This window comes from Spermophilus citellus (assembly GCF_964194105.1).
Source record: "Spermophilus citellus genome assembly, chromosome: 1".
Taxonomy (NCBI): Eukaryota; Metazoa; Chordata; class Mammalia; order Rodentia; family Sciuridae; genus Spermophilus; species Spermophilus citellus.
Window position 1 is genome coordinate 226,094,601 of NC_138182.1, and position 72,089 is coordinate 226,166,689.

Genomic DNA, 72,089 nt, shown 5'->3' on the forward strand with positions numbered 1-72,089 from the left:
AAAGCAGAGGTAAGATCTCAAAGCTCTGGAGGGAAGATGCTTCAGTCAGGAGGAATAGAAGAGTTGCTAAGTAGAATATAAGTGGTATCATATTCTTTTGGAAAAATATAGGCATATAGTTCAAGACAAACACAAAAGATTGGCAAATCTGATAGATTCATGCCAGAAAGGTGAAATTCCAAAACAAAGGCTCTTGGAAAAATGCTACAGGCACAAATAAGGCTTTTAAGAAGCTACACAGGGATCAAAAGCAATGAAGAAATAAAGGCCAGGAGCAGGTGACGTAATGTTGGCACACAACAGAGTGAGCAGTGCTGCTCATTTCCTGTTTTCTTCTCTACTTCATCAGGGACAAGGATCTCCAAGCTGAAAATTTGCAGAATAAACACAATGAGAGAAAACGTCATCCAAGGATTGGAGAGGAGTTGGGAAAGATCAAATTGCATGAAGGAAGTGAAGCTTTTAAGAGCAGATGAATTACATCACAAAATTAAATCTCAAAATCCTTGGCTATCTATAAAGCATATGGAGAAAGAGAGACTGTATGACCGGAGACAAGCAAATCTAATGTTTTTTAAAGTTTGTTTCTAGAAACCACATTAACTAACTGCAGTGTTAATCCTCTACAAAATCTCAGTAGAGATGACAAGTTAGATAATCTGACAGAAAAGAGCGGTGATCACCAGGAGCCAGCATAGGATCTGTGGAAACATGTTATATCAAAGCCTCCATGTTTTCTTTTTCCTGTTGACAGATTGGGGAAACTTGGACATGGATTCAGCAATGTCAGATCCTATTTCAGAGGATCTGTCTGGTAAATCACTTTAAGAACGAGGCCTGTTCCTGAGCCCAGCCATTTAGATGGCCTCTGTACTCACCCTGGTGGTTTCTCTTGCGTCCTATCCTCCACTCAAACTCAATATCATTCTTGCGTATTCCATAGAGCAAGTTGCCATGGTGACAAGACTCCACCTGACTTCAGATCCAGGGACTGAGAATTTTTTCCTGTCTCCTTGATTTGCATAGGGCATTCAGCTCCCTGACTCTCTAACTTCAGTTTCTGGTTCTGACTTCTCAAACACACTGTGCACCTCTCCACTGTGCACTCTGATGTCCCTGCCACCTTTCTCAGTGCTCCTTATCCTCATACCTGACTCCAACACGCTCTAGCAAAGGCCCTTAGGATATCCTGAGGAGTTAATGTGAACATGATTTAAATTTTTTGTTAAAATTTTACAAAATTATACAATTCTTGTTGTAAGCTCACTGTGCATCAGGAATGTGATATGGCTACCAACAAGTCAATGTCACCACCAGTTGTGCTAATAAAAGTGCATAGAGTATTAAGGGAGATATTAGAGAAGTAATATCCCACTGGTTAAACAGGTGAGGAGAAATTTTGAATGTGACATAAACCTGAAGTAAATTATGCAAGGACAGTTTTGTCCAGAAGAAGCTGACGCTTGCAAATACATCCAATGTAGAGAGTATTTATTATGCAGGTTGCTGGTATCAGTTGCAATAAGGAATGGGAAAAATGAATTATGTGTGGAATTAATTCTGAATGCAGTTGGCTCTTCATGTCTGTGGGTTCCATATCCACAGACTTAACCAACTGCAGATCAAAAATATTCACCAAAAAATTGTGTCTGTACTGAATATGTACAGACTTTTTTCTTGCATTAGCCCCTAAACAATGCAACTGCTATTTGCTCATTATTCATATTGCATTAGGTTTAAGTAATCTAGAGATGATTTGAAGATTATGAGTGGAGCCATGTAGGTTATATGCAAGCACTATGCTGTTTTATAGAAGGGACTTGGGCATCTGTGGATTTGGGTATCTGTATGGGGTGGGGGTGCAGATATCAAGAGATAATTATATAAGAGAGACACTGGCAAAAGAAGATACATCCAGAGAGGGAAGAAAAGGCTAGTTTTGTGTCTGTAAACTCTATCACAGGCTTGACATTCAAAGGAACTAGGATATGTAAGCTGTGGGGAAAAGAATCAAGAGACATGGTAATGCATCAAATTTTTTGATTGACTCTTCTGCAGAAGGAAAATTTCATTCATTCATTCATTCATTCATTCTTTTTTTTTTTAAATTATGATTTCTAAGTTTCATTCTTATAAAGGGCAGAGGATGCCAGAGATCTGGGCTTTCCACACAAACACCTCTGACCTTTGATGTCCCTGATTCCTTGGAGGCAATGAATGCTTGGCAGAACGTTCACTCGAGGTTTCTAAGCTTTGGAAGGATACCATGTTGTTCTGAGGATACCACGTGGATGGGGACAGCTTTGGTGTCCTGCAAATTGCATGTTCCCTGAAGTTCTCAGCAAGGGGTCTTCTGTGACCAGAGTCTGTAAGGAGTGTCTATAAATGAGTTGGTTCCTCTCTGGGCTCAAGTGGCTACCAGAGGAAATTCTTGGGATCATTCATTTTTAGCTTTGGACCCTTTGGACCAAGCAGCCTGGTACCTGGGGACATGTGGCTGGCTCTCCTCAGTCTTCATTTAAAGGAAGGGCCTGCTGGGAAGCAGTGTGCCCAAGAATGCAATCAATTTACTGGCAACTGTCTCCTTTGCTTTGCTAATGTCAGGTGAGAGTGAGAGGTGGAGAAAGAAGAATAGGAGAAGCCAGGCACAGTGGCACACGCCTGAATCCCAGTGGTTGGAGAGGCTGAGGCAGGAGGATCATGAGTTCAAAGCCTACTTCAGCAGTGAGGCCCTAAGAAACTCAGTAAGACCTTTTCTCTCTAAAAGGGCTGGGGATGTGGCTCAGTGGTTAAGTGCCCCTGGGTTCAATCCCTGGTACCAAAAGGAAAAAATAAAAATAAAAAGGAAGAGGAAGAATAGGAGAGAGAGAGGAAAGCCAGGGTTAAGAGGAGGGGTGGAGAGAGAATCAGGAGAAGGGGAGGGAAAAGGGTCTGTCTCCATGCTTTGGTCCCGCCACTGCCTGTTTACTGATATCTGAGCACCGGTAGTTTCTCCCATCCAAATATTAACCAGGCCCAACCCTGCTTAGCTTCTGAGACCAGATGAGATAGAGTGAGTGCAGGGTGGTATGGTCATGGACTGAATGTCACCAATTTCTGAGAAGATGAGAGTCCAAAGCAAAAGAATATCTCAAAAGAGGGGAAATAATGGATTTATTGTATTATCCAGATGCCTTTGGGATCCTCTCAGCTAGTAGTGTCACCAGGAGGAAGATAGGGACTTCTTGTAACCAAATGCAGTGGGTTCGCATCTTAGCAAGTGCAAAGTCAGAAAACACAACCAGAAAGTAAAAAAGTGGAAAGAGATTTATTCCTCTCAGCAAGTGAGGAAAGCACTGGAAATAATACTCAAAACAGTGTTCTCCCCTTGAACAAAGGAAACGGAGACATATCTTATAGGAAAAAACCATCATGACATGTTCAAAAGAAATGACAGGGCACATTTGCCTCTGGGTAGAGAATTTAGCATTGTAATAAGCAAAGTTTTCTCCAGTTCACCTAAAAAAGAATGAGTCAGAATGACGTGGTGATTTTGGCTGGTTCTTTTAAGTTTCCCCAAAGAGCCTTAGCTGAAATAAAAGAAAAATAACTCCGAAGATATATTACTATAGTCTTTTAAAGGGGCAGCAGCTTTCCCCCCATAAGTGTAGGAGACAGTCCCTAGACATGCCCACCCCACCTAGTGACGCTGAGTTCTGAATTCATGCCGTGTAATGGTTGTGGTTCTGCACTAGGCCCATGTGGATCTGGATTCATAGTTCAACTTTGTGATTTTCAAGAATATAAATTATTTAATCTCCCTCTAAGCCTCAGTTTTCCTCATCTATAAAATGTGATTTTTATACCTTATTGGCTTGTGGTAAGATTTGAGAACTCATATTAAACACTTTGCCTAGAATCTAGAATATAGTACATAGTGGGATAGTTTTCCTAATTTCTCTTTAAGTTGATTCATCACTGATGTGTAAGAACGCAATTGATTTATCTGTGTTAAGTTTTATATATATTCACTTTGCTGAATTCCTTATGAGTTCTAGAAGTTTTCTGGTGGAGTTTTTGGGTCATCTAAATATATAATCATGTCATCAGCAGATAGTGATAATTTGAGCTCTTCTTTTCCTATTTGTATCCTATTTTTTTCTTTTGCCTAATTGCTCAGGCTAGCAATTCAAGGATTATATTGAATAAAAGTGGTGAAAGAAGACATCCCTGTCTTGTTCCATTTTTAGAGGGAATGCTTTCAATTTTTCTCCACTTAGAATGATATTGGCCTTGGGTTTAACATACGTAGCTTTTACAGTGTTGAGGTATATCCCCACTATCCCTAGTTTTTCTAATGTTTTGAACATGAACGATGCTGTATTTTGTCAAATTCTTTTTATGTATCTATTGAGACTCAATATATATTGGTTATAATTGATGTTTATGGCTGGTTGTATTTTCCCCAAAACTGCTGCCACAGGGTCTCCCATCTAATACACACTTCTTACAATGTGGCTCTCACCCATAGGGAGGATCTGTGTTTTCTTCTTGTGGATATGAATGGTCATGTTGTTAGCTGCCAAGCAAGACAGGCACCTTTGGTGGCAAATTCCTACATTAGCACAAAAAGTGTCCTTTCTCTTGTTTCAGCTATAACTTTTTGGAGAAACTTAGGAAGAACCAGACCTGATCTACAAGATCATGGAGCCATTCTTCAGTTTTTCTTTTAGGTTCCTAGAGAAAACTTGGCTCATTTTAACATTGAACTGAGTATATCCAGCAGGATTCTTCCTGTTTGCTCTTTGCAACCCTGAACTGAGCATGCCCAGAAATGTTTGTGTCTTCCATTTTAACCCTTTACCCTGTGCTCTCTGACTCTGAACTGAGTATGCTCAGGAATGCACCCACTCCTGAAATGAATATGTATAGGCCTCAGGATAAAGTTCCCATATTCAGGGAGTTCACTCCTGTGCAAGTAACTCTGAAGCTCTTCTTATCTCTGTGGGTGATGAATCTTTCTCCATTCCTTCATCTTTTGGACATGCCCAATGGCTTCAAATTCATCAAGAATTTGAACTTTTTGCATTTAGTTATAATATGGTAGGGGGAAGTGATGCTTTGTGACTTCTGGGACTAGATTATTAAAAAAGGACACATCTTCTGAGCATAGAGGCACATGCCTATATGTGCCTTGGTAGACTGAGACGGGAGAATCACTTGAACCCAAGAATTTGAGACCAGCATGGCCAACTTAGTGAGACCCTATCTCAAAATTAAAAATGATCTGAGAATATATATCAAGTGCAGAGCACTTGCTTAGCATATATGAGGGCCTGGTTCAATCCCCAGTACCAGGAAAAAAACAAATGATACACCTTCTGCTTGCTTCTCTTGAGTTACTCACTCTCGACACCTAGCCTCCATGCTATGAGGAAGCACAAGCTACCTCACACACAGGGTCTTTTGAAGGAGCACTAACTTGCCAGCCATATGAATGCACTGTGGTAGAAGTAGAACCATGTTCTAGTCAAGCAGCTCCAGCTGATGCTGAGTAGAGCCAGCCACACTGAGCCCTGTTTGTATGGCACATTCACAAGCAAAATAGAGAATCATTGTCATTTTAAACCACAAGGTTTGGGGACAGCTTGTTATGCAGCAATGTTAACTGAGACAATATCATTCTTATTTGTATTTAAAATAGGAATTTTCCTTTTGCCATATCACCTTCTAATCCTCATGATTAACACCAAGAAGAAAACCAGGCATGATTGAAAATGCTGCTTCTTGCCAAATATCCTATGATTCTTCGGGAGTCGGGGGCGGATGGTCAAATGCCACTATCATTGGATATGGAGATATGGAGATTCAGAAAACTGAGGGTTTATTTGAGGGAAACAATTCAACCAATCACTTTTGAAAACAAATGGATTCCAGGGCCTGATAGGGCCTAGTAGGATTCTGAGGCTTATGAGCAAGGTTCTCCTAGAGCACCTACTCCAGTGTTATTCTTTCCCTTTCCTGGTTGCTTGGTTTCTGCCTTGAGAATGAGAGACATGTGCAGGGGAGGAAAGATAATTTTCTCTTCTAATCTTCATGAGATTTTTTTTTTTAAAATAATCTTTTTTGTGTGTTGCTGAGGATTGAAACTAGTGCCTCACACATGCTAGGCAAATGCTATAACCCCAGCCCACCTTCATGAGTTTTTAGCTGGAACTACCTGTAACGCAAGACAGATTAACAAGAGAAAAGCAAACAGGAGTTTTAGGAACTGGTGTACTTTCTGTATAAATGGGAGATAGATAACCCAGAGAAACGAGCAAATCTCTAGAGTAAATCTCAATGAATTACCTTAGTCTCCAGGTTTAAACACTTTGTTTCTCTGAAATAGAATGGGTGTAGGGACAGACCCACTTAAGAGGAGATGGCAAGGGAAAGCAAGGGTAAAAGTTTGTTATACAGATTTAAATGGATACTGTCCATTGGCTAAGAGTATGATTTGGTCCTCCTCTTCCTGGTGGAGAGAAGGAAATAAGCTTACAAATGGAGATTTCCTTTGTAGATTTTTTTTTTTTTAATAAAAGGGTGACTTTTCAGAACTATAGTGGTTTCTCAAAATAACTTCAAATGACTTTTATGCCAAAGATGCATATTTTGGGGTAGCGTATTCTGATCTCCCACAGTTGTATTTTGAGGCAACATGTCCTGAATCCAATCCCATGAGTGACTTCTGTTTTTCCACCTGGCTTTGTTCAGTTCTCCAGGCCTCATTTATGGTTTCAAAGGATGTGGGGTGAGAGTAGAGAACAGAGTCTAATGGTGAACTGAGGAAGATTTTTATCCTTCTTAGGAAAGCAGACCGATTTGCTATACTAGTCATCATGTGTACACATGTGTCTCTATATTTGTCAGTGTATCAGATGGAAATGTTTGGGGAAGAGGGCTATTGGGATTAGAAGTTGAAGGACTTCCCACTCTTCTTTCTGAACATAGTAGTTGTTCAGAATCTTTTATTTAGCCCCATTGGAAAGTCACCCTGTGATCACTCACAACCTCAGGAATACTAGACCTTGGGCAAGGTATCTTCTCCAAGGGTGGGTAAGTAGGAGAAGAGACCAAGTAAGAACTCTGTGTCTATCTACCAAGACAAACTAGCCCTGTTTTCATCCCTGCTCTGTGAACTCCATTGATGAAAAGGTGAAAATGTCCCCATCTCTCTTGGGTGCAGGTATCCAAACCTGGGATATGAGACTAGAGGAAGGGCAGAGAGTTATTTGCTGCTTTCTGGAACAGGGACAATATTTTGGAAGCACAACTTTCTCCTGTATCAAGTAGGAGATTTTACAGTCCTGAAAGCCTTGTGTATCCTCCGCCTCTTCAACTTGTGTGACTTCATTTTCCTGAAGGGGAGCCCTGAATTCTACTCTAGGTTGCACTCAAGAGAAACAAGTAGGAAGGGGACTTGATGCCTTCCATATATTTCCCAGTGACGGTGGCACTGGACCCCACTTTTGGAAGCATTGCCGTGTAGCTCAAGAGTGCTTTGAGTCTTCCACAGAAGGCAGCTGTAGGGTTCTCAGTTGTCTTTCCAGGTCTGACCACCATGAAGACTCAGTTTGGCACCTTTACTACTAAGTGGTACTTGAACAAATTGACATCAAGGTGCAGTATATGGTGGGAGCTGTTTCCTTGGCTCCCCTGCTTAGTCTTCCTGGGAGACAGGGAGAGCATGTTTCCTTATGATATAAAGTTATGACAGAACAATTTCTAGCATGATGCTGGCTGGCTGTCACATACATAAGTTCTAAAAGCCAAGAATCTAGTCCCTAAGAGGCATCCAGCTAGGTTGTTTATTAAAAGTGGTGAAATTCAATGTTTTAAAAGGTGGCTATTTGGTCTGTGAGCTTAATGAAGCAGTGTGGAGGAGTGGCCTCTCTATCTGCCTTGTCACTGGCAGAGAAGGAAGATGCCGAGGGAGGCCACCATGGGGGAGACTGGACCATGAATCATGCCAACACCAGTGGGCTTATTGGCGGTGAGGGCAGAGTGTTTGATGGATTTCCTGGGGGAGAAGACAATGTCTGACCCTCTTTGCTGGGTTATAATGATCTCATTTTTTTTTTTTTTTTGGCTTTTATGGTTGGCTGTGAAAATAACCTTTCACCTCCAATGAATCACACTTAAACTATTCAAGGAGTATAGAGAGTAACGGGATTAATGTGCCTCCTCTTAGATTTCCCATTCAGGGCAAAGGTCAAATTTGTGATACCTCACTGGAGGTAACTCTTTGCTTTCTTAATCCTGGGACACAACTGGTGGCCATTCAGACACCTTTGAGGAAGGTGAAAGGGAAAAAAAGACAAATGCTTGCCCCACCAGCAAGCTGCTAGTCACCACTGCTGGAGCTCCGCTAAACCCCCTCTTTGGCCAGGGTCTGCCATCCCTGGCTGCCAGGGACTCAACTCTCCCAGAGAGAGAGAGAGAGAGAGAGAGAGATTGGACTTGAGCTTGAGCAGAGGCTTCTTATCTGGCCCCCACCAGGGCTCTTGGAGCAAAGCCAAGCTGCTTACACCATGTGACTGGGAATGGCCCTGACTCAGGGGGCAGCAGACTAGATGAGAAGGAGCTGGTGTCCTCAGCCATTGTTGAGAAAGAACAGAGGAGCCTGGGAGGAGGCTCTCCAGCCCCAAGAGGCCGAGGTGGGTTGCCTAGCAACCGTGCCCCTGCACCTCTCTTCAAACTACTCTGGCTGCTTGGGGCCTCTTGTCGGCTCCTACCTTCCAGTTTCTTCCCTCGTAGCTGCTTTCCATAAGGCTTTTCAGCAAACTCCACCTGATTAGAAATGCTCCTGGGGGTGGGGGGTATGAGTTAGGGGAAGCTCAGGGCACATTTTGCTTTGGACCGTGGAACATTTAGAGAGTTCTGCTCTGGGTTGTTATTCCCAAGGAGGATAGTGATGGCTGGGAACTCAGACTCTAAAGCCAGACCAGGGGTCAAATTCCAGAGCCCACATTTATGAAACGTGTAATACTGGACAGGCTTCTTAACCTCCGAACGCTTTATTTTCTCCATATGTAAGACAGAAAATCCTGGTCACTTCTTCATCACGGCTTCTGGCCTTGAGCTCGGGATGGACATCAGGTCACACACCCAAGTGGGGGACCCCCAATTCCCACTTGCTCCTCTCTGCCTGATTCTTCTCACACTTTCCAGCTCCCAGGGGCTCCTTCTTAGGGGTACTTGGCTAGAAAGATGGGGTGTCTCTGTGAATTGTATCCTTTGAAGCAGGAGAAAAGTGAAAGAGAAATAATAAAGACCCCCCTCCCCGCAACTTTGCACAATGGGGGCATGTTCCCTCAGTTCCTATATCTAGAAAGATGGATTTTTCTCTCCGAGTTTTGAAAGCCTTCACCACAGCCACATTTGGCAATAGAGCTGCCATGGGCAGAGGCTGGCCTCCAGACTGGGCCATAAAAGAAGAAAGGAAATAGCCCCTGGGTTCTCCTACGTTCTCCAGCTCACAGAGGCCCCCTGTCCCAGTGCTCTGGCTAGGAAGACAGGCTTCTTTTCAGAATTTTGTTGTTTTTCTGCCCGGCACATCTCCTTTGTTTGGCTTGTTCTTGATTGAAATCCCAGCAGATAATGACAGACACAAAAACCAGGAAAACTCACCACAAATACGTTGGTTGTTCTTCAAGTTTCAACTTCCTTCCTAATCCTCCTATTGTGATTTCCTCTCATTATTCAGCGTCCTCAGGTAGTTGCTTTGGATCTTGTCCCAAGTTTTCAGTTGTCATCTGTAAGAAAGACAAGCTGCAGCAAGCTCCTGCCATCTTGCCTAAAACCGGAGACCTCAAGTGGAGCATTAAAAAATCTTTTTCTTTTGAGGTAATTTTTAGGTTTACAAAAGTGACACAAATACAGAGAATCCTTGTACTGACTGATCTAGTTTCCATTTATCCCAACATCTTACATAACCGCAGAACATTAATCAGCACTGAGAAATTATGTTGAATTTACCGTCTTAACTAAACTACAAAGTTTATTTGGATTTCCCTGTTTTTTTTCCCCCTTAATGTCTTTTTTCTGTTCCGAGATACCACATTATGTTTAGGCATCATGGCTTCTGAGTCTCCCCTGAACTCTGATGGTTCCTCAGTCTTTCTTTGATTTGCTGACCTTGACACTTTCAAAGCATCAGATATTTCATAGAATGGAGTTACCTGATGTGTTTTCACTCACATAGCAAGAGTGTTGATTTGGGGGAAGAATTCCACAGAGGGGAAGCACCCTTTCCACCTGGGGTATTGTGGACACATGGTATCTACATGTAGACTCGCTACTGGTGTGGCTGACCCTGGCCATTAGTGAAGGTGATATTGACCATCTTCCACCCCTGTGAGGTTACTGCACCTCTCCTTCTCCTCTTTATGAGAAGTGAGTATCTACATTCAACTCATACCTGTGGGGAGGAAATTAGGCACCACCACCTGGAGAACAGGATATCAGAGAAGGTGTTATCATTTGTTAAAATCGCCGTATTTAAAAACAATTTAGGAGAAATATTTTGAAGCCCTTAAAATTTCATGCACTAATTTGATCTTTTATTGATGCATTCTGCCTACAGCAATTGTTACTGTGACATTTTAATGGTGATTTTCTATTTCACTCATTCCTTCTCCAGTTATTCATTAGAATTCTCCTGTACAGAAGAGTTGTCCCTTCTTTCCCATGCATACATATAATTCAATCACTTATGTCAGAATAAACCTATGGATATTTATTCCTTAGATTATAATCCATTATTACCATTGTTTGTTCTGTGGCTCAAATTATTTTAGTTTTGCCTGTTGAGAGCTTTTCTGGCTAGTTTTTGTATCCTTTTGACGAGCTCTTGACATTTTTCTCCCACCTCAGAACTAGCTATTTCTCCAAACATTCTGTTATTGGAGAAAGGTATTTAGAAAGCAAGTCAGGGTCACTAAGCATGATCGTGACTTCTAGGATGTCACTGTTTCCTAGATACTCTCAGTGGGCAGAGCTACAAAATATATAGATGTAGGAACTATGTGTTCTAACCCAAGTATGTCCATAGAATTTAGTTCAGATCTCACATATAATGAGATCTCGTGTAAGGTTCCACCATCTACCTCATTTGTGGTTGTTTGTATACACTACTTGTATCTCTACCATTCCAGAAGCTCTTTGAAAGCAGAGTTCATACCCCAGGCATTTTATATCCCATCTGGTATCTAGGACATAATAGAAATTCAGGGAGTACTCGCTGTTTGTATAAATGAATTTTGGAAATCATGAGCCTCATGATTATCTCTCTTTCTTTACCCCTTTCCTTCCTATATCTCTGTCTCCCTCCTTTCCATCCTCCCGGCCCCCCTCCCACACTTCCTCAGTAAGAGATACAGGTGTTGATTTGAGAGATGATATTTAAATTTATTAAAACAAAAAAGTTGTGCCATTTGAAGGGCGATCCAACTCATGTAGAACAGCATGGTCCTTGACGATGCTGGAAGCATGAAGGGTTCCTACAATTGTTAGTGAAGCAGCTGCTGTTTGGAGAACTCTGATTGGCTGCTTGGTAAGGGACAAGCTGTGCTTCTGTTTGAGGTTCCCAGATTTAGCTCTCCCACAGAAGCCCTAGGCTAGGGCTTCATCTGCCCAACCCCCTGCAGGCCTGGTCCTGCTGCCTCAGATCCCAGTAACCTGATACTCTCACTCTAAATAATTTTGTGTTTTCATTAGACTATTCATTCTGTGCTGCTTGGACCTGGGGACTGTGATCATAAATTCACGACTCAGGAAGGCTGTCAACTTGTCTTGGCCTGGTTTTCTCTAGGATAGTCTAGGTGAAATTCTAGATTGTTTCTAGTTTCTGGTTGTGATGTCCTTGCTTCCTCTCCCAGGGACCAGCACCCCACCTGCCCTCTCCTGGCCCTGGTTTAACTTTAGGAGACAGATCTTCAATCACCAAATGTGCCTGCAAGTGAAGAATCAGCTACTGTTTGATCTGCTTGAAGTTGGCTCAGCAGCTGACAGGGAGCCAGCCAGGCAGAGTGGCTCCTCGTGGGTATCACAGAATCCCTTGGGTTTCTGTGAACCACGACTTTGAGTTTACTCTGGCTGTTTGCTCTAGGCCTGTCTGTGAGAAGCTAAAGCACCACCCGTCCCCAGCATACTTATAACAAAGATCTCAGGATGGAATATGATTGGGGAGAGTGAATTTTCCAGAGAAGCACAGGAGGAATTCAGAGTAAGAATGGGCCTGGGAAGATAGGGGTCAGATGTGAGCAGGGGGTGGAGGAGGCATGAGCATCTTCCCAGGACCTTGGGATCCGATGGTGATGAGAGTCATGCCCAGAACACGAGCATCTTTGTTGCTCATGTTCACACTCTCTCTCTTCCTCCCATTTGCCTCCCACTCAGAGGACTGCAGTACCCTGAATGTCACCAATAGAAGCAGGAGAGATTCTTTTGACTGCCACGTGCCCCTCTACAGTTGAAGTGTCCCTGGGAGTTTGTGGATCAGCCAGCCTCCCTCACCATCCCCACTCCAGAGACCCCAGGAGTTGTTTCCCAGGCAATCTCTGAGGAGTTCTGCAAAAACACTGCCGGTGTTTTCTTCTTGTACTCTCAGGGCCTCCTTGTTGGTCTGAGCTAGATGGGAGGCTAGTAGGTCTCAGGAGCCTTTGGGATAGGCTGTGTTGCCCCAGGGCAGGGACAGAGCTTGTGTTCCAGCAATTGACTCACTTTAAATGGCTCCAGTCTGGGCTTCCTCTCCTGGACACAAGAGGCCATTCCATGGTATTAATTTCTTTTGCATAATGTTTTCTCTGGGTTTGGCTCTCAGGCTGTTTTACTGAGAATACAGACATGCAGGCCAGACCTTGACCCAGACTTAGCAAACTCCTCAAGGCTGGCAGATGATTTCTTTCTTTCGACCATGCACTTGACAAGGTTCCAAGATATAGAATACTCCAAGAACTGCTGGGAAAATGCCTGATTGCCCTGGTGGTAGTCAGGGTAACCATGGGTTCAGGGAGGGACAAAGGAAGACAGTAACACCGGAGGGAACATCTCTCTGAGTAGAACTTCTAGAGGAGAAAAATGTGTTCTATCAGATGTGACAATTTTAAAAACATTACTCCTTTAGGTAGTTGAACAGAAACCTCTATTTCTTTTTTCTTGAATATCAACCATTAAACTTTTTAAAAACATTTTTTTTTTCTTTTTGGGAGGCTAATTGTCATGGCCTGCTAATGCCATGGTGTTCTCAGTGGCTTCTGAGATCTGTGGCACTGCTCACCCCTATCCTGAAGGATCCCAGATGTCTAAGCCTCTGAAGTTCTTGTATCTTTTTTTCCTACCTTTTTCCTTTGCCTTCTTTACAGTTAGATTATTTATAAACTCTTAGGGACATCGGTGTCCCTGCTTCTTGGACTGCTCATTTTCTTAGTTCATAGCTCCTTATCTGCCATGAGATATTGAACTGGATTTCAGCTTGTATGATTGTGTTTAAGTAAAAATGATTAGGTAAAAATCCTAAGGAACACACACACACACAATGTCACATAAGCCTAATTGAAATTTGAAACACAAACAAGAAACAACCCAAAAATAAAGTTGGAAGTCAATTCCATTTATGATAGCATTAAAAAGAATAAAATGCTCAGGAATAAATTTAACAAGAAAAGTGTAAGATGTATGTGGAAAATTATAAATCATTGCTAAGGAAAAATCTAAGAAGATCTAGGTAAGAGGAGATATATTCCATGTTCATGGATCAGGAGACTCAGTATTAATGTAGCAATTCTTCCCAAATTGATCTAAAATTCCTATAAACATTTCAACCCCCCACCTTTCCCTTTTCTTACAAAATTTGACAGACTGACCCTAAAATGTATATGGAAAAGTAAAATAGCTCAGTCGCTATTCTATTACTTTATTAGCATAATAACAGAAGAGACAAAGATTAGGTAAAATGATTTTTTTTGTTAATAAGTGGGTAAAAATTTTGATTAATATATCAATAATATAAACATAAAAAATTATCAATAACAAACATAAAAAATTTTGACAATCATCAGCGCCCCCACAAAAAAATTATTTTGTTTCCCAAAACCAGTTCAAGCTAAGATATACTAGGAGCACTGTAGTTTTAGACCAAGGTGGTTTTTTTTTTTTTGTATACACCCAAATAACATTTTATTTATCAATTCATCAGTTGATGGACATGTGGGTTGTGTCCATTTTTGGCCTATTGTGAATCATACTGCTATGAACATTTGGGTACAAGTTTTTTTTTTTTTTTTTTTTTTACATTTGACTCAAATTGTGTTTTGAACTCCCATTTTCACCCCAAATACAGATTGCAGAATCACATCTGTTACATTTTCACATTTTTACATAATGCCATATTAGTGACTGTTCTATTCTGCTACCTTTCCTTTCCCCTACTATCCCCCCTCCCCTCCCCTCCCCTCCCATCTTCCCTCTCTACCTCCCCTGCTGTTGTTCAATTCTCTCCCTTTTTTTTCCCTCCCCCTTGCCCCTCATGACCTCTTATAATTTTATGTATCATTGAAGGTCTCCTACCATTTCCATATGCTTTCCCTTCTCTCTCCGTTTCTCTCCCCCCATTCGTCTTTGTTTACTGTAGTCTTTTCCTCATGCTCTTCCTTCCTGTTCTGTTCTTAGTTGCTCTCTTTATATCAAAGCAGACATTTGGCATTTGTTTTTTAGGGCTTGGCTAGCTTCGATTAGCATAATATGCTCTAATGCCATCCATTTCCCTGCAAATTCTATGATTTTGTCATTTCTTAGTGCTGCATAATACTCCATTGTGTATAGATGCCACATTTTTTTTATCCATTCATCTATTGAGGGGCATCTAGGTTGGTTCCACAGTCTAGCTATTGTGAATTGTGAATTGTGCTGCTATTGATGCAGCCGTATCCTTATAGTGCGCTCTTTTAAGGTCCTCAGGGAATAGTCCGAGAAGTGCGATAGCTGGGTCAAATGGTGGATCCATTCCCAGCTTTCCCAGGAATCTCCATACTGCTTTCCAAATTGGCCTCACCATTTTGCAGCCCCACCAGCAGTGTACAAGTGTACCCTTTTCCCCACATCCCCGCCAACACTTATTGTTGTTTGACTTCATAATGGCTGCCAATCTTACTGGAGTGAGATGGTATCTTAGGGTGGTTTTGATTTGCATTTCTCTGATTGCTAGAGATGGTGAGCATTTTTTCATGTACTTGTTGATTGATTGTATGTCCTCCTCTGAGAAGTGTCTGTTCAGGTCCTTGGCCCATTTGTTGATTGGGTTATTTGTTATCTTATTGTTTAATTTTTTAAGTTCTTTGTACATTCTGGATATTAGGGCTCTATCTGAGGTGTGGGGGGTAAAAATTTGTTCCCAGGATATAGGCTCTCTATTTACCTCTTTTATTGTTTCTCTTGCTGAGAAAAAACTTTTTAGTTTAAGTAAGTCCCATTTGTTGATTCTTGTTATTAACTCTTGGGCTATGGGTGTCCTATTAAGGAATTTGGAGCCCGACCCCACAATATGTAGATCGTAGCCAACTTTTTCTTCTATCAGACACAGTGTCTCTGATTTGATATCTAGCTCCCTGATCCATTTTGAGTTAATTTTTGTGGATGGCGAGAGAAAGGGATTCAATTTCATTTTGTTGCATATGGATTTCCAATTTTCCCAGCACCATTTGTTGAAGATGCTATCCTTCCTCCATTGCATGCTTTTAGCCCCTTTATCAAATATAAGATAGTTGTAACTTTGTGGATTAGTCTCTGTGTCCTCTATTCTGTACCATTGGTCCACCTGCCTGTTTTGGTACCAGTACCATGCTGTTTTTGTTACTATTGCTTTGTAGTACAGTTTGACCTCTGGTATCGCTATACCTCCAGATTCACACTTCCTGCTTAGAATTGCTTTTGCTATTCTGGGTCTTTTGTTTTTCCATATGAATTTCATGATTGCTTTGTCTATTTCTACAAGAAATGCTGTTGGGATTTTGATTGGCATCGCATTAAACCTGTAGATAACTTTTGGTAATATCGCCATTTTGATGATGTTAGTTCTGCCTATCCATGAACAGGGTACATTTTTCCATCTTCTGAGATCTTCTTCTATCTCTCTCTTTAGGGTTCTGTAGTTTTCATTGTATAAATCTTTCACCTCTCTTGTTAGGTTGATTCCCAAGTATCTTATTTTCTTTGAGGATATTGTGAATGGAGTGGTTTTCCTTATTTCCATTTCAGAGGTTTTGTTGCTGATATACAGGAATGCCTTTGATTTATGTGTGTTGATTTTATAACCTGCCACTTTGCTGAATTCATTTATTAACTCTAGCAGCTTCTTTGTAGACTCTTTTGGGTCTGTTAAGTACATTATCATGTCATCCGCAAATAGCGATAATTTAATTTCTTCTTTTCCTATTTTTATGCCTTTAATTTCTTTTGTCTGTCTAATTGCTCTGGCTAATACTTCGAGAACTAAATTGAATAGAAGTGGTGATAGAGGGCATCCCTGTCTTGTTCCAGATTTTAGAGGGAATGCCTTCAGTTTTTCTCCGTTTAGGATGATGCTAGCCTGAGGTTTAGCATATATAGCTTTTACAATGTTAAGGTAAGTTCCTGTTATCCCTAGTTTTTCTAGTGTTTTGAACATAAAGGGATGCTGTACTTTGTCAAATGCTTTTTCTGCATCCATTGAGATGATCATATGGTTCTTGTCTTTAAGTCTATTGATGTGGTGAATAGCATTTATTGATTTCCGTATATTGAACCAGCCTTGCATCCCAGGAATGAATCCTACTTGATCATGGTGCACAAGTTTTCTGATATGTTTTTGTATTCGATTCGCCAGAATTTTATTGAGAATTTTTGCATCCAAGTTCATTAGAGATATTGGTCTGTAGTTTTCTTTCTTTGAAGTATCTTTGTCTGGTTTTGGGATCAAAGTGATGTTGGCCTCATAGAATGAATTTGGAAGAGCTCCTTCTTTTTCTATTTCTTGAAATAGCTTGAAAAGTATTGGTATTAATTCTTCTTTGAAGGTTTTGTAGAACTCCGCTGTATACCCATCCGGTCCAGGGCTTTTCTTGGTTGGTAGTCTTTTGATGGCTTCTTCTATTTCTTCCTTTGTTATTGGTCTGTTTAAATTGTGTGTGTCTTCCTGTCTCAATCTGGGCAAATCATATGCCTGAAGAAATTTATCGATATCTTCACTATCTTCTATTTTATTGGAATATAGGGTTTCAAAGTACTTTCTAATTATCTTCTGTATTTCTGTAGTGTCTGTTGTGACATTGCCTTTTTCATCCCGTATGTTAGTAATTTGAGTTCTCTCTCTTCTTCTTTTCGTTAGCATGGCTAAGGGCTTGTCTATCTTATTTATTTTTTCAAAGAACCAACTTTTAGTTTTATCAATTTTTTCAATGGTTTCTTTTGTTTCAATTTCCTTGATTTCTGCTCTAATTTTAATTATTTCTTGTCTTCTACTACATTTGCTGTTGTTTTGCTCTTCCTTTTCTAGGTTTTTGAGGTGTTGTGTGAGTTCATTTATTTGTTGGTTTTTTCTTTTTTTGAGGTAAGAACTCCAAGAAATGAATTTCCCTCTTAAAACTGCTTTCATTGTGTCCCCTAGATTCCGGTATGTTGTGTCTGTATTATCATTTGACTCTAAGAATTTTTTCATCTCCTCCATTATGTTTTCTATAACCCATTGATCATTCAATAACATATTGTTCATTTTCCATGTGATGTAGGATTTTTCCTTCCTTCTTTTATCATTGATTTCCAATTTCATTCCATTATGATCAGATATGGTGCATGGTATTATCTCCACGCCTTTATATTTACTAAGAGTTGCCTTATGGCATAATATATGGTCTATCTTTGAGTAGGATCCATGTGCTGCTGAGAAGAATGTGTATCCACTTGATGATGGTTGATATATTCTATATATGTCGGTTAAGTCTAGGTTATTGACTGTGCTGTTGAGTTCTATAGTTTCTTTATTCAGTTTTTGTCTAGAGGATCTGTCTAATGGCGAGAGCGGTGTGTTGAAGTCACCCATAATTATTGTGTTGTGGTCTATTTGACTCTTGAACTTGAGGAGAGTTTGTTTTATGAACGTTGCAGCTCCATTGTTTGGTGCATACAAATTGATGATTGTTATGTCTTGTTGGTGGATGGTTCCTTTTAACAGTATATAGTGTCCTTCTTTATCCTTCTTGATTAACTTAGGTTTGAAGTTGATTTTATTCGATATGAGTATGGCCACTCCTGCTTGCTTCCGAGGGCCATGTGAGTGGTATGATTTTTCCCAACCTTTTACCTTCAGCCTGTGTATGTCTTTTCCTATCATATGAGTATCCTGAAGGCAGCATATTGTTGGATTTGTTTTTTTGATCCAGGTTACTAGCCTATGTCTCTTGATTGGTGAGTTTAGGCCATTAACATTTAAGGTTACAATTGAGATATGATTTGTACTTCCAGCCATGATTCTTTATTTATTTATTTTAGTTTGGCTAGTTTTACTTTTTGGTTATTTTCCTCCCCCTTTACTGAGATACCTCCTGCTGTTAGTTTTGGGCACTATTTTTCAATTCCTCTTCTTGTAATGTTTTGCTCAAAATGCTTTGCAGAGCTGGTTTTCTTGCTGCGAATTCTTTTAGCTTTTGTTTATCGTGAAAGATTTTAATTTCATTGTCAAATTTGAAGCTCAGTTTTGCTGGATACAGTATTCTTGGTTGGAATCCATTATTTTTCAGCGTTTGAAATACATTGTTCCAGGATCTTCTCGCTTTCAAAGTCTGTGATGAGAAATCGGTCGTTAACCTAATTGGTTTACCCCTGAATGTAATCTGTCTCTTTTCTCTCGTAGCTTTTAATATTCTCTCCTTGTTCTGTACGTTGGCTATCTTCATAATTATATGTCTTGGAGTTGGTCTATTATGGTTTTGAATGTTTGGGGTCCTGTAGGCTTCCAGGATTTGGCAATCCATTCCATCTTTCATCTCTGGGAAGTTTTCTAGAATTATTTCATTTAATATGCTGTCCATTCCTTTGGTTTGAATCTCTGTGCCTTCTTCTATCCCTATGACTCTCAAATTTGGTTTTTTTATGACATCCCATATCTCTTGAATAGATTGCTCGTGGGATTTAAGCATCTTTTCTGTGTTGACTATATTCTTTTCAAGTTGATAAACCTTGTCTTCATTATCTGATGTTCTGACTTCTACTTGATCAAGTCTATTTGTAATATTCTCGTTTGAGTTTTTAATTTGGTTTATAGTTTCCTGCAATTCTAGGATTATTGTTTGATTTTTTTTAAAGATCTCTATCTCCTGGTAGAGCTCGTTCTTTGCCATTTGAATTTGTTTGTTTAATTCATTTTCAAAATATACTTTTATTTCTTGGACTTGCTGTCTCATGTTTTCTCTAATATTCCTTTCCATTCGAGTTAGGTATGCCTTGAGTTCTTTCCCTATCCCTGTTTCTGATATTTCTATGTCCTCCTGTAGAATTGAGTTGTCTTGCATTGTTTGTAATCCTTTTTTCCCTTGTTTTCTCATGTTGTCCACGTTACTTTCCAGCTCTATTTGATTGTCGTGTTTCTGCTCTCTTCTATAGATTTGTTTTGTTTCTGTATTACTCTGATGTCTCTCCTTTGTGTTGTTAAACTATGCCTGCTAACGTGGATTCCGCTGGGAAGGAATTCCGACGTCCGAGCTCCAGTGACGACAGTACTCTGCTATGACGGGCCCCAGTCTCCTTGCCGGGGTGTCCTAATGGGGGGGTGTGACTGGACTGTCTCTGTTTGGTTTCAGCTCCCGGTCGCGGCAGGCGGGCGGTCTCCAGCAGCCCAGTATCACAGGCCCCGGGCAGGTGATCAGTTGCCAGCGGGCGGGCGTTCTCCTACCGCCCAGTTACGCGGGCAGTGGGTGAACTGTTGCCGGCGGGCCTGCAGTTTACAGCTGCCCAGTCGCGAGGGCCTTGCCTCTAGTCCCCTGGTTTCTCCTGCTAGTCTTGGTTTCTCCTGCTAGACCAGATTTCCCCTGAGTGATGGTTCTCGGCAGTTCAAACTGTACTCTGGGCCTGCCGTTTGTTGAGTGTGGAGGGTGGCTATTGGGAACCCTGGCACTCTATTGTTTTGTTTCCCTTGTGGGGGATGGGACTGTACCGCTTCCTTCCCCGTCTGAAATCCCGAACTCAGCCCGGGGGTCAGTGCGGGCTTGGCTGGCGGGATTCCACCGTGTTGTCGCAGCCACTTATCTCCCTGCTTACTAGTTAGTCCCTTCTCTGCGGCGCCACGCCTTCTGTAGCCACGGGGCAGGCCACGCGAATCAGACAGCCTGGATCTCCAGGGTCACACAGTTGGCTTTTGGGTAAAATGATTTTGAAAAAAGAATAAAATTGGAAACCTTTCACTTCCCAATTTCAAAACTTTTAAGTATAAAGCTACAATGATCAAGACAGCGTCAAACTAGCATAAGGATAGGATAGAAATATAGATCAACAGAAGTGAGAATCCTGAAATAAACACTTAGAGCCAATTAATTTTGACAATGATGCCAAGGGAATTGAATGGGGGAAAGGTCAGTTTTTTCAACAAATAGTACTGGAACAATTGGACTTCCAAATGCATGAAGGTGAACTTAGATGCTTACCTCATACAACACACAAAAATATACGCAAAATGGAAATATGCACATTTAAATGTAGGTGTCAGAACTATGAAAGTGTTAGAAGAAACTATAAAGCAATTCCTCATGACCTTGAATTAGGCATAGATTTCTTGATTATAATATAAAAAGGATGATCCATCAAGAAAATAATTGATAAATGGAAAACTTTGCTCTTCAAAAGAAAAAAAAAATGAAAAGACAAACCATATACTGGGAGAACATTTACAGATTGCATCTGATAAAAAATATTATATGAAAACATATAAAGAATTCTTTCAATTCAATAAGAAGATAGCTCAATTTAAAAATGGGCAAAAGACTCACATAGATGTTTCACTGAGAAGATATACGAATGATTACTAGGGATATGAAAATATGCTTGACATTATTAGTCATTAGGGACATAAAAATTTAAACCACAATAATAGATTTAATACACACTAGAATCACTAGGATCAAAAAGGCAACTGGATACAACTTCTGGGAAAGATGGAATTGGAAACCCTCTGTGAGCATGTGCAAAAGTAGTAGAGCTGTTTTGGAAAACAACCTGACAGTTTCTTAAATAGTGAAATTTAAATATACCATACTTCCCAGGAATTCTGTTCTTAGGTTTTTACCCAAGAGAGATGAAACCATGTAGTCATACAAACACATATGCACAACTGTTCATAGCAGCATTACTTGTAATAGCCCCCAAATAGAAACAACCCAAACGTCCATCAACTAAATTAATGGACAAATGAAATGTGGTATTCCACAGAATGGACTATTATCCATCTATAAAAAAAGAATGAGGTACTGACATATGCTACAATAGAGATAAACCTCACAATCATTATGCTATTTCAAAGAAACCAGGCACAAAAGTCTATGTATTATGTGATTCCATTCGTATGAAATGCCCAGAAGAGTCAAATATGGAAATAGAAAGTAGGGAAATGGTAGGCTTGGGCAGGGGCCAAAAAGGTGAATAAATTGTCAATGGGCCTGAGAGTTGATAGAAATGTCCTAAAACTGGATTTATGGTGAAAAACTGGATTTATGGTGATGGCTATGTATCTCAGTAAACTTCCTAAAAACCCTTGGATTGTAATTCAAAATGGGTGATTTTTATGATATTAAAATATATCTCAACAAAGTTAATTTCAAGCAAGAGTAATTGAGTGCTAAGCGAGGGTACACTTTCTCAAGTAAAGGACTTGCACTTCATTTGTATGTTAAATTGTGAGGGGTTTTGTTTGTTTTGTTTCTATGTGGGAGGGTTGGGTTCTGTTTCATGTACTTGTTTCCCCTCCTTCCTGGGGTCTGGTAGGCCTCGATGAAAGTCATCAATGAACTGCAGGGTGGCTTGCGGAGAGGTGTGTAGTCTCCTCTTTCACTGTTGGCTCCTGGGGTGTTGGGGATGCTGCAGTTGCTGGTAAGTATTCCTGGGGCCACCTCTGTTCCAGCCCTTCTGACCAGCCTCCCTCTGCAAAGCTGAGGATTGTTCTACAGAGTCAGTCCCTTTGTCATGATGTTGTTCCATGTGTGCTGTCAGGAGGTTAAAAAAAAAATTGTCCCATAACCCCTAGGGCCCCCTTAAAGTCCTAGCAAAGCCATCTCATGTCCTCTGTAGCTCATCTCACTTGCTTTTATCCCTGAGGGATCATCGGGAAGCAGATTCTGAGAGAGGTGGGCTTCTCGGTGGGCTTCCAGCCACGGCTCAGCTCCCAGGGGCTGAAAGGCACAGCAGCCAGGTGTAAGAGAGCCGATGGAGCCAGACGTCTGCAAACGGTCCTCTGAGGCGAACCGCAGGATGTGGTAGTCTATGCAGGCCGGATAGTTATGCTTCTCGCCTTCTTCTGTTTATTTACTTTTCCTCCCATATCTTTTCCCTCCCTTTGTAAAGATGATAAAATAACACAATGTGGCGAATATTCTCAGATGTACAGAAATGCCATGTTGTCGTTTTTGTAAATGGGAAAAAGACAAAACAAATTATAAAAAGAGAGGTAGTCTTATGATGGATATGTTAATTTGACTCACTATATACCCTTTTGGCTATCGCTGTGTATCTCATAACATTATGTTGTATATCTTAACAATACACAATAAAAATAATTTAAAAACTAAAATAGATGTACTTTAAAGAATCTCTGCTTTTCATTCGTTCATAGCATACAGACCATCTAAACCAGCTGTGTGCATTTTACGGATAAGGATATTGAGATGGGGGTGGGGAGGGACACTCACCAGATTAACACAGCTGGAAAGTGACATGGGCTAGGTTCCAGCCTGCTTTGGTCTCCTCAAAAGTCAGCCAGCTCCGACCATCAGAGCCAACACTATGTGGGAGGCACAGGCAGAGTGCCAAAGTGAAATGACTTTATTTCTATATCTGGGTAAAAATAATTCCCCAACTTACAGACACCTAGAAGATTAGGGGCTCCAGGGTAAAAATAAAGCTTGCTTTCTGACAGAACAAATCTTGTCAGACGCTTCTAATTTTTCCCTGCCTGGGAGCTGGGCTTGGCTCTTTAGAGGAAGCAGCCTGCTCGGTGGGGATGTCTGTGGGATGAGGCAGGACCCCTCTGCTGATAGAGGCTTCCTTGGCGTGTTTGGCCCAGGGGTCTCTAGAGCTTCCCCAGCCTTTCCTCTCCCCAGGAGGGGGGTCCTGCTCTAGGGAATGTGGTACAGGGAAATGGAAGTTAGAAGCTACAGAGGCTAAGCCCTCAAAAGGGTTTCACTAGCCATTATTTCCATTTATTTGATGCCAAGTATTTCCCACATAGCTTCTTTCCTCTACCCAGAGGCAGATCAATCAACCTTCCCAGTAAGTTTCCAAGCTCCAAAGCTGATGTCTCCCTTGATGGTAAAGACAGACTTCAGAGAAGCTTGTCACAGTGAACCCTACAGTCCACTTCTGAGGGTAGGGAATGTTCTGACCCATTTCTTAGGTAGCCAAGGGCAGAAACTAAGAGCCGTGGTGACCTCCACTCTTAATTTTCTTTACTTCATTTGGATGTGGATTAAAAAGCTTTCCCCTCACCTCCCCTTTAACAAGTGAGTGAGCGGTGCACTGTGTCAAAAGAGCAACCTACGGTGATTTCTAAATCAAAACTTTTTAGATAGTTGTGTTTCTTTTATGTCTATGTATTTTAAAAAAGATATTGGCCTACCTCTTGGATGAGCTTCAAAGAGGGTTGTCAACCTGTGTCTCTCCAACGAACTTTCACCAGAGGGAAAAGTGTTGGGCCATAGCATGTGGGCCCCTGAGATGCCCTCAGGCTGGCCTGTGCTAACTGCTCTAGAGATGCTTGCTGCCTGGGCCCAGCCAAAGTGAGACCCCTGAGGAAGGAGGCAGTTCCTCCCTCCCGTGAAGCATTATATGCCGTAAGCACTGGGGTCGTTTTGTCACACTTTCTTCTCTTCACTCCCATGTCACACAATTCATATTCGCCCAATTTCCTGGTCTCCCAATTAAAAAAACTTATTATTACCAGGAGTCCTTATGACCTCCCCATCCATGCAGACCTCTGCTGCTCAGATCATTTTCTCAAATGTTGCTTTTATTCCAACAGGCCGCATGGCCCCTGGCCTGATCCCTGACTGGCATCTCACAGTCCAGACTCTTATGTGACAAGTAGAAAGTCCAGGGGTCCGTTTTCAGAAATAGAGTATTTAGTCTTAAATGTAAAATTGGGATATAAGAAAGGCAGCCAGAGGGGAGTAGAGCAGAATGGGAGGTTACAAGCAGTTGACTCACACAGGAGCACCACAGCCTATGGATATGGCAGATCCAAAGTCCAGGCATCTGAACGGCCCTTTGACAAACAGGAGGTGGGGGAAAGGGGTCAGCCTAATCAACGGAGATAGAAATCTGTAAAGAAACAGTAACTTAGGTAAAGAAGTAAGAGCTGCCTACGTGTTAGAATGCATTCACCCCAAGAAGGCCCTCCCCCGACAAGAGAACAAAGGGAGGTGGGAACAACTAAAGGTATATTTCTTTAAATAACCTGTAGGAGAAAGTAAAACCTAGGCAACGTTTGAGAAGGCGGTGCACCCCACAGTACTGGCCAATGAGGAACGAGGGAAGGGAGCTTGTGTGCTCGGGGATAAAATACCGATTGTAACCATTCTGGGGGTCCCTGACTACCGGGCACCTGATCTTGCCTGGGGAGTCCTTTTGTCTCTCAGTCCATACTTTGGGCATGGGCAGGTGAGTGTGTTTCTCACACCAGTTTTCATGTCTGGCTTCAAACACTTCCCCTGCCCCATACTTCACCAAGTAGTTGTTCACACCAGGGAGGGGGCAATGGTACTGACAGTGGAGACCCAGGTCTTAGCAGGAGCAATGACAGATAATTATGTCCCAGTGGGGTAGAGCTGTTAAGATAACTGTTTCTAGCTGGTCTACGTGGGTTCAAATTCTGGTTCTGTCACACTCTTAGCTGCTGGCCTTGACCAAGTTTCTTAATGTCTCAATGACTCAATTTCCCCTTTTATACACTGGAGAGGATAGTTGTACCTACATCATCATGTGGTTAACTCTAGGCACATGGCTATCCATGGCAAAAGACCCCACAGGCTTCTCCCCGACAGTCCCTACAGAGTTGCCCAGGGGTCAAGGATCCTGTCAAGGCCTCTGAGACTTCCTACCTTGCAAGGTCATATGAAATCTCTTTAGCCATGGAGTGGGGACATCAGGGCATCAAGCCTGCCTGGCAGGGTTACCATGCCCTCCTGACCTTTCCCAACTGTCCGGCGATTCTGGCCTGATTGGTATTCTTATAAATATACTAGGCAGGTGCAGTCACAAGGAGAAGGAGCCCAGGCAAGGATCAGAAGGAAAAAGTGTATTATACTCCCGGATCCCAGAGAGAGAAGGGATCACATGAGAAGAAGCACCATGGAGTGGTGGGGAACAGAGGGAGAGCGAGGACCCGTGGACAAGTGCCTGTGTTCAGGGGTCAAGGTGGCGTACATGAGCAAAGGTATGAGAAGAGCTCATTGGTGCATTTGTGTTCCTAGGTCATGGTCAGGGGACTGTAAGAAGGGAAACTGAGGCAGGGCCACCTTTTTACCCTGTGTACCAGTGTGCTATGCAGGATGCTCATAGCATATTTGTGAGGTAGTATAGCAGCAAGAAAATCTGCTTAGAAGGTTTATAATACCTGGCGCCACATTGCCTACCCAACAGATACAAGTAACTGGTAACATCAGTATCTGAACACTACCGCAAGACTGTATAAAGGGAAAGTACGTTCCCCAGGGTCAGATGCTCTTAGTAGGCCCCCTCAGGAGTGTCACTTCATGGTTGTAAGATGGCTGCTGTACTTCCGGACATCACATCTGAGGAAGAATTAGGCCCTTTGCCTAATAGGTTTTATTATCACTCTAGGTATTCTCTCTGTTTGCCCAGGAAACTGATATGTAAGAAGCTTGTGTTCAGGGTTTGGTTGGGAGAGGCCTATGGTGCTCCTCAATAGGATACAGGGAGGGAGGAGAATGAGGTGAGCGTGGGTTGAGGCTCAGCGGTAGAGTGCTTGCCTAGCACATGCAAGGCTCTCGGTTCGATCTTCAGCACCACGTAAAAATAAATAAGTAAAATAAAGATACTGTGTTTTTTTACAAAAAAAAAAAAAAAAAGAAAGAAAGAAAGAATGAGGTGAGGGTATGGATTTCCTTGTCCCCTCTCTCTAGGGTTGCCTGGTCCTGGAGGCTACAGAAGCTCCAAGTAGCCCTTCTACATGGTACTCACCTCTGGGTCCAGTGCCTGTCCTTCCCCTGAGGCCTTTGGGTCTAGGGACAGGAGCAGCTCTGCTGTCACTAACCTAGGGTTCTGCACTATCCTGAGGGTTTCCAGGCCCCTACATGCATCTCTGTGAAGAGTTCCCTTACTCTCTTGAGTTTGCCTAATTTGAATGTTCTCTCTGTTGGCCTACGGGACCGGGTGCTCTAGGCCTCACAAGCTTCCTCCATTTTCAGAGGCTTCTATTTGTGTTCAGGGTCCACATTGATGTCGTGGTCTGCTCTAGTTGCAGAGGAGGCTGGAAAAGCAGAAATGTCTCTAAAGGGAGACAGCCAGGGAGAAGGAGATTGGGAATCGGTTGACTTAGCCACCCATGGTGTCTGCCAACAACAGCAGAGATGTGAGAGAATTCAACAAACAAAGACTTCCAGGCCCAAGATAGACCCCCTTGACCAAGCCCCAGCCTCTCGTGGGCTCAGCACGGTCCGTCGCAATTCGGAGGCTGAGTGCTCGGGTTAGATGTTAGGGCTAGAATGAACCTCACTCTTCACCTGACGGGGCCCATTTATATGATTGCAGATCATTTGAGACAAGCCTGCCATGTAGCCATTCAGATTAGAACACTTGAGGCACAAGAAGCCCACTACCCCACTTCAATCTAATGTATGAAATATGATATGTCAAGAGCTTTGTAATGTTGTGAACAACCAATAAAAAAAAATTAAATTAAAAAAAAAATAAAAAAATAAAAAAAAGAAGCCCACTACCCAGAGCTCCAGTCATTAGAAAGTGCTCCCTTCCAAAGAGCCTGAATCTTCCACCCCACGTTCCACTCTGCCCTCAGGTGGGGCGCAGCAAAGACCCTTTCTCTTCATGTTCACCCTCAGGAAAGGGCCTGAAATCCCCTGCCTGGGCCTCTTCCTTTCCAGGTTATATATTCTCAGTTCTTATGACGTCTGATTCCTGCAATATAATGCCCTTTACAAAGAGTCCTCCGAGTAGCTGTCTTTCTTTTCTTTTTTCCTTTTTAAAGACAAGTTTAAATTATTTCCTTCCAAGTATGTCAGTTTCAAATCAGAATCATAGAATTCTTGCTGACTCACTCGCCACATCTCTGCCATCCCTGGACAATGCTTCTGGCCTCAAGAGGTCCCATGCAGTGGGAAGCCACAAGGGACACTTCCCTGCCCGGAGCTCTCGGCACTGCCCTTCCAGCTGCCTGCCTGTGTGCTCCAGGCGGGGCCCTGCAATCTAATTCACACAGTCCTCCCGGTCTGTCTTGCCAAGGCCACTGAATGGAGGGAGTAGACTCAAGGAGAATAAGCAGTACCCAATTAACAGTGTGCGCGCTGGAGTGGCGGTAATGAGAAGACCTCTATTGCAGCGTGTCCTCCAGTCTCTTTGTTCAGATTCACTAAAAACACCCCGCACTGGCAAATTAAAAATTAACCCTTCCCGACTGACTGCTGATGGGCTGCTCCTGATTTGTTTCAAAGCACACAGCTAATAAGTGCTGGAGCCAGACTCCAGGGCAGGATTTCTGACTCTACACCTGGTGCCCTCTCCCTCACATGAAGCTGCGTCTTTGTGCTTTCATTATATGTTTTATTCAGGAAATGTTTTAGGTCAGTCACTCATTTACTAAACATCTATTATGTAGCAGACAGCATTCTAGCTGCTGGAAATAAACACAAAGACCCCTAGCCCTACCCTGGGAGCTCACAGTCTTGCAGAAAAGGTGAATGTGGAGAAATAATTATAAACAATCCAGTGTGAGCCATGGGAGGGTGTGCTGTGAACACAAAAGAGGGTCCTGGGGTTAGGGACAACCAATAAAACAAACCATTCACTTTCAAAATGATCTAGGTTTCATGCCAGGCAACTGGAAATAGCACAATTGCAAAACAGGGTGAGATGGGAGAAGGTAGCCTGGCACCATGTTGGGAGCATGAGGCAAAGGCTTTAGGTCAGACAAACCTGTCCTGAGATCTTCTCTGCATTGCCTCCTCTTTGAACCCCAGTGGACGGCCATGTTTGCACCTTGTGAAGTGAGGTTACTACCGAGCAGATTTGGTGGGAGGATGAAATTAGAAAGTGCAGGTAATGACCTGAGCACAGTGTCTAGTGCAAGCCCTGATTGTGGTAGGCTTTGTGTTACACTGTGAATTCCAGGCTCTGTGATTGCAGTTGCCTCCTTGGTTGACTTCAGGAATGAGGACTGTGCCCCAGACCTCCTCCTGCCCTTCATTGAAGTGGTCAGAAGCTCTGAATTCACAGCATCTGAGAGCATCCGCTCACAGCTCCCCTGAGAAAAGACTGCTGCTGGGAGAACAGCTGCTTCCAAAAATTCTGATGTGCTTCCTCTCTCACTGGGGGCCTGCTGTTAATTAGGAAGACTGCATGCGTGAACACTTGGCTTTCATTTGCTTTTCTTTTTCAGTTTCTCAAAAAAAAAAAAACTCTTTTGATCAGCACTATGAGTGAATGTGCCAGGTCTCGAGTCTTGCAAAGATGTGTTAAGAATATGAAGGAGGTGCCGCCTCCTTTGACACCTGCCTCTACAAGGCCTAAGATGGAGGTTTAGAGCATTTTGTCTTCTGTTCCCGGCTCCCAGATGGCCTGGATGACTCTTGCTTGCACTCGGGACAGCTCTCTTACTTTCTGCTCCCACCTGGGCCTGGGTCTAACAAGTTTGTGCAAAACTGAAAAGGACAGGCCTTCCTGGCTCTCTCCAAAGCATGGGTGAGTAGTTGGGAAGGAACATCCAGGAGAGACCTACTTCTCCAGGGAATGAGCAGCCTGGACTCCTCCCAATCCTGAAAACTCTCTCTGATAATGATCACCTGGGCCCGCTTCCCTTGGGATAGCATAGATTTAGGTGGAATATGAGTGGGGGTACTAAAGAATGTGAAGGGTATAAGGGAATGTGGCATCTGGGTTGCACATTTCCATCAATTACACCAACCATCTGTTGTGACTACAGGAATCAAAAGTGGGTGTGTGTGGTTAGTTTTTCCTCATGCAACTCCCAAGGCAAGATTAAGCATTTTCTTGCATCCTTAAAAATGAAACTCATGGGCTGGGGTTGTAGCTCAGTGGTAAATCTCTTGCCTAGCACATGTGAGGCCCTGGGTTTGATCATCAGCACCATATAAAAATAAATAAGTAAAATAAAGATATGGTGTCCATCTACAACTAATATATATATATGTGTGTGTGTGTGTGTGTGTGTGTGTGTGTGTGTGTGTGTGTGTATGTGTGTGTGTGTTTTATATATATATATAAACTCATTGCATAAGGTCTTAGTTAGACATGTAGACTTCATTGGTGGTTATTGTCTATAATAAAATATCTGTATTGCTTCGTATCTGGAATCTCTTGAGAGTAAGATAAATGTATGTATTTGTGGGTGTGCATGTGTGTGTACAGAAAGAGGAAGAAAGGAAGGAAGGAAGAAGGAAGGAAGGAAGGAAGGAAGGAAGGAAGGAAGGAAGGAAGGAAGGAAGGAAGGAAGGAAGGAGAGCTTCTATCAGGGTCTGGCTTCTCCAAGTCTTCTCAGTGTTCAGCCTGTGGGTTCCTTCCCTTTCTAGAGCTTCTCCAAGAAGTACCTGTCATTCTTCCTTCACTCCTGTCTACATCACTGAGAACTTTCCAGAAGACCTCTCTATTTCTTTCTGTCTCATCTGGGCATTTAGGGCAGGCCCTGTTTCTACAGCTCGCATCTCCTCTGTCACCACTAGCTCAGCAGTGTCCTGCGCTGCTCCAGCACAGTGGGGAATCATAAATAGCCAATATTTGTTCTTGTCACCAACAAAATGAAGCGTGTGAGAGTTCCAAAGGAATATAAGTGTTTGGAGCTGGATGTGAGGGAGCCCTGTCCGCCTGACTCCCAGGCCTCAGTCTGGTACCTGGTGCCTTTGTGCTCCTCTGGTTCCCTCTTTTACCCTCTCAGCTCCTTGCAGGGGTATTTGCAAATGATGCAGGAATCCTTTCTTCTTTCCAGACCCAAGGAGTTTTCTTTATGGTTGCATTGATTTGTAATCAAAATTTTGGGGAGTGCTTTCAGTTCACCAGGGGAAATCACCTTAAAGGGACTCTAATTTGCCTCCCAAATAAACACAGAGTGACAGTCTCATGAATGTAATGGAACTAATCATAGCAAATTAGCTTTTCTGGTACAAAACAGTCTTTCCAAATGTGCTGGAGATCTTGTGCTGCACAATGCCTTTCTTGGAGTAAAACAAAACATGTGGCACCTCTAGTCTGCTCCTCAACCCTGTCTTGGCCACCAGTGTGAGGGTGCACTGCTAACCCAGGCGATGGACCTGGCTGTGGGCAGGTACCAATGAGATCACTGTATTGCAGGAAAACACTCACGTGGCCTTCTTTCCTGCTAAGCACTGGCAAAGGATGTTTTCTGGGCCTAGTCCCCAGATTGATGGCCTTTGGGGTCTCCAGCTGAGGCTGTGACCTGTCACCAAGCCCTCTCAGAGCTGAGTGGGGATTTGGGTAAGGGACATGAGACATGGGTAGTTTGTTGATGAAAGTTATTGAACAGCCACACTCTTTGGAAACATCAGCATGCAGACTGCCACAGCCTGCGACCAAGAAAATGAAATGTGTGAATGCATCCATGAGAATTCAAGTTGAAACAACAGGGGGTATTGGCTGGAATTTTCTGCAAGAGTTATCCTTTGTTTTTCTTTGAAGAAAATGGAGTTAGATTGACATGATAGGTCCAAAGCAGATGACCCACTCGTTTTAGGAGTTTACTTGCAATTATTTATATAATTAGCTATTTATGTAACTATTTGTAATTAATTATATAAAATACTATATGCAAAATGTTACATAAAGAGATATAAAAGACACCATTATAATACGGTAACGTAAACATCACTATCTCATGTGTAACACTCTGCATTAAGGTTACCCACCCTCTTATGTGTAACACTCTGCATTAAGGTTACCCACCCTCTTCCCAGTTTTCTGTAAGTGCAAAGAAGCAAGTTCATTATTTATATCAGAAGACAATAATGAGAAAAGCTGGCAGACGAAGGACCAACCCCAGATTGCAGCTGCTTTGGGAAGAGGGGACACAGTATTGACTTCATGAAGCTGATTGTAGCTAAGCAACATATTTCCAACTTCCCTTATCCCCTTATGGCTTTCTGAATTCTTCTCCCTGCACACGGCTGCCTCAGCTCTGCAGGGACTGCATGTCCACGCCCAGTGAAATGAAGCATTGAGGGCCTGGTGCCTCAGTTTGGGTCCTGCCCACCTTCCACAGGACAGGGAAGCACCCCCACTGACAGAACCCTGTAATCTGAGCATTAGGACCCTCTGGGCCAGGAGGGGGTTGATGGTGGACACTTTCGGTGGAGACAGTGTAGGACCAGGACTGGTGAGGGTCTTCCTTTGTGCCACTGCAAAACAGGATTGCTCTCCCCATGTGACTTCCCTTCTCTGGGGCTGTTTTTCCTTGTGGGGTTAATTATACCAGCCTGAATCTCAGGGAGTGAGAGTTAATTGCCAAACACATTACAATTACCAGGAGCCCACGAGGTGCTTCACCACCATAAAGCATTACGTCTAATTATTGTTCATAATCATAAAGGTTCAGAAGCACTGAGGGCTCCCATGGCAACCTTAACACACACACATACTCTCTCTCTCACACACACATATGCACACCCAGATAGAGTTTTTCATTGCAGTATTAAATGCAACTCATAAACCTGCCATATTACTGAGCAAAGATTTATTTTTATAAGCTGAGCTAAGCAAGCAATGCTGAAGGATGATTCTTCTTCTAATGCCTCAGACACACCCACTCGTCAGTCTGATGACATACACGAGGTACCTGAATGTGAACCAGTGGGATCTGCAGCAGCAACATCTTTATCTGATAGACGTCATGAGGACATGAAGTATGACTTTATATTTTTGGTGTGTCAGTAAGAATAGGCCAGGGTGATTGAGAGTATTTTATAAATATAACAGAAGCATATCCCTAAATAAGCAATAAAGGAGAACCTAAACCACGGATCAATTGAAAAGCTGGTTTGCAGGGAGATGATGGGATGTATACCAGAATTAAAGCACAAGGCTGTGAGACAAGTTTATCCATTTGGACTAAATGAACTGCTGACAGGTTCAGATTAAAAGCAGTTATATATAAATATTCATGCATAGCAACGGCAGCATCAATGCAAAGAAATCCACCTTATTCATACAAAAGTAATTGAAACAGCGTGTGTCTAGCCTGGGGCATTTGCAATATGAAGTGTCCTAAAGGAGCTGGTTTCCTATTGTCTGCACATCCTGCTTTTGCTAGAGAGACCTTGTTAGAATGATGGACTCTTCCCCTTTCGTGGGGAGTGTATTGGCTCCCTCCCTTGTCACTATTAGGGACAAGAGGTGGGACTTGGTTTTCCTTTGGAGCCTAGAGTCAATTTCTCCCTTGGAGACCAGCAGCTCTGACCACTGTGTTTGGCTTCTGTTTGGGGAGAGGAAGTGCTTGCAGTGAAGTCCTTGGGGGGGTGGCTAGTGCCTTGTCTACACCCCACATGACCCCACAGGGTGGAGCTGGGCAGGCAGCAGAGGAAGGGGCTATTTAAACAGGCAGGTAAGCCAGACCTTGAGACTAGGGAGGAAAAGCTGGTAAAGAAGAGGGAAGGACCACGGTGGTCTCATGAAGGTGCATTCCTGAAGAGTTGCCCTTGCAGACTGTTAGGTGACCAGGCCAAGTGACCAAGTCATTCAACAACATGTGGTAGGTACACTCTGTCTACACTGCCCAGGGAGGGTCTACAAAAGAAATTTAAAAGAAAAATAGCAGGCCAGCCATCCAGGTGCTCACGGACTGCAATATGGAGTGTCCTAAAGGAGCTGGTTTTCTGTTGTCTGGATGTTGGGGTCAGGAGATCCAAATGGAAAAAGACCTCAACAGGCTACAAAGACATGATAAACAAATGATAGAGTTGGTCAAGGGTTGCTTGTCACAGAGCTGCAGGGTCAGTAGTGAGGCCCAAGGTGCAGTTCAGAAGAGCCACCAACTGGGTAATAGCAGGGGCTGCTCCCACCAGGGCTGGACTCCTGGCATGGTCACTCTGGGAATTAGTTCACCTCACCAGGCCTCTGTTTCCTCTTTGGCAGAATGAGGGACAAGTTAGTACATATCTTAAGAGGTAATTAAAGAATTAAATGAGATATTGGACGTTTAATTTACATTGACTTTGGCAAAGTCAAAATCTTAGCCACATCATCTGACACACAGTGCATGTTCCATAAATGTTAATGATCATTTATGCTAACTGATGAGAATGTGGGGAGGGACATAGATGGTTAATGAGAGACTATATGGTCATTAAGAGTAAGGCACTCTAATGAGGATGATTGTCTGAGGTAAGTGTTGAAATATAAAGTTTTATAGTTTGGACTCAGAGTAAGAGTCTGGGTTTATATCCTGCCTGCCTCTTGCTAGATGTATTTGCCAAGTTATTTCCCTCTTTGCGCCTCAGTTTGCCCATTTGTAAATAGAGGTGATTGCATTAATATCTACCAAATAGGATTGTTATAGTTAATGTATAAAACATTTGGAACATGTTTGGCACATAGTAGTGCTGAATAATGGCTATTCTTATTGACATTAGTGTGTTAAAGCTTGCGTATAATAGTGAATATATCCTTTAGTGCTAAGTCAACACCACTACTGGTTATTTACTGTAAACACCAAGTATTTAGCCCTAAAGGTTTGCTGACAAAGTAATACAAGTCATGACCAAGTGCCTGAGGGTCACTCACAGGAATCAGGGCTGTGGTTGAAATCAGAAGTTTATGTATATTACTTTCTGACATGATAATACCTGGAACAGCCATCACAATTAGCTCATGTTCAAAGTGAAATCATGGTTCCAAAATGAACACTGGAAGATAGACACCAATGTTCAGGATGCAATAAAAATTCAGGAACACATAGTAATAGATGAGCCCAGCAGTAATAGAGCCAAAGAGTAAAGAATAGGCTAGGAGTCTTGTTGACTCTACTTTAAGCCAGCCAAGGGAACTCCACCATCTTCATCATGAGTATGGTTGGGAGTGCCTAGTGCTTATACATTACAAAGCCCATGATTTTGCTTTCATTTCATCAGGAATATAATGCAAAGGTTCCAAGTCCTCAGGGAAAGTAACGGGTCTATATTTTTGTGTCTTTTTTGTTTGTTTGTTTTGGTACTGGGGGAATGAACCCATGAGCATTTTTTAATTGAGCTACATCCCCAGTCTTTCTTTTTATTTTTTGTTTTGCGACAGGGTCTCACTAAGTTGCTTAGGGCCTCACTCAGTTCCCAAGGCTGGTCTCAAAATTGCAACTGCCTCAGCTTTGGAAGTTGCTGGAATTGTAGGTGTGCACCACTGCATCCAGCTGGGGTGTGTATTATTTGCAAATGCAGAAACCAAGCCTAGGGTGATAAGGAGCTGATGTGGACTGTCCACAGGCTCTGGCCTGCTCCTCCAAGTAGATTGTATGTCGAACACAGTAAAACAGCTCGAAACCTGGAGGGAAAGTTGGAAAAAACATTTTACGACTTGCATGAGAGAGGTGACATCATTCATCTGCTAATTCACCCATCCATTTATTCAACAAATATTTGTTGAGTATTTTTAAGTGCTGAGCTCTGGGTTATAGCAGTGAATGAGACAGACATGGTATGGCCCTAGGCTGTTCCAGGCCCCTAGGGTAGATGTTACAATAGAGCAAGTGGGAACACAGACCATTTATGAGAAGAGAAGATTTTAAGCTACATAAGGTGGCTGAAAAGTCAAATTCTCTGCAGAAAGAAAACCATCCCAATGTGGAGTCTGTCTCAAGCTGTAATCTATAAATTTTGCTGAAGTCAGATGGAATACTCTAAACCACAGGTATATGTTTATCCCATTTCTAAGCACAAATCAGCTGAGTGATGCTAACTCCAGCCACAGCTTCACTTTCATTCTGTCATGGGCTCCTGGGGCTTGGGTGAGACAATGCAGAGGAAGTCACCAGTGCAGCCACAGGATAGGGCCTGAGCTGAACAAGGGCTTTAAAGTCAGTTGCACACTTCAGATCTCTGCAGGGAACACACCACACTGCAGAGTGGTAGAAAGATGGCTGAAATTTAAAAGCAGATTTCAATTTAATATATGTAGAGAGCCTCAAAGACATATATGAAAGGTTTAAAACACATAATGAAATCCATGATAAATGGGTCTCCCACTCTGTCTATCATCTCATGCCACAATTCTTTGTCCGGTGATCTTCAAGGAAACGTGAAGTTTCAAAATGATGTGGGAACTAGGGCTTCTAGAAATGCAATGGTGCCTGGCACACCAAGTTATTTTTTTTCCAAAAAACATTGGGACCATCTTCTTTGCACACTCTTCCCATATCTGATGGAGATCCCTCAGCCACATCCCCTGGAGTTTTGTGGTCTAATATGTCTAAAGACATTTGTTGGCTGGATATATTAAATTCAAGTAGGCCAATAGCATCTTATCCATTTTACAGAGAGAATTCTGTATGTGCATGAGTGCACGCTCCTAGGGATTGAACCCAGGGCCTCACGTGTTTTAGATAAGGGCTCTGCGACTGTGCTACGCCACCAGCCCACAGAAAGAATCTTCTAAAGTCAGATGTAAATCTCCGTAGCAAATGAAAGAAAGAGGTGGGGGGGAGAAAGCAGATAACTAATAGCTCTAAAGGAAAATAGCACGGAAAGAACTGAGATTCATAATTCACACAGATTAAATTACTCATTAACTGTTTGGTCTGAATCACCGTGCTATTGCTTCATATTTAGAGCATCCCTTAAATAAGATTAATTTTTAGAATGACAGGTAATGCCACTCACAAGGGGAAAATAACTATTTACTTATCATCCTAGATTGCATATTAAAAGGCATTTCATTGCAATTTAATTTGGTGAGTCAGAATCTTCACCCAGAGATCAGTTATCACCATCCTGGTGCGATGCTTGTTAATGAAGGGAAATAGGAAGAAGCAAAGAGGACGGGGAGGATGAGACCCAGCAGAGACCCACAGGTTTGTTGTTGGTCCCTTCTCTGGAGGCACTATTTGGGCTGTACTCAGAGATTGTGCTGGGCATGAGGCAACCCTTGAACAAGGTATTTGAGCCACAGCATTGAAACATGCAATACTGTCCTTTTATGATCTTGATTTTTAATTTAAACCTCATGTATTTTCTGATTACAAAATAAATGCATGGTATTCGTTGAAAATAATTAAAAACATTTTTAAAAGCCCCAAGGAATAAATGGTAACTTTGAAAATCCTGCACACGAACACCTCCCTTTGGCTGATGAGTTATACCTAATAACATTTTGAAATGTTAGAGGACAACGCTTAATGGGAAATACAAAGGCCCTGGAATAGGAGCATCTTGAGGTGTCCAAGGACGATCAGGGAGACCAGTGTTCCTGGAGAAAGAGGTAGAAAGTTAGAAGAGAATGTCAGAGATAATAGGTGCTTATAGATCAGAGTAAGGGGCTAGGGTTTTACTCTGAGTGAGGCAGAAGCAACTGAAGAATGCTCATCAGAAAAGAGACATAGTTTTCTAAAAGGATCTGCCTTCTTGGAAGTAGGGGGAGGTTAGCAAAAGGGTGGATACAGAAAGCCATTTTATTAATGCAGGCAAGAGATGATGATGATGATAGCTCAGAAAAGGACAGAAGTGGTAGAGGTAGTTAAAAAAAAAAAAGAGCTTGGATTCTGGATACAATTTGAAGGTAATGCCTAAAGAATTACTGACAAATTGCTTATGGGATATAAGGAAGAGAAGAGCTAGGATGATCCTCATGTTTCTGTTATGAGCAACAAGAAGGATAGAGTCTCTACTGCAAAGTGGAATAACAGAGGAAAGAGATTAAAGTCAGGACAGCAGGAACTTGGCTTTGGATTTGAGATGTCCCTTAGATATCCAGGGGGTGGTGTCAAGGGAGAATTGGATTTATGACTTGGATTCACTTGGAATTATGAAAAACCCAAGTATTCACTCAGGAAAGAGGAATGCAATTCTGTCTATGAGTGACTTTGAGGATCCTGCTAAATTAGGAAGAGTGTTGATTCAAATAATTGAGAGTTTCAAAGAAATGGCATATGCCACTGATATGTGTCTAAAGATGGAAATTAGAAACATCCAGCAGAGAAAACCACTACCACCCATTAATTACCATCAGAGAAGCAAGCAAAACAATGGAACAATTTGGTTAGAGAACTCATGTTTTTTTCTGGTAGTTTTCACTTTGCAAAAAGTGTTTTCACATGTCTCACCTGATCCTCACATAGATGGAGCCGGAGGAGGGAGAGTCATTTTTTTTTCCCCTCACAGGCAAGGAAACTGGGACTCAGTTAAGGTCATAGTCACATGAATATAAAAAATGAGACTCAACACAAGTGTTTTGACTCCAAATTCCAGCTCTTTCAACTTTATCTTTTTTTTTTAAGGCAGACATTGCTTTATCAAAAAGGTTGCCTACAATTGAATGCCTCTCAGGAGATTGATGCTGCTTGAGGGGGCTTTCCATGAACATAGTATACAACGCTTGGCACCTCCCCTTCAGGCAGCTGCTGTTGTTACCCTCACTCTACAGATAAGGAAACTGACACAGAAAGGCTAAACAATTCATCCAAAGTCACAACAAGAAAGTGATGGAATTAGGATTAGAACTCAAGCATTTAACTTTAGAGCTCATGTTCTTAACCAATATATTTTAAAAATTCATCTTCTACATATACAGCCTTTCAAGTAGAGAAAGTATAGATTGGCTTGATAATATGACTCAAGTTGATTGGTGCTGACCATAGTCCAGAACTCTGATAATTTTGGTCAGTTAAAAGGAGTTTTATTGAGTACCTTCGAAGAGTGGCACATAGTGTTATGGTCTAGTAGACTATAATCCAAAAAATTTTCTCTCTCACCCACCTTCCCCTGATCCATGGTAAAAGCATACTTACCTATTCATCTTGGGACTTGATGCATGAACTGATTTGGCCACTGAAATCCTCACAGATACAATCTGAGCAGAGGCTCTGTGTTTGTCTGAAATGTTGTCTTTGTCTTTTGCAGTTCTTCTGTCTATCATGAGAAGAATATGCACACCCAGCTCCCTCAGTAGCCCTTCTTCTGAAGCCTGGGTCCAGACTCAGAGATCCAGGGAGGAGCCCTGACTCTGACCTTCAGCCCAGAGCTGTGCCTTGTTGACTCCTGTGAGTTTGGCTGAGCACAACTGAGCCACAGCTCAGAACCATGAATGAAAATAAAATATTTGTGTTTAAACCACTGAAGTTTTTTGGAGATGTATTTTATAGTGCCTCATGAGAGAAATAGCTGATTAGTCCATATGGGAAATGTAGATTGAAAATTTACAAGTGTGGTTTGAAAATTTGTTAACACCTATAGTAATAATTAATGGTGGTATCTATCTGTGAGACAGAAATAATTCAGTTCACTGCAGCCAGCCCCAATTAATAGCCACATCTTTCCACTGGGCACCATATTTGAAACTAGTCTTGAAAGAGAAAACCATCACACACACACACACACACACACACACAACTATGACAACTGCCATGGGGTAAGTCCTAAGAGAAAATGCGCCAAAGCCCTGGTGAAAGGGCTAACTCAAGCAGGCATATTCTAAGTCATGTACAAATAACCAACCTCTCTCAACTACATCTGATTGGATCAGAGACAGACACATGACCTGAGAATAGCTGATACTAGACTGGCTTAAAAAAAAGATTATCTCAGCCAATCAAATCTCTCTGAAATTTGGAATGAGAAGTACAGAAATTTACAGGGTTCTATAAGTAGTAATACAAAGAAAAACAGAGTAGAGACAGAGAAGAGGCACAATTCCTTAAAATGAACTAGATACCTGTAGAAGGAGAATTCACGAATGGCTCCTGTAGAGGCCCCCAGGGCTGCCCTAGTTTTAGAAATGCCTTTGAGCTCCATTGTCCCTGAAGCTTGACTCCCAGACACTTCTTGTTCTGGGAAGTTCCTGAATGCTCTGTCCTTTATTGCTCCAAGTGCAATTTCCCAATTGAACTCCAGACTGACCCAGGCTGACCTGGGAATATTTTGCTCCTTACACATCCACTCTGGAAAACTCCCTGGCTCCTCCCCACACTCACCTCCATTTTTCTGAGAAAGGAAAGGCAGTAGCACTTCTTGCATTGTTTGGGTGACCTGTGATATTGTGACACACAGATGAAATACAAAAGGAATCAGTTGAAATAAAACATTACCAAGAATGTAACTTCCAGGGCTGGGGATGTGGCTCAGGCGGTAGAGCGCTCGCCTGGCATGCGTGCTGCCCGGGTTCGATCCTCAGCACCACATACCAACAAAGATGTTGTATCCGCCAATAACTAAAAAATAAATATTAAAATTCTCTCTCTCTCTCTCTCTCTCAAAAAAAAAAAAATAAAAAAAAATAAAAGAATGTAACTTCCAGAGTTTTGCAGACTGTTGATTAGCACCCAAGCCACAGAACCAAGCTCAGGATTCAGCGCTCCTAGCAGACACACCTTAGAGAAGGTGTGAGGATGTGGCACCCTGGAAGAGAAAGCTGCAGAGCATGGAAGGTGGAAAGGGGCTCCAGGCTTCAGGGAAATATTATTGTCCCCTACAGTGAAAAGAGCATCACCAACATTTTTGCATTCAGAGGGGATCTTCTAATTTCTTCTAAAAGTGATACAAACAAATGGGGTTCTTGATATGTCCCATTTTGGAACCTGTATCTCATCATTCTTAAAAGCAAAATGAGTCTATCTTTTTTTCCATCATCCTTGAATAATACGATGAGAAGTTTTGGTTCTCTTGTACATTCTCATTCCATACACCTAACACTAAGTCAGGGGACCCTGTGGATGACACAAAAGAATGGAAGCCACAGTTATGACTTGGGAGACATCAGTATTTGGTGTCCCTTTCCCTGGTTCACCAGATGTGGGCAGGAGATGAACTTCCTCCATGGACACTGTGTCTGGCACCTAGGCCTGAACATTGAAAACCCAAGGGACCATTACTCCAGTGTGTTTATATGAGAGACAAGACTCTCCTTATAATGATGAAACTTAAACCGAGTGATTCCTTTATCAAAAATAACTAGACAAACAAAAAATGTAGCATAAGTAATATAATTGTATATATACAAGGAAGTCTTGGGTGGACCTCAAGAGCATTATGCTGAATGAAAAAAAAAGTCATATACTGTATGAGTCTATTTATGTAGCATTCTTGAAATGATTAAATTACAGAGATGGAGAATAGATTGCCCAGGGATCCAGATGGTGGGAGACTGGAGAAAAGGATGAATGTGACTATAAAGGAATGGCAGAAAAAGATATACTTGTAGGATGTAATTTTTCTGTGTCTGATTGCAACAATAGTTACATGTATCTATGCATGTGATAATAGAACTACACATTGATATTGTTCCAATGTCCATTTCCTGGATTTGATATTGCACTATAGTTGTGTCAGATGCTACCATTAGGGAAAACTGGGTGACTTTCTGTACTATCTTTGTAATGTTAGGAAAGGAACCAGGGAGTGGGAGGTAGAGAGAGGATGAAGAGCTGGGGAGGGATCTTGGCCAAGTTACATTGTTACACTATATGCACATATGAGTATGTAACAACAAATCCCATGATTATGTACAACTATAAAGCACCAATAAAAATTTGAAAAGAGAAAAAATACAAAATGACAACAAATTAAAAAAATAAAAAGCTTAAAAAAAACAGAGCATATACTGTGATTAAGATAGTGAAGAGGCAAACCCCAGTCTGAGAAAGTTTTCTGTAATACTTTTATCCCAAAGTGTTCCTATCCAAATACATAAAGAATTCCTGCAAATCCATTAGAAAAATGTAAATTAAAAAATGGGCAAAAAAAAGATACCCAAACACCCAATGGGTATTAGAAAAGGTGCTCAACATCATTAGTCATCAAGAAAATGCAAATTAGAACCCTAATGAGATATCACTGCATACCCATCAGAATGGTTAAAATTAAAAAGACCAGCAATATCGAGGTTGATGAGCGTATAGAGCAATTACAATTTCATGTATTGCACTTGGAAGTGTAAATTGGATCTGCTACTTTGGAATACTCTGGAGTTTGACGTCCTCAGGAAGTTGAGATGGTCAGAGATTTATTAGGGAGTACATTTGGAAAGGAGAGGAGAGAAAAGGAAGAGAAGGAAGGAGGATTGGGTGGAGGGAAATGTGGTCTACAGTAGAGTCTCAGAAAAGGCATTCCTGTTGCACTGAAGGAACATCAAAGCTGGGTGACCAATCAGAGTGTTCTAAGTTGGGGCTGAGGGGACTTGGTTTTATACCTTAGTGCCCATCAGCCATTAGATGTAGGCTATACTAGGGGGAAGAAGTGACCTGGGGTGGGGCCTCTCTCCTCAATCAAGCTGATTCCTGGACAGGGCTGGCCATGCAGGCTGGCTTCCCTCCCCCTCAGCTGGCCCCTCTGCTGGTCTTAGTGACTTATCACATGGCATGGCCCAGACTCTCATTCCTGAAGGAGCCCTGTCCCTGATTACCATGCTCTTGTCAGGCCCAGGCTGCTATACTTGTCCTTTTGCTACCAAACTTGGGCACTGGAGTCTGAAGAGAGATCTGCATATTATATTCCTTCCAGCCCTTCCCCGATGACCTGGTAAATTGTTCTTGCCAATACTGTTTTTTTTCCCCCTGCCAGCTGGTCTCTTGTCAGAAGGAACCTAAAACTCCCCAGCAGCAGCCCTAGTTCCAATGCACTCTTGCTGTGTTCTCCAGTAGAAAGATTCCCCTTCTGGGAACCAGGACCTCTAAACCCGTGGTTGCAGGGGTGGGAAGCCAGAAATCTCTTGAACAATCACCAGGAGTCACATTTGGTGAGGTCTTTCCTCCCTTCATTCCTTGGCTCCTAGACCAATAGATCCAATCTGTTGAGGACCCAGCGTCACATAAAGGTTGTTGATTTAAAGTCACCACCCCGTCCTTACAAGGCGCCACTTCCAGCTGTGTCTTTGACAGGTCATTCCATCTCTATCAGGCTGGGTTATATGGTATTGAATATAACTAGTCGATCCCACAGTTATGTGGCCACTCACATAGACTCTTTGCTTTAATGTGGTGTGTCACACTGTAAACTCCTAGGTAATGGATTTGGCTTAGATTTTTGTGGGCAGGAGAAACCAACCCATATCCAAATATGTATCTGTTACTGTCAAAATGAAACAAGGGCCTTCATTCCATCTGTTGGATGGCAGGGGTCCAAGGTAATCAACTTTCTACCAACCGACTGGCTAACCCACTTGAAGGATGGTACCCTTTTAAGAACTTCTCTCTCTTGCTAGAAGTTTGGACATTCAGTAGCAGCATTAGCAGGAGCAGCCTTTGTAACTGGAAAACACACTGTTAGTGCCATTCACGGTCTCCGTTCCCACCACAGTGATTACTCCATTCATGTGCCTGCCCATTTTCCTGATTCTGCCATGGCGGGTGGAAGGGGCTGGGTGATGTCAGCTGCTCAAGTCATTTTGGCCCCTCTGGCTTTCTCATGGTTCTCACAGAGGTGGGCACTCCCTAATAGATGTTAATTGTCACGCTAAGACCTTCAAGCTTTGGGCTCACTCCAATGTGTTCATCTCTCTACCCAAGACTTCACTGCTCCTGATCTTCCTCTTTCTCCTTCCAAACCTTGACCCGTTGACTAGACCACTTGCCACTGCTTAATTGTATCCTATCCTCTGGTCATTTCTCCGTCAGAAAGTAGATGACCAGGTTTAATACCCAAAGCTCTCCCCATTGAGAAGGTCTCCCCTTGTCACTGTCCTCAAGTCACCTGTGAGTGTGAGCCATCGTCCAGTCTGGGGTTATACTCATCCCAACCAGTCCACAGGGACTGAACTTGGATTTTTCCCCTCTCCTGTCATCTGTCATCTGGTCATAAAGAATCACTGTGTGGCCATTGAGGCTGAGAGAAGTAATTCCTTTAGCTGAAGGAATTCCAAAGAGGCTGACAGATAGCATGAGTTCCACAGCTGGGGAGAATATTTGAAAGGAGAATCTGGGGGACACATTACAGTGTCCACCAAAAGTAGCAATTTAACATAAACATACTAAGTCCTAGATAGTTCACTCATAGGTATATGGAAACGAAATGAGTGCATTTGTCCACCAAAAATACATAAGAACTTTCATAGCTTTATTTGTAAAAGCCCCAAACTGAAATTTATACGAATGTCCATTAATAGAATAGATGAATGAGTTAGGAGCACAGTCATTCAACAGAATGTGAAACCGCAGTTTAAAAGAGCAAACACTCACAAGCCCAATAATGTGTAAAAATCTTTCAGACATTTTGTTAAATGAAAAAAAAAAAGCCGGAACCAAAAGAGTACATACTGTTTTAATTTCTATTCTCTATCAAGGACAGGCAAAACTAACCTACTATTAGAAGTAAGAACTGTCTTTACTTCTGGCAGAGCTGGTGAGATTGCTGGGAGCCTTCTGGGACGGTGGAAACGTTTGTGTCTTGAACTGGATGTTGGTCACATGAAGACATAGATGTCAAAGTTCATTAAGCTATACACAAAAGATTTATGTACTTTATACATTCATTTTGAAAATCTTATACCTTAAGAAACAATAACATCTGCAACTGAAATAGGAAATAAAAGCAGTATACAATTTAAAATAAGGGCTTCCTATGTGGTTTCTTAATTTATGGTACTTCTGCTTTGACCCTCTCTGCCATTTTTTTTTATTATTCTTTTTTTTTATTTTATTGTTGGTTGTTCAAAACATTACATAGTTCTTAATATACCATATTTCACAGATTGATTCAAGTGGGTTATGAACTCCCATTTTTACCCCGTGTACAGATTGCTGTGTCACATCAGTTACATTTCCATTGATTTACAAATTGCCTTTCTAGTGACTGATGTATTCTGCTGTCTATCCCATTCTCCACTATCCCCCCTCCCCTCCCCTCCCCTCCCCTCCCCTTCTCTCTCTCCACCCCCTCTACTATAAATCATTTCTTCCACTTATATAATTTTTCTCCTACCCCTCCTTTCCTCTTATATGTAATTGTGTATAACCCTGAGGCTCACCTTCCAATTCCATGCAATTTCCCTTCTCTCTCCCTTTCCCTCCCGTCTATCATCCCTGTTTAATGTTAATCTTCTTCTCCAGCTCTTCGTCTCTACCCTGTCCTTGGTTACTCCCCTTATATCAAAGAAGACATTTGGCATTTGTTTTTTAAGGATTGGCTAGCTTCGCTTAGCATAATCTGCTCTAATGCCATCCATTTCCCTCCAAATTCTATGATTTTGTCATTTCTTATTGCAGAGTAATACTCCATTGTGTATAAATACCACATTTTTTAATCCATTCATCTATTGAAGGGCTTCTAGGTTGGTTCCACAATCTTGCTATTGTGAATTGTGCTGCTATGAACATCGATGTAGCAGTGTCCCTGTAGCATGCTCTTGTTAGGTCTTTAGGGAATAGACTGAGAAGGGGAATAGCTGGGTCAAATGGTGGTTCCATTCCCAGCTTTCCAAGAAATCTCCATACTGCTTTCCAAATTGGCTGCACCATTTTGCAGTCCCACCAACAATGAACAAGTGTACCCATTTCCCTGCATCCTCGCCAGCACTTGTTGTTGGACTTCTTAATGGCTGCCAATCTTACTGGAGTGAGATGGTATCTTAGGGTGGTTTTGATTTGCATTTCTCTGACTGCTAGCGATGTTGAGCATTTTTTCATGTACTTGTTAATTGATTGTATGTTCTCCTCTGAGAAGTGTCTGTTCAGGTCCTTTCTCTGCCATTTTTTAAGAGGAAAGCTTCAGGACACAAATATCATACAGATTCCACTTTGCTAATAAGTTACTTGAGGCCACAGGGTTGTGAATTTTCCTGATCTAATTTTTGAGGGTTAAGGGAGTTGAGGAGTTTTTGCTCAACTCTGTCCTTTCTATCGATAGCAGCTTCTCTCTGATCTTCCGGGAATAATTTCCATTTCTAGAGCAAACTGCATCTTGTAAAACATACACATGCTCCAGTTCCCGTTCCTGCACTTCTAAATCTTCTCTTGGAGCTGGCGTTGTTCCTCGACCTTCTCTATTGGAAGCATTTGATGTCACTATTTCTTAGCTATTTTCAAACACCCTGTCACTTCCCTTTTCCCATCCCCCAAGGCTTTCTGTGTGCAAGTGATTTAGCAGGACTCAGTAATCAGATATTTAAAGAGACTCAGTAATCAAATATATAAAGGGACAGCATCTTTCAAAACAGATGTTTTCTACACAAAACTGACCCATTTAACACCATGATATGAATTATATATAGACTTGTTCCAGTGATGAATATGCCTGGCATGTTCAGTATTGTGAGTAGAGAAGTGTCATTCAAATTATGCATCATCTCCTTCATCTGTAAAATAGAGAAATGATAGTTAGGATTATGTAGGAATTATGTCAGTAGATATAAAATACTAAAACAGTTTCATAAAAACGGTGTTACCCACAGATAATTCTGATCAGAATCATGATGTTCACTGAGCATGTGCACAATACATCCGTGAAAAGCTACAGCAGGAAAAAAGTCTCATGTTCAAATAACACACCTCGACTGGGAAGGGAAAGTCCCAAACAGGAAATGATCTCCTATTGTTAACAGGAAAAGCAGAGAGAGTGATTTAAATTACGTAGGGAGAATATTGTTTTAAAGATTGAGCTGAATTAATTATTAAAGATGTACGTTATGAGTAGGCAGGATAATATCAAGGAGCTCTAAATTATTTACACTTTATTGCTCTTCTCTGTCTGTGGGAGTCTGACATGCCTCATCTTCTGCTGGGGGATTCTGTAGAGTGTTCTTGGCTCAGAATATTTTCTGATAATGCATCTCCCCAGGATGATCTTGAAGCATCTTGCTAATTTAAAATAATCAGAATTCCTTGAATTTCCTATCCTAAAGATTCTGCATTTAGAAATACCTTCTTTTGTGTTGCACAATATATCTTCTACTTTATGGAGTGTGAGAGGGAAGGGATGTTTCCAAACACTATGTTAGTTTTGAATGTACAATCAACTCTGCAATTTCTGAAAATCTTGATGTGAATGGTAAAAGGAATATTTGCAAGGTCTTCCCTTCCAGGTGCACCTTATGGCTTCCTCTACTGGTTCCTCGAAGTTGCACATGGTCCAAATATGCCCACATCCTGGATCATGTTCATTAAAGTTAAGCAACCATTGTATCGTGCCTACACATCTCCTGGACCAGATGCATGTGAATGGGAAGGCGATCAAGATGTTCCCATGGTATCAAGTTGCATAAATACGAGAAGGGGAGGAATATTTACAAACAAGTATGAAGAGAATTTTGATGAGAGCTTACTGACTAATCTGGGATGTTTCTTCCCCCTCATCTTTACCTATTAGCAGAGAATCAGAAGAAAGTCCTATGCCAAATTCATCGCAGCAGGTGTCTCTTGAGCATCCCAGACTCACTGTCTGAGGCCCATCCTAACTCTACCATACCTCCCCCAAGATGAAGATGAAAGACTGTGGGTCCCAACAAAGGTCAGGTTCTGGGATAGGTTCTAGAAGAATTCAGAATCCAGTACATCTACCATTTTCTATATTAAAATATTTCCAAGACTCTAGGGCTCTGGTTGTAAGAAATAGCTCAAAATTGGTGTTAGGGGTGGGCGTTGGGAGGGTGGGAGTAGAGCAATTATACAGGTTTTTCTACGACCATAACCCTATAAACAAATTTCTGCTCTAAGAGTCTCTATTTCTAACTTGGCTTCATTGGTAGTCTCTTGATTAGGAAGAAAGCAGGAATTTGGGGGACATGATCAAAAACCTCCCTCAGGGACCGTCTATAGCACTTCTTTATTTTCTTTTTGTAATCTTACCATCATCTCTGGAGATCTGGCTTCTACCTGATGTTTTGGTCAGCTACTGTGATCCTGATGAGGTCTTCAGATTTTAAGAAGTTACACAAGGAGAGGCAAAAAGTTCTGATTGCTAATTCTCCCTGTGAATCCAAAAGTCATCTTCCTTCCTATTAGGGGGTTTGAACAGGCAAGCAGCACCTGATAGTGGCTCTGCTGGGGCAGATCTCAGTATTGGTCTGGAATGATGTAGGCCCCTTCTCCAAAGAGCCTGGAGCCCAGAAGATGTTTGATGTGACAATGGCCTGAGACTCCCTGTCTAAGCCAGTTCTTAGGTCTCTACTCTAATACTTGTGTCTTTATTCAAACCGATGTTCCCATGGTATCAAGTTGCATTAATACGACAAGCCATACCAAAATACTATAAAATAGTTAGCTTATAAATAACAACAGTTTATTTCTCACAGTTTTGAAGTTTGGGAAGTCCAAGATCAAGGGCCAGCAAAGCCAGAGCCTGCTTTCAATTCATAGATGGCACTTTCTTGCTATGTCTGTGCAGGGTGAAAGAGGGGAGGTAGCTCTCTGGGGTCTAATCCTGAAAATGAAAAATCTCACCTCCTAATACCATCAACTTGGTGATTAAGATTAAAACATTTTGATTTTGGAGAGACACAAACATTCAGACCATAGCACTTCGTTTGGCATTGATTTCCAGTCTCTCAGAGACATTCTTATTCAAATGAATTAACTCAGAAGAGCATCTCCAAACGAATGAGTGTGGATTATTTTTATTCTTCCTCTGAATTCCAGTAGATATGCTCCCCCTGCCCTTGTCCTTGGCACCCCTGCTCCCTACAGGGAGGACACTGAGGGCCACCTGACTCCCATTCTCCCTGTCCTCTCCTCATTTTTGGCCCACATCTCTGAACACCGTCCAGATCCTCTGCAGTTCTTTCCACAGGATTTCTGACCAACCCTAATTCTACATTCTGGACAATTCCTGGCTGTCTGCTCTTGCTCTTTTCGGGAACACTGGATGAAGCCTTGCCAGGACCCAGGTCCTCAGCTGCTGTCGGCCAACACACTGGCAACCCCTCAACTCCACCGAAGGTCTAGTCGTTCTTAAGCCTCAGTTTCCCCTCCCCTCAGAGACCTCAGGAAGTCTGTGTGCGATTTGCCCCCTCTCCTTGATGGTGTTGCTATATACTGGCATTCTCTGGCCAGATACCCACCATTTTCTTTCCCCTCCTACTCAAAAGTACCCTTTTTTCTCCGGCAGAGACCTCATGTCCCTTATGTCCACTTTCAGTTCCCTCCTCCCTTCCCTTAGTTCCACTCTACAGCAGCTTGTGTGAAGGGTAGGAGGGGCATCTGGGAGGGGAGGCCTGGGGAAAAGGTCAGCAAGACCCAGGCTAAAGGATGACCATTCCTGGCTTAGTTAGTGAGGCCCCAGGAGGAAGTGCTTGGGCAGATGAGGCACAGTCCCTTCTTAGGTTTGTTTCTACCTCATCTAAAAACTGTCTTTGCATCCTATTGACACCCACCCAGGGCTGTGTCCTCTCCCCAGACACCAAATAGCAGTAGGTCCCCACTATTGTCAGACATATGCTGACCACTCGTGATGTGTAAGCTTGGTACCACGAATACTTTACCTAATCCATGCTCCGAAGCAATTCTATGACTCTCCCTACTTCACAGATGAGGACTCCAGAGTCCATGGAGCACCAGGGCTCTGATCCCTGATCTGGAGCTTGCTTCAGCCCCAAGCTGAAAACTGAGACGGCCCTGCCAGCTTCTCTTACTTGTCAGTTTATTTGGGAAATGGCAGCAGCTATCTCAGAGGTGGGGACACTGAGTAAATCAGCATTGACAGGCACTGTCAGAATAGCAAGGCATTCTGCCCCAGTCAGGCTGATCCTTGTCCTCCATGCGAAAGCTCTGGCCCTGTCACTCTGGGCCATCATCTGGCCTGCCCTCGTGACAGCCCTTAACATTGTTCTCCTCTTTTCCCACAGGGAGCAGACCTCAAGATGGGCATCGTGTGTGTCTATTTATTTGGAGTGGCCTGTTTGTGTTCAGTGTAGAGTGTGTTTATTTTCCTCAGACAGAGGCAGAGACAGATTTTTGCCTCATCCCTTTTTGGAAGTGTAGCGCTCCTCTACTCTGCAAATGGCTGACCAGGGGGGCTCCTCCTGGCTGGGGCTGTCTCTGTATCCATTCCCTTTTGATGGCCATCCTCTGTGCTTTCAAAGGTCCTCAGGCACATGCCCTTTTCCTAAAAGATTGTAACTGCACACCTCCTGTGACGGCTCCTAGACCAGTAGAGTTGCAGCCTCCAGCATAGAGGTGAGTGAAGAAATATTGGTTGAAAGAAAGAATGAATGAAGCTCTCAGTAGGCACTGTCACGGCACTCTGCCATGATCTCCTTAGAAAGAAGCTGCTTGCTTAATTTCAGGGTAGAAGGATGGCGGCAGCAACACTGTCTGACAGTCTCTTGATAGTTTCTGGTTCATCCAGACCCCCCCCTGACACCTGCCAAGCTCACACACACCAGCTAGGTCAGAGGCTGTTATGGTTTGGATCTGGACTATTCCCCAGGGGCCCGTGTTTGAAGACTGGGTCCCCAACACAGCAAAGTGCAGAAGTGGGGCTTTGGGACAGTGATTGGATCATGAGGGCCCTGACCTCATCAGTGGATTAATCCATTTGATGGATTAATAGTTTAAATGGATTGCTTGGAGGTGGTGGAAACTGTAGGCAGGTGGGGCATGATTGGAGGAAGCAGGTCCTGGACGCAGGTCCTGGGGACTCTATCTTGCCATAGGATCCTTCCTCTCTCTCTCTGCTTCCTGGCTGCCATGAGCTGAGATATTTCCCTCGGCTCTGTCCTTCTGCCATGATATCCTTGCCTCACCCCATGCCCAAAGCAATGGAGCCAGCTGACCACAGCCTGAAATCTCCAAAACCACGAGCCAGGATAAACCTTTCCTTCTTAAAGTTATTGTGGAGCTATTTTGGTCACCACCGTGAAAAGATGACTAACACCCAGATAGCCCTCTGGGCACTGAGCTCTTTATACCCCAGTCCACCATTTCTACTTAGGGGCTGGAAAGAAAGCTGATCATTGTCCTTTCACTTTTTCAGACTGTCCTTGGGACTTTTTCGAGTCAGTATGACAGTCATCGAGTTCGTCTCAGGCTGTTTGGCCAGTCCAGGTAGGTGGGTCTCTGAATCCCATACAGGGTTCTGGTTGAGGTGTGAAACTTCAACTTCCAATTTGCCAGTTCTGGAGGGAAGAATAAGGCTTTAACAAGATCGCCAGGCAGAAAGGGTTATTTATAAACCCATCCGCTTATCACCAAGTAGACTTTTATCTTTGCCAAGGAAGGCCTTTAAGATTTCTCTGCTAATATTTGCTTCATCATTTCAGACAGTATTCAGCTAGGCCTGGCCAGACAGTTATTTCTGTCTGGGAACAAATTCTGTGTTCAGAATATTGCTTAGCTCTTTGTTCTTTTCCCCGCCACACTGCCCACCTCCTAGCCTGACTCATCTCTTCTAGAACCTTCGCTGTCCTTCCTCAAACCACCGGGAGTGATTTACTAAGTGCATTTCCCAGCCAGCTCCCAGACGCTGGCTAGAGAGACCAATTTACAGGAACAAACTGTCCCCAGTGTAACTGGGTCATGCTCCAACATTCACTTGAGAATCAGCCATTAGAATTAACAATGTTGTTTTTTTTTTTTTTTTCATAGCAACAATGGTGCAGGGAGGGCCTCAGGATATCCCCCACAAGCCATGTAATCCATAATAAAACTGAATTGTAATACCAATGAGGGATCTAGGGACAGAATATATGTAGGTGCGAAAGAGGGGATTGTGGGTGGTTGGGTGGGAGGAGAAGACAGGAGAAATAGTGCTGAGGAAGAGAAGAATTCCCTCCCCGAACCCCAGTGACATGCACTCTTTGTTAATACATTTCTAGTCCTGGGCCACAGTTAATAGTAAACAGGTCTTGTGCATGCAGTCTCTTGTGGCACTAGAGCTACAAATGACTGGAGTTCATGATCTGACCTATGATAAGTAAACTCACACCAGCTTGATGTAGTAACTAGAATAGCAGTGACTCATCAACATTGCCATCCATCAAGCCCCCTAGATAAGCATGTTGCTACCAGTGCATTTCCTCTCTGGGAGCAAATTGCAAGGGAAGCTGGAGAGCATCAGAAAACTGTGTGGTGGGCTTCGATTAGATTAGAGCATCAATTGCCACTAGTCAGAACAATTTTAGACCTCTCCTTGGACCACACTGTGCTTAAGAAAAGCTCAGGACTTTTTTCTTCACTCTCCCTTTCTTGGGCTTTCTGGCCCTTTGCCATATGCATTCTAGTTCTACTGTAGTGATATCGGTGGGGTATTGCTTGTTGGAAATGCTTGGACTAGAAATGTTTTTGGATTTGGGATTTTTTTCATATTTTGGAATATTTGCATACTTGTAATGAGATATCTTGGGAATGAAACCTAGTCCAACCACAAAATTAACTTATATTTCATATATACCTTATACTCATAACCTGAATGTAATTTTATACAATATTTTGAATAATTTTGTGCCTAGGACAAAGCTTAATGGTATGAAATTTTCCACTTGTTGCATCATGTCAACATTTTAAAAGTTTCAGATTTTGGATTTTTGGATTAGGGCTACTTGATCTTTATCTTCTATCAGATCAGAACCAAACTGATAGGTCTGGAAGCCATTCTGATTCTTTAAAGTTGATGTAATATCACTGTATTTTGATCCAATGTGAAGATTTTTCAGGTTTAGCAGGAAACAATTAAATTTCTATGTTCTCATGGATCTTTTCAATCCAATGTTTCCAATCCCCTGCACACATATTAGCTGTCTGAGATCCTTTACAGAAGTAGCAGAAGTCTAAAGTAGAATGGAATACATAAAGAAATAATATAAAGAAATATAGAGTCATCTACTCACTTCTGTCCTTAATTAAACTCCCTTTCTCTTAGAGAAAAATGATTTCAGCTGGATGTTAGAAAAGCGAACAAACTCATTTGTGCTAGTGTGTGAATGGCTAGCCGATCCTTGTGAAAACATCCTTAGAGCTTTTTTTCTTTTTGAAAGAGGGTAGAGGGTATATACTAAAGCATATGCACATTTAGCCAGTAGGATTTCTGGAAGTAGAAGCAGCCATTCACAGAGTAGAAGAGTTTGGGAGGATTGTGGGAAAGAGTTCAGGCTCCGGCTGTGTTTGGCTCTAAAGTGAAGTTTCTTGGTTGGTTAGAGCAATGTCTTTTCTTCCTGAACACCAATCCAAGAGATTGATATGTCTCCAAACTCATGTCTGCCAATACAAACCAGCCTTCCTCCCACGGCATGTTATCAGGACAACTAGGTAGTGGTCTAAAAAGACGGAGAGCACTTGATATGTTGAACTAACAAGGGGCACCTCCACTAGCTTTGTTTTACCTTCCATTCATTTCTGTGGTTTAAGTTTCTCATCTTCTCCCAAATTCTTACCCTTTCTTTCTTTATTTTTCTTTCTTTATTCCTTCCTTTCTTTCTCTTTATTCCTTCCTTCTTTCTCTCTCTCTCTTTCTTTCCCTCCCTCTTTCTGGCATTGCTAATAAAAATGAGCCTACAATCTTGACATCTCCCTCCAATCATTCATACTGTTTTCTCTCTTGCCTTTCTCTTCCCTCACCTGGATCTAAGTCCCAGGATCCCACTGTATCCTATTTCCTTGTTGCCTAGCAACATGGTTTGATGCCGACTTTGCTGGGTGAGTCGCCTCCTGCACTACCATTCAGATTTCTCCTGTCGCTTAAGAAGAACTTTTCTACCATAAGCCTCTCACTCTGACCCTCATGGCTGGATACACAGAAACCCCCATGGCGCTTCCAACCAACAGAAAGACAAATTACATACTCTCTTCACTGGGTGATTTGGTGACAGCATGTGCTCTGTAGCTTAACCTAGACTAAACCCCAGCTCTGCCTCTGGACTAAGAATAATGGTGTTTAACTGGGATGGGCTGAGAAATTACACAGAACAAGTATTTTTTTTTCCTCCACATTGTTTACTCTCTTTCCCCCTATTGCTTAGTCTTATAATGTGAGCATACTGCTTGTGAAAGTCAATCAGAATGACCTCTGAGGACCTCAGCTCTTCTTTTGTTCAATGAATCTTGGCTCCAAATGAGGCAAACCCAATGGGAACAGCACCCCTGGGGACCATGGGGTATAATTTGAGCTGCATTCTGCATCCTCCTTCAGAGGCCAGTGGAGATTTTCTCCTAGCTTCTCTACTGCATTAAATTGATTCTTTGTCAACAGCTCTAAGAATCCTTGTGGCTAAGGCAAACATTGATCAAATCAGCTCCATGAATATGTAAAAAAAAAAAAAAAACCTTTTATTCATATCTGAACATTTAAGAAACTAATAATGTCAGTACAAACCAGCTGAAAATGTTTTCCACACGTGGGCTTATTCTCATCTGTCTGTTCAGCCAGGATCTATCAAGTGCCTATTAATAAGGGTGGCACTGTGCTAGGCCTCAGGAACCTTACCCTGAAGTAGAAAGGCCCACCCCTGCTCTTGTGGATTCTGTCATATCTCAGGGGGGGCGGGGGAGGATCTCAGTGCATTTTTCTGAAATGCAGAAGACTGAGCTTTCTCTAACCCAGGACTTAGTTCATCTGTCACAGGACTGCATTTGAGTTCTCATCCTATTTCCCCTGCTAAACTGTAAACCTCTTGAGGACACAGGCAGTTTGATTTCAATGCCTTTCCCCAGGTTCCTCTGCTGGGCTTCCCTGAAAACCCCATCATCGCCCTTGCCTCCCGGGGCTTGGAGCCCAGGCACACCGAGTGCTTATCGAGTGCCACACCAGCAGCACGTGTGATCTTATTTTTACCCAATCCTAAGGAAATTGGCTGTTGCTGATCCCATATAACACTTTTAATAGCACGATCTGATGTGACGTGGCCTCCTCCTTCTCTCTCTGTTCACAGCTATCCGGTTTCCCTGGCTTCATTGCTATTGGTTTCCCAGGCCAGGATTGCTTAGGGCTTGGCTTTTCTCTACTTGGAATGTTCTTCTCCCAGATCATCATGGAAATCCTCTGTCGATTGCCTGGGATCGCTGTCTGGTGCTACCTCTTCAGAGAGGTAGTCCCTGACTTTGAAGAGGTATTCCTGACCCATCAAAATCAACATCTTCCTCCATCCGTTCCTCTCGCCCTGCTTGATTTTTATCCATAGCACTTATCTCTACTTGACATATTATGTATCTGTTGTTTAATTTTTAATCTGTTAGTAGCTAAGCGCTAGCAGCATTTGAGAGGAATTTTTGTCTGTGTGGTCCAGAGCTACATCCCTAGCCCAGAGCCCCTGGGCTCTCAATACATATTTGCAAGATAAATGAATTTCCATTTTATTGATGAGATTTTGAAGCTTAGAAAGATTTAGTGACTTACTTGAGGCTGAACAGGTAGGAAATGCTAGAGATGGGATGTGTCAATACATATTTGCAAGATAAATGAATTTCCATTTTATTGATGAGATTTTGAAGCTTAGAAAGATTTAGTGACTTACTTGAGGCTGAACAGGTAGGAAATGCTAGAGATGGGATGTGAACTCATCATCTGATGCCAAAGCTCATATTCTTTTTGCAAGGGCATGCATGTGTGTGTGTGTGTCTTTCATTCTTCTCCAGTGAGCTCTCAGATTCGCCATGGCAAGGACTATTTATATTATATCTTGTAACCTAAAAGCTTAAAGTGCCTGACGCGTGGAAGAGATTCTATAAATGTCAGATGAAAAATATACAGTCTGCTAATGGATGACGGCTTGAATAGACAGAGAGGCATGCTTCCTACGAGGACACTGTGCAGACATAGGTACAAAGGCCTAAGAAACACAGTGGGAACAGCAGAGGGAAAAACGCCTTCTTAAGTGGTTAGCTTATCACCAGGGGCGGCTTAGTGTGAAAAATAAAGTCTATTGAATGAATATAATCATGGCACGTTCCCTTTTAGCAGCTGGAGTCCCTGTCCCACACCTTGCCTCACAGAGCACAGGCAAGTTTAAATGCCTGAAATGCTTTGCTAATCTTCCAAAGACTTCATTATCACAAGATGCAGTCGGGATGAAAACGTGCTTGTCTTTAAAACAAGCTGAGAGCACTGCAGACTGACCACAGGACTCAGCACTGGTTTTGAACGTCCACCAGGTGACCGATGCAAAGATAATGTTAGTGGAGAAGGTTTGATTTCAATAATTCCAGCCAGTATGGAGGCATCTAAGCAATAGAAAGATTGACTGGTTATTTCACTGCAGCACTCGGGACCCTCAAAGGGAAGTAACAGTGTGGTAGAAGATGGTGGTGAATAACCAACTATTTGATTGTTCAGAACCAATTTTCCGTTGCTACTAACATTTTGGTTCTCTTGCTGCAGGACTCCTTGCTTTCTGCAGCAAAAGAAGCAGGAAGGAAATGTAACCAGAGCCCTCCTTTGGGATTAGCCCACAAGAGCCAAGACAGTGAGCTCCTCCCCACTGTCTGGCTAGAGGGGCATCCACCATTTTCTCCCAATATCAGGGGTGTTCACAGTGATGCTCATCGCTGTGGGAATTCAGTCACTTATAATGTATTCCTTGTGCAGGTTAAAATGATCCACATCCTTCTGCTTCCTGGTTCACATCCCCTCTTCCTTCATCACTCATCCTCATCCGCCCTTCTCCCAAAATATTGTTGTTGATTTTCATTAGCTCCAAATCCCAAGAGAATGTAGGACGATATCTTCCTGATGGGAAGATATTATACCAGGGAAGCAACATTTCAAAGCTTAATTACTCGTCTCTATAAAGATGCTTTCTAAATTAAGCCAGTGTGTCTCCCAGCCTCTTAAACACTTTTTCTTTCTTTGGGAAGACAGAGTGAATCTGCCTCAGTATTGTGGAGAAGGACTCAGCTGCCTGCCTCCCTCTGGCTCAGAAGCTCCTTAGAGCACCCACTGCCCAGCTCAGAGGTCTGCTGAAGGCAAAGAGGAAGGGGACATGGCCCCAGAGCAGAGGACACCCAGAGCACCAATGGACTGGTGCTGAGAAGCACGTGGAAAAATAGACACCCCAAAGACTCCCTCTAAGCATGGAATGTGGATCCCCCAGCTGGCCGGGCAGCCCCTGAATAATTCCTAGCTAGGACACCTGCAAACAGCAAGATTAATAAAACATGCTGAGAAAATAAGTTTCTCACCAGACCAACAAAACAATAGAGATACAGACTTGCTGGCAGGAATTTTGGGGTAAATGGTACTCTCATTCAAAACTGGTGGAAATGTGAATTGTTACAGCTCTTTTGGAAAGCAGTCTGGCCACAGATATCAAACTGAATGAGACAACTGCTCAGAGAGGCCTTCCCTGACCATCCTTTCCAAAGCAGCACACCCAAAGAGTCTCTATGGGCTTCTTGTTTAATTTTCTTCATAGCATTTCCTACTATTTGAAATTATGTATATAGAATAAGTTGAAGTATATAAAAAAAGTAAAAACAAAAACAAAACTGACAAATAAAAATTGTGTACATTTAACATGTAAAAAAATAAATAGTATATTTGTACCCTAAAAAAAAAAGAATAAGTTGAAGTATGTCCTCTTTTTAAAAAAGATTTATTTTTATAGTTTTATTGGAGTATAGTTTGTATATACTAACATTCATTCCTTTTCAGTGCATGTTTGATGACTTTTGGGGAAAAAATGTACATCTTATGCAACCATCACCACAATCAAGTTTCAGAATACTTCTGTCACCTGAAAATTTGTGGACAATTGTAGTTGGATCTCTTTTTAAAAAATCCAATCTGTCAATCTGTGTCTTTTTATTGGAGTACTCAGTGCATTTACAGTTAGTATAATAGTTGATATGTTTGACTTTATATGTGCCTTTTTACAATTTTCTATTTGTCTCATCTCTCCTTTGTGGAGAGATGTTTGTTCTTCTGTATCTGCTTTACTAGGGTGTTTATTTGCTTGCTTGCTTGTTTGTTCTTTGTTTTGTTTTTGCAGTGCTGGAGATTGAATCTAGGGCCTCACACATGCCCGGCAAGTGCTCTACCACTAAGCTGCATCCCCAGCCCCAGCTGCTTTACTTCTGACTTTGTACTAGGTAAGTATTTTTATCATGCCATTTTAACTCTTCTACTGATTTTTAGTTATACTTCCTTGAATTATTTTTTGGTGGTTACTCTGGAGATTAAAATATTGCATCCTCATATTATCAAAGCCTACTTTAAATACTGAATTACTTTGAATGAAGTAATTTGCCCCAGAATAGCTCCAGTTCACTGCTTTCCCATGGTGCTATTGTCACATGTGTGTTATCCTTTCAGCTTGTGAACATTTCTTGTAGCACAAGTCTATCAGCACAATCTTCTTCATGCCTTGTTTATCTTGAAATATTTTTATTTTGCTTTCGTTTTGAAGAATACTTTTGTTGGCTTTAAAATTCTTGGCTTACGGGATTTTTTATACTTTGAAAATATTTACCCAACATATTTTGACCTCTGTTTTTTATGAGAATTCAGCTCTTCATTGTATCATGGTTATGGTCTATGTAATTGTTGTTATTCTCTTGCTGCTTCAAGATGTTCTCATTATCTTTGGCTTTAGGGTATGGGTATGAGGATGGATCTAGGTATGGTTTTCTCTGTGTTTATACAACAGGGATATGTTGAGCATCTTGGGATCTTAGGGAGAACCCTCAGGAGCCAGTTTAAAGAAAAATAAATGTAAGCAGAGACAGCAATTTCACATCATGTGAAGGCAAATTCTGCAGCTTTATTTTAAACAATTGAATTGCCCATAAAAAACTAACAGAAAACCAGACAATCAATTTCCAAAAAAACATAAGGAGAATCAGAGTTGTTACTGGATTAAGTTAATGTTTTCGCCAAGTTGGGAAAGTTTTGTGATTATTTTTTATAATATTTTTTTCTGACTCTTTCTCTGTCCTTCTGAAACTCCAAGTACACAGCAATGCTTTATATTTTACCATAGATTTTTCATTCTCTGCTTTTCTTCCATCTTCTTTTCTGTGTGTGTGTTTTGTTGTTGATGTTGTTGTTTGGGGTTTTTTTTATTTGTTTTGTTTTGTTTTAGTTTAGATCTATATTCAAGTTCACTGATTCTTCCCTTTGGTTTTACAAATCTGCTGTTGAAGACATTTAGTTGAATTTTCATTCTGGTTAGTGTATCTTTTAGCTTTAGAGTTTCCATTTGATTCTTTTTAGTTTCAATTTCTGTACTAAAGTCTGTGTCTGGTCATGCATCATTAGTATATTTTCTTTTACTTGTTTAAACAAATATTCTTTCAATTCTTTGAATATGTGTTTTAAAACTGCTCATTTTAAAAATGTCTTTGCTCAATCCACCATCTATACATACTTGGAATCATGTTTTATAACTTCAGTTTTTCCTGAGTATGGGTGATATATTTTCCTGATTATAGAAATATATATCACACTGAGTTATACTTTCTACTTATTTGTTTTACTGCTTATTTGCAGGTCTAGTAATTTGGGGTTTAAGCCTGGATATTATAGATAACCGATTAGCAAATCTGGACTTTTGTTTTATTTATTTATTTATTTTTTTGGTAATTGCTTTTTTGATTTTATAGGTAATTTACTTGTCTGGACTAAAAACTGCAAAATCTTTCTCCCCTATGACATGAAATTGCTGATGTCTCTACTCAGATTTTTCTTTTTTCAAACTTGATTCCCTAGGGTTCTCCCTGTGCCTGCATTGTTTAGTGGTCAGCCAATATTTGGGGCAGAGAGTGCTCAGACACAGAAAGCCAGTAAGACTTCCACCTTCTCCCCAGAGAAAATTGGCAAGCCTCCCAGTCTTTCCCTTTTCACCAGGCTCTCTGATATCTCCTGTGCACACATGTAACATTACTGTATTAGCAGCCACACGGGGATGTGTAGAGAATTCATTATTTCAGCCCTTTTATGCTTCTTTGGCTTTCAAAAATCTCCCCCCTTAAATTTCTAGCAGTTTTCCCACCAGCTTTAAACCAAATCTACCACTTCTTGCCAGTAAATCTGCAGAGTTTCCCTGTAGAGCTGTGAGTGATAGATTCCTCACCACCCCCGCCCGCCTCAGACAAGCTCAAACTCCCTGTTCTGTGGAAGGAAAACACCCATCCTTTCTGCACTCATTGCCATTCCTAGAACTGGAGTCTGAGATATGCTTTTCCTGATATAACCTTCACGTGCTCTCCCCATGCTTTTCTGTGGTTCTATCCCAGGGAACAGCCTCTCCACTAAGGGAGTTTTGCTGGACAAGTTACTGGAACTTTTCTCCATACTTTAGATATAAGTTCACAGTGATTGGACATTCAAAAAAGTATCTGTGAGTCCTAAAGACTCAGGTTGTGACTCCTCCCACTACTCTAGTGGGTTCTTGAGGCTTATGCCATAGCTTTTTCTGGAAATTCTTATTCTTCAACATACATGGACATGGTCAATAAGAAGTTCTAATGGAAGTGTGGGTCAGAGAAGAATGAGAACACCAACAAGAAGCACTTTGTGGGGATGGTCTATGGGTAAGTACATGGAAAGTTCAAGACCAGATTATGCCCTTGGGCCTCCCAGCACTGGTCCTGCTCTGGAGCCTCAAGTCCCACAGCAGAACCCTTTTCTTCTTAGTGGTTCTTTCTTTACCCTCACCTCTTACAATGATCAGAAAGAGCCCATACATTGAGAATCATACCATCTTTGCATTTTTATAGACCTCACTTTAAACTTTATTTGAGATTGTGGTTTTCAATGTATGAAGATTTTTATCCATAATTCAGTGTGATATGTATTCTATAATTAGAGGAATTTCAGGTTTCATATTCTACTGTGTCCATTTTGTTATAATTTTGTTGTTTTATCATTTTTTTATTTCAGCTATGTTTTCAAGCATATTCATTTTAAATTATCAATCATTTATCTATCTATACTGTCACTTGAACTCAGGGACACTTTACCACTGAGCTATGTCTCCAGCCTGCTCCCTTCCCTCTTTTTATTTATTTATTTTTTCTTATTTATTTATTTATTTATTTATTTATTTATTGTACCAGGGATTGAGCTCAGGGGCACTCCACCACTGAGCCACATCTGCAGCCCTATTTTGTATTTTATTTAGAGACAGGGTCTCGCTGAGTTGCTTAGTGCCTCACTTTTTGCTGAGGCTAGCTTTGAACTCATTATCCTCCTGCCTCAGCCTCCTAGCAGCTGGGATTATAGGTGTATGCCCAGCTCCCCTTCCCTTGTTTTAAAGATTGGACATTCGAAAAAGTATCTGTGAGTCCTAAAGACTCAGGTTGCGACTCCTCCCACTACTTTAGTGGGTTCTTGAGGCTTATGCCATAGTTTACTAAGACAATGAAGCTGGCCTTGAACTTGCAATTTCCTTCCTTCAGCCTTCTGAGTCACTGGGATTATAGGTATTACCATTGTGCCCAGCAGTTTTAAATTATTTATAACACCTTGCATTTATTTGTTCAATCTCTACATTATCTGTAATTATGTAGTGTTTACATGGGTCGACTGAGAGGGCACATCATTTACTAAAGCCACGTGGAAGACACTGTTAAGAGGGCACTTGCACTGCAAAGACATTCAGGGCTTTCTCCTGTGTAGGCCTGGGCTGATGGTAAGAGAGGTAATCACTGAATTGGCATCCTTAATATTTGTCAAGCTTAATGGGACCCAAATTAAAGAGGCCAGTGGTGGTATTTAGCCACCGAAGGGCCACGATTAGTGTTATTGACTCATAAGGTTGGAAAGGCAGCCAAGAGTTCTTGACCTATAGGGAGTTATGGAGATGGCAAATAGAAAGTAGTGCTCCTGATGGCAAGTCACTGTATGGTGCTACTTAACATTAGCTGCAAGAAGGGAAGAATAGAGGAGCAGAAGGTTGAGTGTAGTTAGCCCAATACAAGTCAAGATCACTTTCTCAGTTATTAGAAGTAAGCCAATTTTCTGATCTGAAACCTATTGATTTGAGGGGTAGCCAGGTCCCAAGAACAAGAGACTCTTATAAGCATACTCTGCAACAATTTCTCTACGCCTTGCCTAAAGGCACCTTCAGCCATTTACTCATGAATGGGTACACTAGGGAAAGAGGAATATCAGGTTGAATACCAGATTGGAGTAGCTATTCATAGGTAGAGACATCATCTCATCACGGCTTATCTGGTGGAGTTGGGGCCAGTGGGGGCCAGGTAATAAATGAAATCCTGACTAAAATATTGGTTACAGTGGGGAAACTGACCCACTCAGTGGTCATTCCCACCATCTTTGTGTGTACAGTTGCTATCGACATACCTGACATTTGGTCCTTGGTGTATGAGATAAGTGGGGATGGCCAAGGAAATATTTTGAAACAGCCTCCCTCGGCCAAAATAGTACATTTAAAAATGTACATCCCAATTCACAGAGATGGCAGATCATAGTGCCACCACTGAAGATAGAAAAGACACCAAGGTGGCAGTCTTTATTATATTTCACTTAGTGCACCAGCCTAGCACTTCTACACAAGCAAGATCAATCTGCTTCCTGGCTTGCAGGTAGTCATGGTTCTCATGAGAACCTTACTTGGCAGAGAGCAGAGAGGAAGAGGAAGCCCTCGTGCCTCTTCTTATACAGGGCCTGATCTCATTTAAGAGGGTTTATGACAATTCTCTCCCAAAGATCCTGTCCCCTCATCCCAGGGAGGTTAAGATTTCCCCCATGTGAACATGGGGAGGAGGGTGGAGAGCATTCAGCCTATAACACCTACATCTAAGCCGTACACTCTCACCCGCGGCCTGCACAGGCAACGGAATGAAGGTCCTTGGGGGAGTGGGTTGGCTTTGGAAGAAAAGCTAAGAAAGAGAAAATGGGGAAGAAAAACCACAGGACACAGAATTAATTTTAAAAATCAGGAGTGGGTCTGACTAGCTGATCTTAGGGATCAAGCTTCCACCCTGAAAAAGAGAGCAATGGAGCTGGGTGCAGTGGCCTGTAATCCCAGCGGCTCAGGGGGCTGAGGCAGGAGGATCGCAAGTTCAAAGCCAGCCTCATCAACAATGAGGTGCTAAGCAACTCAGTGAGACCCTGTCTCTAAGTAAAATACAAAAGAGGGCTGGGGATGTGGCTCAGTGGTGGAGTGCCCCTGAGTTCAATTCCTAGTACACTCTGCTCCCCCCCCCCAAAAAAAAAAAAAGAGAGAGAGAGCGAGCATTGGAGTCTGTGCTTGTTTTATTTATATAGGGAACATCAAAGGTTTTCCATGAAATATTCTTTGCCAAAAAAGGTAGGATGTGGGCCATCCAGCTTCCAACAGGTTACACCCGACTCCAGAGAGTGGTCTTCTTAGTCTAGCAGGGATAAAGGTCATATGCATTGAGTCATGGTTTGAGTGGGAGGAGCCACAAAATAGTTCGAATTACCAAACCTAAATCTCCCTGGCTCGGTACTGAGTGAAGATCCTCAAGTAATTCACAGATGGCTCCCTACACACTCTACCAGGCCCCATGGTGTTGGAGGTATCAGCAGTGGGAAAAGATACACTGAGGAATATATAGCAGTCCTCTATGGAAGAATTACCGCACAGGCCTTGAGGTTCTGGAGCAAGATTATGCCATTGGACTCAGAGAATTGTATGCTTTTTGTAAAGTCATGGCATGACCTTGGGTCCTAATAGAGAGAGAAATGATTTCTTTTGTTTGTTTTTGTTTGTTTTGTTTTGTTTTGGAGCACAATGACTCAGCAGCTGGAGACCCTATTATGATCTGAGCCTATCAGATCTGTCAAGCATAAAGTTGGACAGACCTGGCATGGTCCATTGTAAGCTGGAAATATTGTAGCTTTAAGCCTACATAGGGCCAAAGGGCCTGTGTGTGAACAGGTTGCCTACAATTCCACGTCACTCTTTAGGATGGCTTCATCTCTCAGCTCAAGCCTGTAGCTACAGGGAGGATCTCATAATCAGCTGAGAAAGGAGGAAAAAGTCCGAACTGTTGTATATCTGGGTTGACATGGTATGAGGAAGCAACCTAGAAACAGACAGTGTTGTGTTACATTCCAATTTGAGGGTGACCTTGACAGGCAGCAAAAAGAAAAAATTTTCCCAGTAGGTGGAGCTGCAAGGGCTGCCCACCCCCCACTCCCAGTCATTTACAATGAATGGAAGAAGTAGCCTGAGGTAAGAATGAAGGTATATATTCATGGACTATGTCCAGTAGCCTGGCTGATTGGTCAGAGTCCTGGAAGGAAAACAAACGGAAGATCAGAGACTGTGTGGGTAGAGGCTTGTGAATTGACACGTGGGAGTGGGAACAGCATGTGAAGATTTTTGTATCATGTTTTAACACCCACCAGAAAGCATTCACCATTGAATAACAAACAAAACGACTCAGGTAGTTGACATTATCCAAGCCTTTATCATTGCCACCCCAAAACTGGAACTGAGTGCATGAACATAGTTGCCATGGTGGCAGAGATGGAAGCATCTGTCCAGGGAACCCATTTCACAGCCAACAATTTGTGAGCATGGGCCCTTGGCCATGGACTACACCATACAGCTACAGCACACAGTGGCAAGCAGCCTCCTAGACACGGCAATGGAAGACTGACGGCACAGCTGAAATCACAGCATGGATTCCCACTTGCAGAGGCCAATCTAATGACTCCTTCTGAGTGTACCAACTGGTAGCAGCCATCAATATTTAGCCTTTGACATTGTACTATTCTTAGAGGAGACCAACAGATGACTTCATGGCAGGTTTAACCCTTCAGGATCCTTCCATCTTGAAAGAGCCAGAGCTTTTTTTCTGATTATAGATTTGCCTCTCCTGTCTGTATAGTTTCAGTCAGCTCCACAATTTGGAGGTTTACAGAATGCCTGACACACAGTATGAGAACCCAACACAGCACAGCTATCTAGAAGGCCCATTTCACAGCAAAGGTTATGTGGGAATAGGTTCTTGACCATGGAATGTATCAATGATACCAACATTGCACCCCACCATGGTCAGTGGTCTCCCGGAACACAGGAAAGAAAGAAAAACTGAAGTGGCAACTGACAGGCAAGGCTCCTCAAGGATACAGACCATTCCTTAGATTGCAATGTATACACGAATCAGAGACCTGTATAGGGTGCTGTGGTCCCAATAGGAAGAATTCTTGAGTCTGGGAATCAAAGGGAGGGAGTAGGAGTGGCTCCATTTGCCATCACAGCCAATCACCCAAACTCTGTGCTTCTTATCCTTAGAGCTCTGAGCACTAAAAGGTCAGAGGTTTGGGTTTCTAAAGTGGGTGCTGTGTTGCCAGAGCATACAGTAAATACCCTCTTGATCAAATTATGGCTGTTTTCAGGACACATTGGTCAAGATCCAGAAGCAATCTGGTATCTAAGATCCAGCAAGAAAAAAAGAAGAATCATCATTTAGGAAGGAGTAATTACTCTGACCAGCAGGTGTTCACCCACTTGGGCACTTCCTGGTATTCTTTTGTCTAACTCCTATTGTGAATGGACATATGCAATAAACCTAGCCTGAGAAGTCTCAAACTCTTCAACGATGAAGGCTTTAGCCACACCAGCTACCAATACCTACAAAAAAGTGATCTGAGAACAGGAAAAATAGAGGGGAGTGAAGAAGAGAGAGGGTGCTTAGGTTCTTGACCAACTGCAGTAACAGGGACTATGACGATCTCACTAATCTCTAATTTCTAAGTTTTCTCTGAAAGAAAGTGTCCTCTAGTTGCTCACTGAACCTACATAGAATACCGATGAGACACAGGGTAGTCTGTGGTGGTCATGGAGGCACACTGGTCAGATCTTCCCAGATAGCTTAGTGTGGGAATCATAGTTGATTGACAACTTTCAGTCTCTGCCTTATTGTCTGCTGTCAGACAATGACAGAGTATGGTGGAGCAAAGCACCAACATTCCATTTTAGCCCAATGCCAGACACTCCAGTGGATAAATGTCGAAACACACGTCTAAACCAGTCAGGGTTACTCCAGGTGAAATGGGCTGTCATGAAATAATCACACAGACAGAGAAATATCTTTTTCTTTGGGTTCTGTGATGGCTCATCTGACCCAGTTCTCACAAAGGAGGCAAGGCAGGCAAGAAAGAGAGAGAGCATGCCTCAAACCCAGGGCTGTTCCATGGAATATTCTATCCCAAAAAGGGCAAACAGGTAGGATTACAAAGGAACTCAACCTCACTGGGTGACACCTACTCCTGAAGCCACGCCGCATTATCTGAGCAGAGGTAAAGCCCAAATTATTGCAGGGTGCAATAATTGTTCAGAACCCTTGTGGATCAGGACTTAAAGGTGTCTGCATCCCGGGCAGCTCCCAACAAGTAACCTCAGTTACTCCTCTCCAGTTTAATCAAGACTGTCTTAAAATTCTATTGTATTCTGAGGTTCTACCTATACTACCTTTTCTTCCCTCCTTCACTTCATAGGTGTCAAACCTGCATTATAACCCCACAATAATCACCTGCATGTCTAATCCCATGTGAGTGTCAACTTTTCAGAGATTGCAAACTAGCACTATTATAAGGTCTTTCATTACATACGAAGTGATATTATTTTAATTCAAGATATATAGGGTCAAAGATGCCCACTATTTTCCTACAGCAACCACTAACAACATAAAACAAGGACACGTGGTGGAAAAGCATATATGTGAGATAAAACAGATTATATTTTTAAATTCTCAATTAGTCCAAGATAAATAAAGAGAAAAAAAATACACAAAGGAACTAAGAAAGAATAAATAAATAGGAGTATCAAGATGGCAGGATTAAACCCAGCTGCCTCCATTGAAAGTAAATAGACTTACTATGCCAATTAGAAGGCAGAGATTGTCAGACTGAATAAAAAGTAGAATCTATTCATATATTGTTAATGAAAGATATACTTGAAATGTAAAATTTGAAAACAAAGAATAGAAAAATTATACCATACAAACACTAATTATAAGAAAGCTGATGTGGCTTTATAATAACAGGCAAAATGAACTCCAATTTAAAAGACAATACAGGAATGAAGAGGGACATTCCATAATGATAAAAGTAGCCAATTTATTAAGAAGACAAAAGCAAAACTACAAAAGCAATATAACCAAATTAAAAACTAAACAAATCTACAATCATGGGAAAAGGTTTTAACACCCCTCTTTTAGTAATTGAAAGAAAAAGTAGATTGAAAATGCAACTCTATAGTTTGAAAACCAGTGATTGTTGACCGAGGCTGGCCATACTGTGTCTGTTTTCATGGCTGGTTTTACACTTCAGAAGCAGGGTTGTGTAGCTGTCATAGAGTACATGGCACACAAGGCTGAAAATGTTTACATTCTAGTTTGTTACAGGACAAGTTTGCTGACTTCTGTATAAAAGGTTTGAAGAGCCCAGTCAACAGACTTAACCTAGTAGATAATGTATAAAACACTCACCCACCAATTATGGAGTTCACATTCTTTTCTAGTATCCACGAAACAATGTGTTGAGCAATATAAAACAAGTCACAGTACATTTCAAGAGATTATATGTATGTTGTCCTACCATAACACAGTTAAGTTAGTAATCAATAACAAAAATCTTCAATTATTTGGTACTTTAGCAAAGCATTGTCTAAGTAACCTGGGGGTCAAAGAGAAAAATCTTAAAAGAAATTAGTAAATATTTTGAACTGAATGGAAATGAGAGCACAACGTCAAAATGTGTGGGATGCAGCTTTGGAAGTCTTTAGAAATTAATTTGTAGCATTAAATATTTAAAGTAAAAATAAGCATAAAATCAATAATCTAGGGCTGGGGCTGTAGCTCAGAGGTAGAGCACTTGCCTAGCATGTATGAGGCCCTGGGTTTGATCCTCAGTACCACACAAAAATAAATAAATAAAATTGTGTCCATCTACAACCAAAAAAAAATGTTAATGATCTGAACTTGCACCTAAAAACTAGAAAAAAAACAAGAGCAAATTAAACCAAAGAAATGAAATTATAAAAACATAAAGAAAACAGTGGAAATTGGTGAAACAATTAGCATACAAATAATTGACAAAATCAATAAAGTCAAAAGTTGCTTCACTGAAACAGGTAAACTCAGAGCAAGATGGATCAAAAAAAAAAAAAGAAAGAAAATCAACAGAATTAGAAATGAGAGAAGGCATCACTACAGTTCCTATAGACATTAAAAAGATAATAAAAATTATAAGAAAATTTTTGTGCCAATAAATTTGGTAACTTAGGTGAAATAGAAAAAAATAGTGAAAGATATAATTTATCAAAGTTAACACAAGATGAAATACAAAATATGAATAGCTGCATACCTATTAAAGGAATTGAATTCATAATAACCTTCACAGAAAGAAATCTCCAGACTGCATGGTTTTATTGGTGAGGTCTATTCAACATTTAAGCAAAAAATAATATCAACATGTGTCAACTGTCAGAATGGAGATGGGAGGGAGAAACCTTCCCCTTTTGGAAGGATCAGCATTACCAAAAACTGATAAGGATATTAAAGAAAAAATTTACAGACCAAGTGCAAAAATTCTTACCAAGATTGCAATATGGATCAAGCAATATATAAAAAGGATAATACTTAAAGACCAAGTGAGAAATTGTTGCAGAAAGCCAGTTAGTTTAATATTAGGAAATCAATAAAAGTTAGCATATTAACAGTCTAGCAGAAAAATCATGATTAGCTCAACAAAGTCACAAGAACAAAAGCAGACCGAAATCCAGCATTCATTCATGATAAAAGTAAAAACTCTCAACAAAGTAGGCATAAAATGAAACTTCCTCAACCTGATAAAGGCTATCTACAAAATAATAATAGGCAACATGATGTGATGAAAAGAAAACATCAAATGCCTTTCTTCCTAGGACCAGTAACAAGGTAAGGACATCTGTTCAAAGAAACCACTCACACTCAACCTTGTACTGGGGATCCCTGCCAGGAAATAAAGATAAAGAAATATCTGACACCTGTCACCCAGCTACTTAGGAGGATTGGGCAGGAGGATCACACATTCAAGGTCAGCCTGGGCTACTTTAGCATGACCCCTGTCTCACAATAAAAAAATCAAAAGTGCTGGGGATGTAGCTCAGTGGTAGAGTGTTTGCTTAGCATGTGCAAGCCCCTGGGTTGAATCCCAAACAAACAAGAAACAAGAGAAGGTAGAAGGATGGGTAAAGAAGAAGTAAAATTGTCTTTATTCACAGATGAAGTAGTTGTATGCATAGATAATCTGATTACAAAGGAAACTACCCCAAACTATTAAAACTAATGCAAAAATTTAGCAATGTCATAAGATACAAAGTCAGTATATAAAAACCAATTGTATATTGGCATAAGAGGAAAAAAATGGGAAATGGGAAATGAAATATAAACATTTTAATTTCAGGCACAACATGTTATAAAGCATAAAATACTGAGGAACAAATTTATTATAAGAAATTCAAGACTTCTAACCAGGCTCATTGGCACACGCCTATCAATCCCAGTGGCTTGGTTTGTTGGGGGGGGGGGGCAGGCTGAGGCAGGAAGGTCACAAGTTCAAAGCTAGCCTCAGCAACTTACCAAGTCCCTAAGCAACTTATCGAGACCAAGTCTATAAATAAAAATATAAAAGGGATTGGGATGTGGCTCAGTGGTTAAGTGCCCCTGGGTTCAATCTCTGGTATAAACAAATAAACAAAATCATTGAAATGAAGAAGAATGCATGATATTAATGGATGAGAAGAGTATGTTTGTAATGTCATCGCTCCCTAATATAATCTAGAGATTCAAGGTAATTCTTTGGTAGAAATTCCAGTTGATTTTTTTTTTTTTTTTTTTTGGTAGGAATTGTCAACATTATAACCTACCCCAAAGTACAAAGGTTAGAATAGTGAAAACTATTTAGGAAAAAATAACATTGGAGAAAGTAAGAGAATCGATATTGACATGGGGTAGACTGATCAATGGAGAAGCCTAGAGTCTAGATATAGATCTCTATATGTATGAGCTTTCTATAAAGACAGCACAGCAATTTACGGAAAAAGGAAAAACTTTTTCATAAATGATGCTGACACAACTCTAGAGCAAAAATGAACCTCAACTCCTACCTCATACTATGCCCAAGAATTGATTTGAGATAGATCATAGTCCTAAATTTAAGAGCTAACTTTATAAAGTCTCTTGAAGAAAGAGCAGGAGCCTATCTTTGTGAACTCGGGACAAAGATTTTTATAGACAGGACAAAATAAGTCCTAACCATTAAGAAAGGAATTTATAAATTGAACTTCAACAACATCAAAAACTTCTACTTAGACTTTTTCCCCATCTGAGGTATACTTATTTATTTTCTGACAAAATATTTGTAATCAGAATATTTAAATAACTGCTTAGTATTGATGATTAGAAAAACCAACGGCAATACAAACATTGACCAGAGTTGAATAGACACTTCACAAAAAAAAAAAGACAGGCAAATTATGTGCAGGCACATGAAAATAGGCTCAATATTATTGGTCATCAGAGAAATGTCAATTAAAACCACAGAGAGAATCTACCTCTGTCACGTCTGTAGCCCCCTTGTGCCATGGCAGTGGAGTAGGTTGTGGGAAAGCCAAAGAAGATGCCTGAGACAGCATGGGAGACGTAGGATTTACTGGGGAAAGCTTACAAGAGATCAGTGGCTACTCCAAGAAAAGTTCAGTGGTGATGGGCTGGACAGACCACACCTCCATCCCTACAGTGCTTCACCAAGCAGCGTCCCCTTTCCCTCATGGCATTTTGTCCAGTGGCGGCCGGTTGGAAGAGTGACATGTATCCTTGTCCTCAGTTTGTCCCCACTCAAAGAAGGGTTTTATATGTTAGGCTGCAGAAGCAGTGTTATCATCAGCATAAGTTTGCTTAGTTTGCTTCTCTAACCAGAAACCCAAGGAATATGTCTCCTGGTATGCATGCAAGAAAAGTAGCTTGCTACAGATAATGCTAACCTCTCCTAGTTTCCAGTGTGCGTAAGAGAAAGCTGATGTACCTCAAGATAAAATGTATCACCGGGCATGGTAGTGCATGCCTGTAATCTCAGCAGTTTGAGAGGCCGAGGAAGGAGGATCAAGAGTTCAAAGCCAGCCTCAGCAAAAAGGTGAGGTGCTAAGCAACTCAGTGAGACCCTGTCTCTAAATAAAATACAAAATATGTCTGGAGGTGTGGCTCAGTAGACAAGAGCCCCTGAGTTCAATCCCCAGTACCCACTCAAAAAAAAAGATAATATGTACCTGGACTTTTCCACCTGTGGTTGCTCTCACTTGGTTGGGTTTGAGAGAACAGAAAGGAGGATTCAGGGACATGGTGTTTTATTGTCCCCCTTTTCTTTATGGATGTTACAACTTCACACCTACAAGAAGAGTTAAAATTATAAAATTAACACCACCAAATACTCATGAGAATATACATTGCTAGTATAATCCCTTGAAAAAAAATTGCTTGGCTTCATCTCATCAAATTAAACATATACCTATTCTACAACCCTGTAGTTCCATTGGTAAGTATTTACCCAGAGAAATGAAAACATATGCCTGCAAAAGCACTTGTGCAAGAACATTCATAGCTGCTTTAGTCATGATCAACAAAATGTAGAAACAACTGTCTACCAACAGAGTAGACAAGTTGTGACACATTCACAAATGTAATCTACTCAGCAATACAAAGAAGTGAATCATTGAAACCTGCAATAGAAATGAAGCTCAAAAATGAGAAGCCAAACAAAGAAGTCAGGTATAAAAGCATATATACTGTACCATTCTATTTATATTAAGTTCAAACTAATCTATGTTAATAAAAGAACAAACAGCAGTTGTCCCCAGAAAGCAGTGAAGGATCACCTGGAAAGGGACTCTAGGGAACAGTTGTGGGTAATGGAAATATATATCTTGATTCTGGTTTGGATTAAATGAAAATATACATTTGTCTGAAATTCATCATACCACCTAAGATCTGTGCATTTCACTGGTTATAAATCATTAATTCGTAGAATGAAAAGAAACGAGAAAATACTGAGTACCTGATATTGATCTGGCATTTTCCAAAGGCTAGGTCTAGAGCTGGTGCAAACTGACAAAAATACTCCTGCCCTTGTGGAGGTTAATTCTAGATTATACATCAGATGTACAAATAAAATTCTGGTATGCTAAATTGAACCACTGTCATCACAGGTTTCCCCCTGACATGAAAAGCAGCTCAGGATGTCCTACCTCCTCCCCAGTCTCCAGGGGCCATCTTGCTACCTGGGTGCAGGTGGAGACAGCCCAGCCCACCTGTTTGGGAAGTGATGTGTTGGCACTTGGGGTTTCCCACAGGAATGCTAACTGAATGCACTGTAAACAAGTTCTGGTAGAAAACCCTCTGGACCATGTTTCCTTTCTGTGTAAAGCAGGATTCATTTGATTACATGGCTTGATGGGGGTCAGGTGTCTGGCTTGGTTTGGGCAGATGCTTTTGGGGAGACAGCTATGAGAATGCCTCAGCACCTGTGTCTTGATCTGCCGAGGCTGGTTTCTGTGCTGACCTATTAAGGATGTGCTTTAGAAAGCACACTTAGCAC